Here is a 72089-nt window from a genome sequence, read left to right as displayed (position 1 = left end):
CGAGCGGAGCAGCAGTGGGGCTGTGCTGAGGACCAAGTCACCATATTAAATCACAAATCATAAAGGCCTTTGAAAGGTGGAGATTTCCAGAATGGCTCGCAGAGGTCTGGTCTTAGCAGGTCTTGGTGGAATCCTGGGAATCCGTGTTTATTACAGCTTTGCAGACAGTTCTGCTGTGTTGGTCATCTTCTGTGGGCAGCCCAGCTACTGGCCTCATGTTGACAAGACCCTGCAGAGGGACTCTGTCCTGGAAGCCGTGTGTTTATAAAATGACTGGGAAGCTCGCCCTTCCTAGTTTTCTTTAGGTTTCTTTAAAAAAATCTATTAGTCTACAATCAAGTCAGACTTTTTTCCTGGCCAAAATTTTGCTCTTTATTCATGTATTCGTTCAACAAATATTTACTTAGCAAGGCCTTTTAAAAGGTAACAACGGTCACTCCCAAGACACACTGGCCACTTTTTTCATGTAGTTTGTGTTCTAGTGGGAGAAGACAGAGAGGGGATGAGAGGAGAGAAAAGGAAGGATCATAAGGAGACACATGGATGAAGAGGAAGTATGTACGAAAGCGAATGTGTGGAGAACAGCAGTGTTAGCGCAGTGTGGGGTGGGAGGCCTGAGGGGATGAGGGAGGTGGAAGCTATTGAATCCAGAAAGCAGCAGAACTCAGACAGCTGGCTGTTTGTAGAGAAACACTGACCATAGGCAGAGGGACACATCTTGTAGTCAGTGCTACAAGATCCTTATAAAGTTACAGTCTGGTGAAATATTCACGCTGCATTAGGAAGCATAAATGGCATTTCAGGGATGGGTGCTTGGCCTAGCAGTTTGAGTCGCAGCTCTGGCTTCTGACTCCAGCATCCTACCAATGCAGACTCTGGGAGGCAGGGGTGACGGCTCGAGTTACTTAGTTACTGTCACTTACAGGACTTGGATTGAGTTTTTGGCTCTCAGTTTCAGCATAGTCCGGTCCTGGGGGTTACAAGCATTTGGGGAGTAAACCAGCAAATGGGGGCTATCTGTCCATCTATCTGTTTACATGCTTTTGTCTTTAATTTTGTGATAGTCACAGATATCCTCCTACTTCTAGATAAAATTAAAAAACTAAATCAATTACCTAACAAAAAATATTTACAACCAAGAAGTGTTAAGGTAACAGGAGTAAGAAAATAGTAAATCTAAACAGGCAATAATTTAAACAGAATATATGTAATAATTGGTAACAATCTATTTTTAGAAACATTTTATTTAAGATATACAAACTTCATGCATTTCATATATACAAATTTAGGAACATAGCAATTCTTCCCACCCTACCTGCCTCCCACCAGCACTCCCATACTTCTTCCTCCTCCCTCTCCTATTCCCATTCTTATTTTTTACAAAGACTATTTTCAATTAACTTTATACTCTTAAGATTAACCATACACTAAATAAAGAGTTCAACAAATAGTATGAAAAAAAAAAACTGTTCCTCAACAGTTGAGACCAGGGCTGTTCAAAATCATTACATCTCATAGCCAAGGATGTCAAAGATCTCTACAATGAGAATTACAAAACTTTAAAGAAAGAAATAGAAGAATATACCAAAAAATGGAAAAATCTTCTATGTTCATGGATTGGAAGAATCAATATCATCAAAATGTCCATTCTTCCAAAAGCAATTTATAGATTCAATGTGATACCAATCAAAATACCAAAGACATTCTTCTCAGATCTGGAAAAAATGATGCTGAAATTCATATGAAGGCACAGGAGACCTCAAATAGTTAAAGCAATCTTGTACAACAAAAGCAGAGCCGGAGGCATCACAATACCAGATTTCAAGACATACTACAGGGCAGTTATAATCAAAAGAGCATGGTACTGGTTCAGAAACAAATGGATAGACCAATGGAACAGAATAGAAACACCAGAAATCAATCCAAACATCTACAGCCAACTTATATTTGATCAATGAGGTGAAATCAATTCCTGGAGCAAAGACAGTCTGTTCAACAAACAGTGCTAGGAAAACTGGATTTTCGCATGCAGAAATATGAATCAACACCCCTACCTTACACCTTACACAAAAATCCACTCAACATGGATTAAAGATCTAAATCTACAACCCGACACCATCAAATTATTAGAGAACATCAGAGATACCCTGCAAGATATAGGCACTGGCAAAGACTTCTTGGAAAAGAGCCCAGAGGCATGGGCAGTCAAAGCCAAAATTATCAATTGGGATTACAAATTGAGAAGTTTCTGTACTGCAAAAGAAACAGGAAAGTGAAGAAGCAACAGACAGAATGGGAGAAAATATTTGCGAATTATGCAACTGATAAAGCATTACATCTCAGAGTGTCAATTTCACTTCTATAGATTACCTTTTAGTTACTCTGTTAAGATTACAATCTATTTTAGAAGGTAACTTAAACAGCCAAATTCGTAGTGAATCTATTCAAGAAAAAAGAATGAAAGTATATACATGAACAAAAATTTAAGTTTACAAGTTTTAAAACCATACAAAGTGTAATCCAAATGTGTGTATATGCACAAAAACTTAAAAGGAAAACATCAAAATATTCATAATTGTTCTGTTTGATATGTTACAAATGATTATTATGTTATTTATATTTTTTGTGTGTTTCCAAAATATAAAGACACATATTAAGATTACAAAAATAATAGTAACAATATAAAATATTTAAAAATATAACATATAAGAAAAGGCTATATGTAATTATAAAATAATGAATTTAAATGTCTAAAAAAGGAAATATATGGAAATATATATGATTAAAATTTTTAAAATTATATATTAAGAATTTTATATAATGAATAACAATCAACAGTATTTTTTCTGATCATATGTAATTTTAAATGTCTTTGCTTTGTTTGACTTGAATTTTCTGAATTTTTTACATGGATACATCACTTCATAATATGGGAAAATAGTTGTATTCATCCAGTAAGAGGAAAGAGGAAATTATATTATTCCATTAAAAAACAAACAAAACGCTGTCAGTGTTCTGTCCATTTCCCCCGGCTGGTCTTGCCCTGTGCACAGGCAGCAGTCACGGCAGGGCCCTCAAGCCCTCCAGAAGTTGGTGAACAAACCGTCTGGTGGTACATCAAGGCTAGGTGGCCCATGACCAGCATAGATCTGAGCATATGACTTTGACCACAAAAGAAATGCAGCTTTCTTTGGTTATGTTTTTCTTTTTCTTTCCTTTTTACAAAATTTATTTTGATTTTATTTGAAAGGCAAGGAGACACAGAGATTTTTCATCCACTGGTTCACTCCCCAAATGCCTGCAACACCCAGGACTGAGCCAGGCTGAGTCCTGGCTTCCCATGAGAGTGGCAGTACCCAGTAGCTGAGCCGTCACTGCTGTGGAGGAGCCGGGACTCCGACTAGGCACTGCAGTATGGGATGAGGGTGGCCCAGATGGCAACTCCACTGCTGCGGCAAAACCTTCCTGCTTTTCTTTTCCTTCCTTCCTTCTTTCCTTCCTTCCTTCCTCCCTCCCTCCCTCCCTCCCTCCCTCCCTTCCTGTCTGCCTGCCTGCCTGCCTGCCTTATTTGAAAGTCAGAGTTACACAGAGAGAAGGAAAGGCAGGGAGAGAGAGGTCTTCCATCCACTGGTCCACTCCCCATTTGGCCACAACAGCCAGAGCTGCACCCCGATCTGAAGCCAGGAGCCAGTAACTTCCTCCGGATGTCCCTCATGGGTGCAGGGGCACGAGGACTTGGGCCATCTTCCACTGCTTTCCCAGGCCATAGCAGAGAGCCAGATCAGAAGTGGAGCAGCCAGGACTTGAATTGGCACCCATATGGAATGCCGGAACCGCAGGCAGCAGCTTTACCTGCTACCCCACAGCACCGGCCCCTCCCTGCTTTTCTCTCTCAGTGCAGGAGGGCATCCTTTGAGTTCCAGTTTCCGCAGGTTAGTGTCTGAGTCCTAGAGAGCTCACCAGATGGCGTGGTGTCCATTTGATCTGTAGTGAAGCTCACTGATGGATTTCTTCTGCAGTGTGGCTTTCTCTGCAGGAAACTCCTTGGGTGTCAGATCCACAGACTGTCAGGGTGTCTGTCTCTCACCAAGGCATGATCTGGGGGACAGCATGCTGGGCCAGTCTTTTTGGGAACTACTGATATTTGCCTTGTTCTTTTTAAGATTTATATGTTTATTTATATTATAAATAAATAAATATGCATATATATTTATATTTTAAAGATTTATATATTTATTTGAAAGGCAGAGTTACACAGAGAGAGGGAGAGACAGAGAAAGAGAGAGAGAGAGGGCATGCATGAACTTCCATCCATTGGCTTTCTCACTCCCCCAAATGGCTGCAAGGGCCACGGCTGGGCCAGGCAAAAGCCAGGAGCCAGGAGTTTCTTCCAGGTCTCCCAAGTGTGTGGTGGGGGCCCAGGTACTTGGGCCATCCTCCATTTCTTTTCCAGGTCATTAGCAGGGAGGTGGATTGGGAGTGGAGCAGCTGGGACATGAACCAGTGCCCACATGGGATGCTGGCATTGCATGCAGTGGCTTTACCCACATGCCACAGCACTGGCCCCTCCTACTGATATTTTCATCTCCAAGTTTTCCTTTCATATCTCTACCCTTCTCCAAATTAGGGAATCATTTTCACAATCTTAGTGGGGAAGTCTCACTATTAATACTTTTCTTACCATCTCATACAAAATTTTCTTTTCCTAAAAGAATCCATTTTTTCTCTTTTTAAACTATCCCAAACCTTTCCTTGGGCAAGCAGCACAGATGGCATGGATGTTTGTGGGAGATGGCCAAGGAAAATACATAGAGAACAAACATTTCATATTTCAAGACTAGCTCTGATACAAAAACGTAACTGTGATAGCATACACTGAAAACAGAGTGGACACCATTGAGGGTCCCTCCTCTTTCCAAATGCCCCAGCGGGCAGGAGTTTCTGCCAACAGTGCTGTCTCTGTTAAGCGGCCTGTCCCCATGCTGTTCTAGGAGACACTTGACTGGAACTGGCAGTCCGATTTTATGCCAGGAAGGTATGATCTGGAGCCAGTAATCCAGAGATGTATGGACTGGCGAGGTGGGATTTTCTAGGCCGTGCATCACTACCGCATCGTGAGATGCTCTGGAGGGAAGGCCTTCAGCACTGCTGCCCGAGACCTCAGAGGCACACTGGCCTTGGTCGAGTTATACCCTGGGTTCTGTGAACAGTTCCAACACATTTCCAAAAAGTCTCTCCTTCTTTCCTGCCAGTGTCAGTTTTTATTTTTCGTCATATCAACAGCATTAACAGAGAATCATGCAAGCACTTCACATCTGATTACAGAATTAAAAAAAACTCTTAAATACTAAAGACTAGAAAACGACCAGGTCTGAATGTAGCCAATTTGGGAATTTGATATCAACTTGATGTCAGCGTAATGGTGCTTCATTTACCTACTATGAAAGGCCCATGAAAAATGGATGGCCACGGTCATGGACAAGGAAAAACCCCAGCAATGCTACTGGGAAATGGAGACGGTCACACTCCAAGATCGAGAAAGCGTTAAGAACTGCATCGGCAATGCGGAAACGGCGTAAATGCTTTTCTGTAGCTTCGCACTGGGCTCTCGGGGTCACACAGTGTGGGGAGTGCAAAGCTGCTTAGGGAAGTGTGTTAGTCCTCCCCTGCAGGCCAAAATGTGCAGTGTCCACGGGACAGAAGGCCGAGCTGCATCCCCTGCTGTCAGGGCAGCTCAGAGGGGGCCATCACTGGAACGTCCCTCACGCCTGCTTCTCCCAGGCTGCTTAGGTCTCCCTAAGATGTCGTAACTGGTGGGGGCAGATTCCCACCCAAGAATGCGAACAGGGGCAGCAGTCATGGACATGCCGGAAACATCGTGTGACTGACAGGAATGAATGCAGGTTTTCACTCCGAACCCCTTTCAAGGAACTGCAGGTGGCCTTGAAATCAGTGGCAGCATTAGGCACCCGGCAAAAAGGGAACTGGCCAAGACCCCACTGCATTGCAGCTACTCCAAGACACAAAACAAAGGGCACAAACAGAAGGACAAATTGAAGGAGCCAGAGAGATGCAAATCAACTCCGTCCTGCATCTCCTTAGAAGGGAGTGAGGCAGTGAGCAGTAGAGAAGCCGAGGCTTCGAGCTCACTCTGTCTGGGGGCTGACAGAGCGAAACCATATACTCTATTTTGTAGACTCGATCCCTTTGCTAGTAAAACTTCTGAATTATGTCAGAGTGAGAGGTACAGTCTGGCTACTCTACCAAGAGTATACCTATGAATTTTCCCTAGTTACAAATCTGCAATCGATTTAAGCCAGCCAGGTCCTATTAGAAGCAGCAGCAAAACAAAGACAAGGAGGGGAACAAATGACCACCTTCCCTGGGAAAACTCTCTGAGAAGTCCTCAAAATGAGACAGGAAAGCATAACTTTCACAAAATGAACACAAAACGGGAGCACACAGGCCAAGCTGAAGGCAGAGCTGAAAAGGGAGTTGGATGTTTTGAGCCTCATTGGCAAGAAGAGTTGCTTCCTGCTTGGCGTCAGAGCTGCTGATGGATCCTCCATTGTTCCACACCATTTATGTCTGACAAACACAGCTCCACATTCCCTGGCAACAGAGTTTCGGGTTGTGAGCTTTCCAGTCTTACATTCAAAGTTCTGTGACTTACACATGCACATGGAGTGGCTGAAGCCAAAGGCAGTGGTGTAACAGGGACAGAAATCAGAGCAAGGCTGTCAGGATACCGCCTCCTGCTCAGAGCCACACCGCCAGCTGTCCCCTGCAGCTGTGGCCTTTTAACTTCTGTCTACTCTGCAGAAAGGGAAAAATCATGCCCAATCGCAAAAGCTCCCCGATGAAAATGTTCCCTAAACAGAAGAAGCATGTTCTCAAGGTAACTAAAGAGAACATGATATTTCAATAATGACTGAATAAAAGACACAACGTCAGCAAAGAATACTAGCTTTGCTTTTTTTCTATAAAAATTAATTCTTTTTCAAGGATATATAGCCACAGTGGATAATTGAGACAACCAGAGTTAATAAACAATATCATAAATAATTAAAGGCTACATGTTGAACACTTGTTGTGTGCCAGGCACTGGACTCAGCACTGTTCTGCTGGTGCCTCACTGCTCACAGTACAGGTGAGAAGATGTAAGATCTGCACCTTAGCATGGGAAGTGTTAGAAACCAGCCCAAGTTTGTTTAGGCAGTGGATGGTAGAGCTTCTTTGAATTGGTGTCTAGCCAACTCTAAGGCCAAATTGTAAGTCCTCCTGCCAAAGTCATGAAAGGCCTTTGCTCACCTGAAGAGAGGCTTCACGGGCTTCCAAGCTGGGGGAGCCCCATGTGCACACGATGGGTGCATCTGTCTGTGTTCTGTGTGGCAGGCATGGCAGGAGCTTTTAAGGAGAAAGATGACCAGCTGGGAAATTGTCCCTCCTGGGGCACAACTCAGGGGGTCCTTCAGGTCAACAAATCTAATTAGCCCATTGCAGGCCATTGCTAGTTGACTTCCTACTGAGAATGATCGTTGTATAAGATTTTATTTTTTCATAACATTTTTTTCTACATCTGATGTTAAAATATCTTAAGCAACTGTTCAGCAGTAGGTTCAATAAGGAAAGTAGAACTTTATTTGCATTCAATGTGAATAAATGAATTCTGCATGGAAAATGGTTTTTCTCTGCTTACATCCAAAAAGTAGACAATTGATGAGCACACCATTTACAGCCATTTCACGCATGAGTGAGAGCCATGATTGAAAGTTCATCCGTGGATGGTGAGCACCCACTCATTCTGTCACTCTAACAAAGTCAAGCTACTCCACTCTGGTTCCAGTATGTCCCAGAAATATGCTCAGGTAGAGAAGTGTGTGCTGTGATAAAGGTCATCTGGTGCTGTGGCCTTCAGTCCTCCATGCTGGGTGGCCGCCAGAGCTACAGTTCTAACGAGCAGCAGAGGTGGCAGCTCCCACTGATGCACAGCCTGGAAGCAGGTGTGGCACAGGGCTCCCCACACAGCTCCTGCTGTTCCCTCACTGGCTGGCAGTGCACCTAGGTGGGGACTTCCTGGGCTACAAGAATCCCAGGGCAGACGAACAGGCATCTTTCAACATGGTATAATTTGATGGGGCAGCTGCAAGCCCAAGTCACTTGGTTTTTGAATGTGGCCCTTTAAAGTAAGGGTGAGTTTAAACATCTGGAAATGTTTTTGAAAATAAATCACTCCTCAAGTGAACATTAAATGGCAGTTTTCTGGCAAGTGGCTATCTTAGCATTATTTAGAAATGAACTCCTGGCAAAGTATGAATTTAATGTTCTCTTCTGGGATCAGCACATAATTTGATGTGTTCCTAGGATTATTTTACTTAAACTATTTCAAGAGTTTCATCTAGCAGAAAATGAGTTTCGGGTAAAGTGGAGATGACAGACCCTGTAGTTTCACATAGTAGATTTACTGGTCGATATTCAAATGTATAATTGCATGAAGTCATGAAATTTTACAGGAAATTGTCCTTACATACTTGGTTAGGAATCTTATTCCCAAAAAACCATAGACCAAGTAAAAAATTTTGTGAAAAAAATTTCTGCTGAAGTATAGAAACTACAAAGAAAGACAGGAAGATACTAGAATGTACTTAAATGTGCAAACCCACATTTATTTGAAAGAATAGAGTAACAGTGTCATGGTCTCCTAGGTTGGGAATCTCCTCTTTGCAACAAAAGTGAATGAGGGACAGGCATTGTGGCACAGTGAGCACAGCGCTGCATGCAACAGCAGCATCGCATATGGGTGCTGGTTTGTGACAGGCGGCTCCACTTCCAATCCAGCCTGGGAAAGCAGCAGAGGACGCTCCAAGCATCTGGGCCTCTGCCACCCACATGCGAGACCTGGATGAAACTCCTGTCTCCTGGCTTTGGCCTGGCCCAGTGCTGGCAGTCATAGCCATTTGGGGAGTGAACAAACAGATGGAAGATTCTCTCCCTGTTTCTTTATAACACTGACTTTCAAATAAGTGAAAAAATATTTTTTAAAAATGAGTGAATGAATAAACAGAGTAAGCTTCCAGTTTGGGGTTTTCATCATCAATATTATGAGAGAGAGAGAGGGAGAGAGAGAGAGAGAGAGAGAGAGAGAGAGACTGACTGACTTAAGGGCACCCAAGGCAATGTCCTTGAATTTCAGTTTTGTGTACAGAAATTCAGAATTTGTTTAAAAAAGGAGTAAGAGTTTATGAAAGTGAAAGCTTCTGTGTTACAGAGCATAGAAGAAACAATTTAACTTGAAAGTTTTGAAAAATTTTAGTAGATTCCAGTTGGCTTTGGACAGCACTAGGTTTTCTCCAACACCTCAGAACAAGAACGTGTTGAACGTGCTGCTGTGTTGAACGGCTTAGCTCCTGGGTAATGCTGAAATCTCGGGGCTTGGTCTTCACTCTTCTTGTCCATCTGCAGCCATGCCGTTGGTGAATTCACCTCAGTGATGGCTGTGGAACCTGTCTCTGCTGGCTTCTATCCACGTGACAAAGTCCGCTCAGGCCTTGCTCCTGACCTTGGGATGTGTCTACCTGGTGCCCATTTGACAACTACACTGTCTCATGGCCAATACTTGCAAAACTGAAATCTTGGATACTGCTCCCAAATCTGCTCCACCCACTGCCTTTTCTGTCTCTGTGGAAGCAGCTTCCCCCACCACCCAGACTTGACACACACAGCCAAGCCACCAGGCTAGGCCTGCTGGCTGTGTTTCCAGCTCTTGCCAGGAGCTGCCCACCCTCGGCAGCTCCATGCCCAGATACAGTGTTCCAAGAGGGGCCCTCATACACATCAGTCTAGATATTTAAATTATGAATCCAATTAACAGAATGCTACATACACCATTCTCCCCTCTTTCCTTGACATTATGCCTTCCTAGTTATGTAGGAGACCGGGTTCCCTGGTAGAATGTGCTGCCAAATGAGAGGTTCCCTCCACCTTCCTCCTAGCCCTGGTGCTGTGCCCACAGGGACGCTGACCTGCACACCCCAACTCCAGTGTGTGTCCTTCAGCCCCGTCCTCGGCCTCTCGGTCGTCTCAGATGTACACACCAGTGGCATGGTCTCCCTGTGTTTGGTCAGTGCTACGTGGAGATTTATTTCTCTTGTCTTATTTCACATTTTTAAAATTTTAATTTTCGATTAGTTTTTAGCAGATTCAATGTGCTTTGTAGATACAGTTTTTTAAAAACTTTTATTTAATAAATATGAATTTCCAAAGTACAGTTTATGGATTACAATGGCTCCCCCCCCCAAAACTTCCCTCCCACCCGCAACCCTCCCATCTCCTGCTCCCTCTCCCATTCCATTTGCATCAAGATTCATTTTCAATTATCTTTATATACAGAAGATCAATTTAGTATGTATTAAGTAAAGATTTCAACAGTTTGCACCCACACAGAAACACAAAGTATAAAATACTGTTTCAGTACTAGTTATAGCATTAATTCACATTGTACAACACATTAAGGACAGAGATCCTACATGAGGAGTAAGTGCACACAAACTATATTTGCAATAATGCTGATATACACAGACATTCCTTTCTTCTTTCTTTCTTTCTTTTTTTTTTTTTTTAAATTTGAGCTCCCAGATATAAGGGAGAACATGTGGTATTTGTCTTTCTGGGTCTGGCTTTTTTCACTCAATTTGATTTCCTCCAGTTGCATCCATTTTGCTGCAGAGGATAGATTCCATTGTTTTTTATAGCTGCATAATATTCCATGGTGTATATACCACATTTTCTTTATCCACTCCAAAATGTTGGCTATTTTGAACAGTACTGCTATGAACATGGTAATGCAGGAATCTCGTCAACACATTGTGTTCAAGTCTTTTAGGTGTACACCCAGTAGTGGGATCACTGGATCATATGGCAAGCCTATTTCTAGTTTTTTAAGAAATCTCCACATTATTTTCCACAGTGGCTGTGCTAATTTATATTTCTACCAACAGTATAAAAGTGCTTCCTTTCTCCACATCCTCACCAGCATTATTGCTCTCTGTGTTTTGGATTTTAGCAGTTCTGACAAGGATGAGGTGATACCTCATTATGGTTTTGATTTGCATTTCCTTGATGGCTAGTGATATTAACCATTTTTTCATATATTTCTTGGCTAGTTGTATTTCTTCTTCTGAGAACTGTCTATTGAAGTCCTTTGCCCATTTCTCAACTGGATTTTTTGTTGTTGTTGAGTTTTAAGTTGATAATATATTACGGATATTAACCCTTTGTCAGATAGGTGGTTTGTAAATATTTTTTCCCATTCTGTTGGATGTCTCTTCACTCTCTTGATCATTCTCTTTGCTGTGCAAAAGCTTCTGAGCTTGATATAGTTCCATTTCTTTAGTTTTGCTTTGTGTCCTGTGCTTTGGGGGGTCTTGTCCAAGAAGTTGTCCCCTACACCAATGTCTTGGAGAGTTTCCCCTATGTTTTCTTCCAGAAACTTCATAGTCTCAGGTCTTAAATGTAGGTCTTCAATCCATCTCGAGTTGATTTTTCTATATGGTGAGGTATAGATCTAATTTCGCTTTTCTACACATGTAAATCCAGTTTTGCCAGTATTATTTGTTGAAGAGACTATCTTTAGTGTATGATCTGAGCACTTTTGTCAAAAATCAGTTGGCTTTTTGTTTATAGATTAATCTTTGGGCTCTCTACTCTGTTCCATTGATCTGTGTATCGGTTTTTATGCCAGTATCACGCTGTTTTCATTATGACAGCTTTGTAGTGTGCTTTGAAGTCAGGTATTATGATGTCTCCAGCTTGGTTTTTCTTGTCCAGGATCACTTTGTATATTCTGGGTCTTTTGTGATTCCATATGAATTTTCCAATTGCTTTTCTAGTGCTGTAAGGAATGTCATTGGTATTTTGGTAGGAATTGCACTGAATTTTTAGATTACTTTAGATAGTATAGACACGTCAATGATATTGATTCTTCTGATCCATGAACAAAGAATATCTTTCCATTTTTTTGTGCCCTTGATTTCTTTCATCAATATTTGATAATTTTTATCATGGAGATATTTTACTTCTTTGGTTAGATTTATTCCTAAATATTTTATTTTTTTGCAGCTATTGTGAATGGGATAACAGTAGATACTGTTTTTGTAAGTTTAGTTTGTCAGCTGCAACTTTACTGAACTGTTTATCAATTCTAACAGCTTTTTTGGTAGAGTGTTTAGGTTTAGGTTTTTCTATGTACAACATCATGTCATCTGAAAACATGGATAATTTGACTTCCTCTTTTTCAGTTTTGATGTCCTTTATTTTTTTTCTCTTCTCTAATTGCTCTCGCTAAAACTTCCAGTACTATATTGAATAAGAGTGTTGAAAGTAGACATCTTTGTGTTGTTCCAGATCTGAATGGAAATGCTTTCAGCTATTTGCCATTCAATATGATATTGCTGTTGGTTTGTCATGTATAGCTTTTATAATTTTAGGAATGTTTCTTCTATACGTAATTTGTAGAGAGTTTCTATCATGAAGTGCTGTTGAATCGTATCAAGTGCTTTATCTGCATCTATTCTTTTTAATGATTTTATTTATTTATTTGAAAGGCAGAATTACAGAGAGGCAGAGGCAGAGAGAGAGAGAGAGAGAGAGAGAGAGAGAGAGAGAGAAGTTTTCCATATGCTGGCTCACTCCTCAGATGGCTGTAACAGCTGGAGCTGTGCCGATCCAAAGCTAGGAGCTTGGAGCTTTCTCCAAGTCTCCCATGCAGATGCAGGGGCCCAAGGACTTGGGCCATCTTCTACTATTTTCCCAGGCCATAGCAGAGAGCTGGATCAGAAGTGGAGCAGCTGGGACTCTAACTGGCGCCCATATGGGATGCCAGATCAGGAGGCGGTGGCTTTACCCGCTATGCCACAGTGCTGGCCCCTCTGCAAATGGAGATGATCATATGGTTTTTGATCTTCATTCTGTTGATATGGTTTATGATGTTTATTGATTTGTGAATGCTGAACCCCCCTTACATTTTTGGGATAAACCCCACTTGATCATGATATATCTTTTTGATGTGGCTTTGGATTCAATTTGCTAGTATTTTGTTAAGAATCTTTATATCTATGTTCATTAAGTAAATAGGTCTGTAGTTTTCTTTTCAAGTCGTGTCTTTGGTTTTGGTATCAAAGTAATGCTGGCCTCATGAAAGGTTTGGCAGGGGGCCAGTGCCATGGCTCACTTGGTTAATCATCCGCCTGCAGCGCCGGCATCCCATATCAGCACTGGTTCTAGTCCCGGCTGCTCCTCTTCCAGTCCAGTTCTCTGCTGTGGCTTGGGAAGGCAGTGGAGCATGGCCCAAGTGTTTGGGCACCTGCATCCGCACGGGAGACCAGGAGGAAGCGCCTGGCTCCTGGCTGCGGATCGGTGTAGCTCCGGCCATAGCAGCCATTTCGGGGATGAACCAACGGAAGGAAGACCTTTCTCTCTGTCTCTCTCTCTCTCTCTCACTGTCTATAACTCTATCTGTCAAATAAATTTTTTAAAAGTTTAAAAAAAAAAGATTTTGACAGAGTTCTATCCTGTTCAAATTTTTGTGATAGCTTGAAGAGTATTGGAATTACTTCCTCTTTGAATGTTTTGTAGCATTCAGTAGTAAAACCATCAGGTCCCAGTCTTTTCCCTGATAAATACTTTGCTTATTGCTTCAGTCTCATTGCTTGTTATGGGTCTATTTAGGTTGTCTATGTCTTTTTGAGTTAATTGTGCTAGGTTATATGAATCCTGGAATTTTTCCATTTCTTCAAACTTTTCCAGTTTTTTAGTGTATAGTTTTTTATAATAGCTTTGGTGGTGTCAGTTGTAATGTCTCCTTTTATCATTTTTAATTTTATTTATTTGAATTTTTCTTTTTTTGTCTTTGTCAGTCTGGCTAAAGGTTTATCTATTTTGTTTATCTTCTCAAAAAACCAATTTTTTGTTTTGTTGACCTTTTATTAGTTTTAGTTTCAATTTCATTTATTTTTGCTTTGATTCTTATTATTTCTTGCTTCCTGCTGATTTAGTTTGTTCTTGTTTTTCTAAGTCTTCAAGTTTCATCATTAGATCTTCAATTTGAGACATTTCTGTTTTTTTAATGTAAGCACTTAATGCTATGAACTTCCCTCTTGCTACTGCTTTTGCTGTATCCCACGGGTTTTGATGTGTTATGTCTTCATTTTCATTTATTTCAAGAAAGTTTTTGATTTACTTCTTAATTTCTTCATTGACCCATTGATCATTCAGTAACATGTTTAATTTCCAAGTATTTATGGGCATTCTATTACTCTTGTTGATTTCTAGTTTTATTCTTTTATAGTCTGAGAAGATACACGGTAAAATTTCGATCTTTTTAAATTTGCTGAGGCTTGATTTGTGGCCTCGTATGTGGTCTATCCTGCAAAATGTTCCATGTGCTGATGAAAGAATCTGTATTCTCTAGCTGTTGGTGAAATGTCTGCAAACCTCTGTTAGGTCCATTTGCTCGACAGTATGTGTGAACTCCAGTGTATCTTTACTGGTTTTCTGTCTTAATGACCTGTCCATTGATGACAGTGAGGTGTTGAAGTCACCCACTATTATTGTATTAGAGTCTGTCTCTCCCTTTAGGTCTAATAGTATTTGTTGTATATATCTGGGTAATCTTGTGTTGGATGTATATATATTTATGATTGTTATGTCTTTTTGCTGAATAGAACCTTATATCAAATTATGTCCTTCTTTCTTTTTTTTTTTTTTTTTTTTTTTTTTTTGGACAGGCAGAGTGGATAGTGAAAGAGAGAGAGACAGAGAGAAAGGTCTTCCTTTTTGCCGTTGGTTCACCCTCCAATGGCCGCTGCGGCCGGCACATCGTGCTGATCCGAAGGCAGGAGCCAGGTGCTTCTCCTGGTCTCCCATGCGGGTGCAGGGCCCAAGCACTTGGGCCATCCTCCACTGCCTTCCCAGGCCATAGCAGAGAGCTGGCCTGGAAGAGGGGCAACCAGGATAGAATCCGGCACCCCAACTGGGACTAGAACCCCGTGTGCCAGCGCCGCAAGGCAGAGGATTAGCCTGTTAAGCCATGGCGCTGGCTATTTATTTCTTTTTATAGTCTTGATTTAAAGTCTGTTTTATCTGATACCAAGATGGCTATGCCTGCTCGCTTTTGGTTTCCACTTACTTGGTATAACTTTTTTCAACCCTTCACTTTCAGTCTGTGTATCTTGGTGAAGTGAGTTTCTTATAGGAAGCATATAGCGGGGCCAAGGTTTTTAATCCATTCAGACAACCTAAGTCTTTTGGTTGATGAATTTCATCCATTTACATTCATGGTTAATTTTAGATAAGAACTCAGGCCTGTCATTGTGTTGATTGCATGGTGATTCTGCCTGCTCTGTTAGTGAATTCGGTGGTGACCTGTGTTTCTTGTTTACTTCTAATTCAGGAAACATATTTCACATTTTCAGCTTACTATGTTTTAGTTTTTTTCCTCCTTTTTATAAACTTCCCTATGAGTAGATTAATTTTTACACTACCTCTGACATGTTCTTATTTTGTTCTTATATTTACATCTGTCTCGTTCTGATTCATACTTAAGGTTTTATTTCCTTATCACTCTTTCAAAATTATTAGTTTCTGTCTTTCTAAGAATGACAGAAGAACCTTGCATACTTTCATGTGATGGGTGTGAGTCCATGGATTGGGGCTTGGGTTCCTAATCTTTACGATCTGAAGAGAAAGCAGAGTATGGGGTTCCTAATCTTGAGCGTGCAAGTTTGTGTGAGTAGCAGGAGCCCTTGTATGGGCAGTGAGCACCTCACACTCCCTGCCTAGCACACAAGCCCCAGGAAACATTTGCATATGCATGGGAGGCAGTGCTGCCTGGCTCTGACTAGGCCCCAGCCCTCCATTCCCAGAGAGCAGCTCCTGGCAGAGGCAGGCTGGAGGCTACAGGAGGGCTTATAGGGGCACAGGCAGAATGCCCCAGCCCACTCCCCCAGGATCCCCGCCCTCTTCTACTCAGGAACCCCTTCTTTCCTACCATCAGCACCAGAATTGAGACCCAATCTTCCATCTCTCACCTCGTTTACTTGTCATAGGTAGAGAGCATTGCTCTGAATGTGTGAATTGGTACTCTCTCTCTCTTCTGAATCTCCAGAGTTGGATTGTAAAACTGTCTCTGTCTTATTTCAATATCTCTCCTACACAATCACAAATGGAATAAATACGGCTCCAAATGTTTTGGGAATGAGGTCATTGAATATGTAATACCAGCAAAGTATTACTGTAGTGAGGGAGAATTTATGTTACTATTCAGAAAGTGTTAGGATAAACTTGTTTTGAGAAATTACAAATGAGATTAAAATGTTCACTCTCACTCCTGTCACCACCTCCACACACTGATTTTTCAAGAGAGAAAATACAGTTAGATCTTGACACACAGCAGGCCACCAGGCCAGCAAGGACAGTGGGTACACTTTGTAGGAAGACAGTCTTCCTGGCAAGAAATGAATTTAAAACCAGATTATGATTGAGACCCCCCAAAGTCACTACCCTGAGGGAAAATGAGAGATGGGACTCCCTAGTCAGTAGGACCTAAGGTACTGGCTGATCCTCGCTGATTAGCTGACCTCATCTGGACAGTAAGTAACTCAAGCGAAGCGCATGCTCCCAGGGTGAGTGTTGGGCATGGTGGTTAAGATGTCACTGGGGATGCCCACGTGCCACGTCGAGAGTGTGGGACTGAGTCCTGCCTCTGGATGCCAGCTTCTTGTTACGCACACCCTGGGAGGCTTCAGGGGATGGCTCAAGTAGTTGGGTCTCTGCTACCCACAAAGGTGACCTGGACTGAGTTCTGGACTTCTGGCTTTGGCCTGGCTCAGCTCACTCTTGTGGACATTTGGGTAGTGAACCAACAGATGGGAGCGCTCTGTCTCTCTCTTATGCACATATGTGTTTGCATGTGTGTGTCTGCTTTTCACATAAATAAATAAAACTAAAAACTTCCCAAGAAGCACATGTCCCCACTTTTCACTGCTTCTTCTGGACTGGTCACACATAGTAAGCTACGGCTGTCAGCAGCTTGTGTTGTTTGTGAGCCAGTGGCATCATCAGCCTACTCCAGGCAGCCAGAATGCGTGTTTCCTGGTGGCCATCCTCGATTCGGCCAACTAAACCCCTTTTTTCTCACATTCGGGGGCCTCAACGTGCTTTCCAGGCCGACACTCAGCACACAGACGGAGCGCTCTGCAGTGGGTCTGTGAGGCGTGGACATGCAGAGACTGAGGACTTGCTGCAGACTGTGACAGAGTCGCTCCGTCTTCTCCCTGTGTCTGATGGCTGGGTCATCTTTCTGGATGAGCTGGGTCCTCCCGCCTGTTGGAACCACAGCTCAGGGAGTCCCAGCACTCCAGAAGAGCAGCACCTCCTCAAGACTGCGGTCTTTCCTGAGCTCTTAGCATGGCTGTGCTGCAGCAGCTGCTTTAAATAAAGCAGAATATCCCATGCAGCTTTGATACAACAGCAGTGGAGGGAATCAAAAATGCCTCTTTATCACAGAAGGTATGGTCTTGTTTTAGTGTCCACTAAAATCATGCAGAAAACATGAAGTCTGCTATGTAAATCAGAAAGCCTGCTGTGATAGTGCAGTTCTATAGAGAGGTTTAGCTCACTGCTGAGACCAGTTTGCACATAGAGAAACCAAGCACACTGGTGGGTGCTCAGCAGGGCGTGAGATAAGGAAAGGACAGCTGGTCAGAAATCACAACCAGTGTCACACTGCAGCCAACATCCACGCAGCTATCAGATATGCATGGATTTTGTGAGCCAACTCTTAAACTGGCTATAGCTTGAAGTCAGCCGTGCTGGGAATATTTACAACACAGGACTCAGCAAGCGATACAAGTCAGAGAGTTGTTTAGGTCCAGAGGGTCTGCTGACACTCCTGCGCCGCACTCCAGGAGGAGGAGCACCGGAGTCAGAGGCTCATTCCCCAGGAAGCCAAATTCTTGGAGGGACAGAAGAGGCCCAGCATGCAGTGGGTGCCAAGAAGCTGCTGGAAGCTGCCTGGCAACAGCCAGCCTATGGTTCTCAGCACTCAGTTATTAAAAATGAATTGGATTATCAGAGGTTCACATTCTGCATATTCCTCTAATTACTATTTCAAATTATGGCAGTAATTATGGCATAAGAATTAATGGGCAACATTTGGTATCCTGTATTTCAGAAACACTTTCCACAAATGCTCAATATACTTTTGAAGTGTAACTGGTGGGAAAAATCACTTGCCGCTGTTGGAGCAGGGGGCCTGTCCACAGCCTGGGGGAGTTCTCTCCTCCTGCCCTCAGCTCAGATGCAGCACGTGCAGCAGCGGGGCACTGGCCACGCATTCTGGAGGTCAGGCCAGGTCCAGCCCAGCTGCAGCTTCCCTGCAGAAGTGTGAGTCAGGGAAAGGCCGGAACGGCTCCCCTGTCTCACCACAAGGGACTAAGGTGACATCCAAGTTTATGAGTGCAAAGCAAGACTTAACACAGAAGTTCAGGCACAGCAGCATGTAAAACATTTTTGCTACTTATCTCACAAATTGTCCTGGTCCAATAGACCCAGGCATCAAAAAGCCAGTACTTAGAAGAAGAAAGTGTCAGTCAACAGTGCAAGGGAGTGACTAAGACACTCAGAGTCCACACATCAAAGCAGGGTCTGGGGCTGCACACCCAGGGCAGTGTGGAACAGTTCCCAGAGGAGGGAGATGCATCTGACACTCGGCCAGGGGAAAGGGGCTCGGACTTACTGACCAGGGCAATGCCAGGAGACGAACGAAGGCTCTTATTAGTTCTGATTCTTGGGAAAACATACTTCTGCATCCCTTGTCTGCCAAACATCCAGGCTAAAAGCTCAAAAGCTGTAATTCCTGTCATAATACAGAAAGAGTCCTCTGAGGTGGCAGATAAAGGGTTAATTAATTTTATTAATTCAACAAAAGGCATCAAGCATCTTTTTTTGTGGCAACCACTCTGCCAGATGCCAGAGTCTCACTCTCCAGGGCCTTAGAGGTGGGCCAGGGAGACACTTCAACAAGAGGCTGCAGTACAGGGTAGCAAGCATAGTGCTGACAGTGGGTGTGTGATGATGAAGTGTAAGGCAATTAACCTAATTCATGCTGTATTTACATCCTGGAAGGCCAATTTACCAAACTGTAGAATAGTCAGTCCAGCTATCAGAAATGCAACTGGTACAGGAGATGAATGGGGAATCCAAGAATTTAGGTCTGAAGAACAACAGAAAAAGAGGAGCCCATGAGGAAGCTAGGCCCGCAAGATGTTGCTGTGGATTCGTTCTGAAAAGAGGAGAGTGGTGGGGGCAAGAGGTGCGGAGTCACCACACAGACCCCGGGAGTCCGGTGAAAGCAGGCCAGAGGCGAGCAGCCCACAGACTCGTTTATTTCAGTTGGTACAACAGTTTATATAGCCAAGACAGCCAATCCGGTCAAGGGGCGGTCTATGCCCTAACCAATCACAGCCTGTTGCCAGGCAGGCTCCGAAGCCATCCAATCACAGCCTGTTGCCAGGCAGGCTCCGAAGCCATCCAATCACAGCCTGTTGCCAGGCAGGCTCCTTTGCCAGGTGGGTTTCAAAGCCATTCCTGAGTAACTGACGCTCACTTGCCAGTGGCCATCTTGGCATGGCCTTCTCATTCCACCCCAGCAAGGGTTGGGCAGAGCCTGATGCATGGTCAAGCAGGAGAGAAAGGAGTTGATTGTAGAGTCAGGTGTCAGATGATATGGGGAGGAAAAAGCTAGGATATGGGCTTTATCAGAGGGATTGTATTGTCTAATCATAAAGAAAATATGCATGCCACAGGTTCACCTAAATTTAGGGGCAGGTATTTGGAGGTAATCATGCCTGCTGTTCTCAGCGTCTTGAAGTAGACAAAGTATACTGCTAAAACTGCTGAGGTGCATGGCTGGGTGCAAGAATCACTAAATATACACAAGTTTTACCTGCCAGTTAAAAATACAGTTCAAAAAGAAAATCCTGACCAAAGACAATTTGTGAATTAAGGCCAGCTGAATATTGAGAACACAGGTTTAGTGCCACAGTCCTGCCATGCTGTGGGGTTATGTTTTCCCATGCCAGGAATCAGCAAGTCCACTTGGAGTAGAGAAGGCATAGCTGAGCTGGGCTCTACTGGGCTAGTGCTGAGTAAAGACACCAAGATGGGGTTGTAGGTGGAAAAGGAAGTAAGGCCTGGCCAAGCCCAAATACTATGTTAAAGATTAGAGTTAAAGGACACTTGCCTCCAAGTTGGTTGGTGTATTTTTGAATTGGCCAAGCTTATTGGAAATACTTCCTTTCTTCCTTCTCATTTGACTTCCATGTCTCCAACTTACATGAATTTTTCATAGTTGATTCATAGCTAAGAACTTGCTAATACTTATTTCAGCACTTTCCTTTTTGATTATTTTTTCCATATAGAGTTACCGCCCAAATGCTGAAATGCTTGACACATGAGCAACAATTTCTGTCTATCCTGCTCACCACAAAAGTTCCTGAAGAGGTAGTTGATGTGTTCAACCAGACAAAACCAAATCAAGAGCACAAGTCTTCTAGCAACTTACTCTCTGTTATCATAGTTTAATTCAAGCCAGTTCATGTTTTGTGAGCTACAGTTTCACAACATCTAACAATCTGCTCAGCTTAACTTCTCCTATGAGAAAAATTCAAAACATTGCTTTGAGGTTAATGATTCCTCTTGCGTTTTGGTTCTTGAATTGAAGGATGACTAAAGGCAGAACCGCAGTGCCCGGAGAAGGGAGTAAGGCCAGTTCAGAGGTAAGGGTGACTGAGGAATGGCATAAAGCTCATGGAAAACGAAGTTAAAAGATAATTTGTTTTGATGCAAAGCAGTTCTGAAATCCATTCATACAATGGGTCTTCAGAAAGTTCATGAAAAATGCATGCTATGAAAAATCTTCATGGATTTCAAAAATCCTTTGTACCTATACAAACTTGTCTTTTAATTCTATTTTCTCATAAACTGCTAGAAGTGCTCTCATATTCCAGGTTCCAGAGATTAAAGATTCCTAGTTATAAATTAACAACTTTCCAGACCTCTGCCCTAAGACATGACCTTTGCCCTTGATTGGAGAAAAAGGCACAGACCTGGAAAAGTTCAGCTCCTGAAAATCCCTCCCATGCTTCTGTAATTCAGGAGCTCAATGGAAGGAAGATGCTTTCTTTCTTTCTTTTTTTTTTTAAGACTTCTAGGAGCATTTTGTAATAAAGTAATTCCTAATTTTTCTTTGTAGATAGATCAAGCACCTCCAAAATACAAATTCCTACACACAGTGAGCACTTTAATTAAAACGAACAGTTAAGTAAATTAAGTACGTGGACAGCCTTAGGCCGAGCTGACATGTATTCACCTAGGTAGGCAACAAACCATAGTGCCAAATGGAAAAAGTGTACTTGCAAATAAATTTTTTAAAACTAAGTTAACTTTTATAATTAAATACAGAAATATGATTTGCTAAAATTAATAAGATGTGATGTATTAACACTTGAATGAATCCCAGAACATTACGGAACGGTGAATGAGTCTCACTAGGAAGAGCTGACTACACCAACGCTGGCTAAAAGAAGTGCAGACTGTGAAGCGCTAGGGGAGGGCTGTATACTCACCACATACTCTTGTTACCTTGTGGTAGATAACACATGTGTACCAAATTCAGCATTCGTTTTCAGTTGCTGCTGGTATCATGTGTTTAAGAAATGTGTACAGTATGAAAAACTTGAAAATACTCATGAATGAAAAATGTTTGAGGAAAAAAATAGATATTTTCATGCAATTATGTACAGTCTCACTGTGTAAATTTCAAGGCAAGATTTGTTTCCTGTAAAACAGATCATTGTTCTATGAGAATGTTTTTTACTTGTCTTAGTGCATTTCTTTTGTCTCCTCCTGTATTGCATTATTTTGCTCTATTCTTTATTTTGTGTGCAAATGACATGCCAGTTAAAATGAAAGCTATCTCACATGTAGAAAAAAAGTCTGGGTTTTAAAAACCAAGAACTTGGCCGACGCCGTGGCTTAACAGGCTAATCCTCCGCCTTGCGGCACCGGCACACCAGGTTCTAGTCCCGGTTGGGGTGCCGGATTCTATCCCGGTTGCCCCTCTTCCAGGCCAGCTCTCTGCTATGGCCCGGGAGTGCAGTGGAGGATGGCCCAAGTGTTTGGGCCCTGCACCCGCATGGGAGACCAGGAGAAGCACCTGGCTCCTGGCTTTGGATCAGTGTGATGTGCCGGCCGCAGCAGCCATTGGAGGGTGAACCAACTGCAAAAGGAAGACCTTTCTCTCTGTCTCTCTCTCTCACTATCTACTCTGCCTGTCAAAAAAAAAAAAAAACAAAAAAAAAAAAACAAAAAAAAAACAAAAACAAAAAAACAAGAACTAATAAAAATCCTTACTAAATGACACCATCTGATTCAAGTAAAAAAAATGACTTAAACACTAGTAATAAAAAAAGACAAAACACATTTCATGAAGAATACAGAGCTATGTCTGCTGAGTGTTTTAGTTGAGATGTTTCAGAATGCTGCTGTAGGTTTTATGAGGAATCTGAGGGGAAGATTTCATGGCAGAAGGGGTCAATGTGGCCTCTATGGACTTTAGTGGTGACCCAACCGGGCTGTGGAACTGTGGGATGCCTATGGATTCAAGCTGTTTGTTAAACAGGAGCTCACCACTGTTGCTCAGAAATCCTTCCTCACTTGCTCTCTCCCCAAGCTTCCCCTCCTCTGTTGGCTCAGTTTCTAGCATTTCAGTATCTTCCTTCCTGCTAAAGAACTTATCCAAGTAACTGGTGTAAGTGTTCTCCTTCTCAACTTGTTCATCCTTCCTCACCTCACAACAAAACTGATTGATGAGAAAACAGTCCTCCCGGCCACTCACAAACTGGCTGTCCCACGAAGACTGGTACAAGGCTTCGAGCTGAGCCAAATTTGCCATTCCCTTTTCCTGTTTTTCTCGGCTTTCTGACTTTGAGATCAAACTTTTCAATTCTAGTTGGGACACTGAGCTATTCAAGTCGTTTAATTTATCTACAACAGCAGTAGGCTCGTGTTGTGAACTAAGCTGAATAGTTCCTGCAATGAAGGAGTCAAAATCAAATCCCTGATTCTTTTCCCTTTCCTTTTCAGCCAGTTCCTGTGGCGCTTCCTGTAGAGCTATCTGGGCTTTCACTAATCCATTCCTCTCACATTTTGACTTGCCTTTCTTGTCAGATTTTTCTTTGCTCTGCTCTTTCCAATTGGAAAGATCTATAATAAGTTTGGGTTCATAGTAATGATTAACTTCACTCTCCCTCCAAACTAAGTTATCTAAATATGATGATGACCTCGTTTTGTAGTTACAAGTGTGGCTACACTCTGGATCACAATATTTGTTTTCTTGATGATCTGGGTACTGCCAATAAGGCTCAGTAGAGTAATTGGTATCGAAAGCTGGATCCTCCAGATACTTTTCCCGATCTCCATCCAAATATTTTCGTGGGTCAACTTGTACTTCTTCTTTGTCCGTGACATCAGACAGAGCTCTCGGGTCAAGCTGAACTCCATCAATATCAAAGTTGTTATGTATAGGCCAATCATGCTCCGAAAACTGACAATCATGGTACCTTTCCCAGTTATAAATGTGACTATGAGTCTCATCCATAAGTAAAATGTCATCAACTTCGTCTTCAATATGAAAAGGATGACTTGAAATTGGCTCATCCATTGGAAACGATGTAAGGATGGGAGAGCGCTTCTTCTGCAGTCAGCCGGTCCATGGGGCTAAACGTCAGAATTTGTTCCAGGAAATCCAGTGCTTCTCGACTAATTCCCGGAAGCAGCGGAGTTAAAGGTTTGTGTGGCTCAGTCATGTCATTTCTAATGTAAACTGGAATTACGCTGAGAAGCTCCTGACGATCTTCCTCACGTACAACAGGAATAGATTCCAAAATCAGTTGCATCTGTTCAAGTTCACGTGCACCTGCAAAGAGGGTTTTCCCAATCATCATTTCACAAAGATGCAGCCTGCAGTCCACATGTCAATGGCTTTAGTATAATTATTAGGAGAAAGTAAAAGATGTGGAGATCTGTACTGTTTAGTAGCCAATCCTTCAGAAAGATGACCCTTATGGGAATAATGAGGATCCATGATCCGTGCAAGACCAAAGTCACCTGTCTTCAGCACCAAGTCTTCAGTATTAATGAAAAGATTAGCTGGTTTGAGATCTCTGTGCAGCACATTTGCAGAATGAATATACTCGAGCCCATGTAGCAGCTGATACATGAAAAGCCTGGCATGCTCTTCCAGTAAAGGGCCCTGCTCCAGCACATTGGCCAAGTCTGTCTCCATGTACTCCTGAACAATGTAAACACTGTTCAGTTCCGTAAGAGAGCCCACATCGTCTGTTAACTGGCTTCCACTGGGACCAAGGATTTCAAACACTTTCACAATGTTATCATGGTCAAGTCTTCTAATAATTTTGATTTCACGTAGAGCATGTTTAACACTCTGGGGATCCGTAAGGACAATTTTCTTGATGGCTACTCTCTTGTCACAGTCATTGTCTACAGCAGAAAAAACCAAGCCGTTGCCTCCACAACCCAATGGTTTTAAGTCCATATACCTAAGGCCCAGGTCAAAACCATGAATGTTCATGAGACTTTCAAATTTCTCTGCCATTTTGAAACCCTTACTATTGCCTTTTCCTTTCAAATTGTTGAACTTGTATAAACAAGGAAGAAAACTGGCATCAAAAGGAAAGATATTTCAAAAAGGGAGAAGAAAAATAATTATGCTTCCATAGCAAGATGGTTTCTTGATGTTCATTGCATATGGTAACCGGGCCTATTGAGTTCCCCTTAGATTTAAAGCTCAAAAAGCTCTACTCATACTGAGAATTAAAAAGATTGCAGTACTCATAGTTCAAGAAAGGGGCAGCAACTCTGCAGACATCTAAAGAAAACACCCAAGAAACTCAAAGGAATGAAATGGCATACTATGCACTCAGATTTACTGTGCTAAACGATTTAACATTTAACAAAAATGTGAATAAATATGCACACAACAGGCTTCTATGAACATTCTCCTCACAGTGCAGATACATTCAGTGTTGGACTGGTCCTGAGCAGCATCATTCTAAGGTGCTGGTAAGCACTATTTCCGTTTTGCTTCTTTTCTTCTTTTGTTGCTATATATTTCAACAGGAAGCCCTGGTGGCTGTTGGTTAACAGCCTTTTTTTTTTTTTTTTTTTTTTTTGGACAGGCAGAGTGGACAGTGAGAGAGAGACAGAGAGAAAGGTCTTCCTTTTGCCGTTGGTTCACCCTCCAATGGCCACCGCGGTAGCGCGCTGCGGCCGGCGCACCGCGCTGATCCGATGGCAGGAGCCAGGTGCTTCTCCTGGTCTCCCATGGGGTGCAGGGCCCAAGGACTTGGGCCATCCTCCACTACATTCCCTGGCCACAGCAGAGAGCTGGCCTGGAAGAGGGGCAACCGGGACAGGATCGGTGCCCCGACCGGGACTAGAACCCGGTGTGCCGGCGCCGCAAGGCGGAGGATTAGCCTGTTGAGCCACGGCGCCGGCCAGGTTAACAGCCTTTTGTCTTTTGTTAGTGATCAGGTGGCTCCAGCTCACCACAATCACAATCAAAGCTACCGTCCATCTTACTCCGATACAACGGGACTTCTCCACTCATCGAGGGAGTGCGGGGCTCGCAGACAGCCCCCAGTGTCCACTCAGGTCCCCGGCTGTGCTGGCGGCAGCTCTCGCTTTGCCGCAGTCGCTGCCAGGTAACCCCGACCCGCGAGAGAGGGCGAGGGAGTGGGGGCCGGAAGATGCTTTCAAAATGTATTTGCCAGTGTGTCTAAAGTTAGTGATTACTGTTCAGTGGGAAAGCCAGTGGGAGACAGAAGTGTTCTTTCTTCGTAACAATAGTTTAGTTACCACATCACAGGATATACGGGACTTGATGTAGAAATCAGCCATTCATTTTTTTTCTATTGGTATACTCACTGCTACAATCACTACCTTTTTAAAAATTTTTTATTTATTTGAAGGGCAGAATTACAGAGAGAGAGAGAGAGAGAGAGAGAGAGAGAGAGAGGTCTTCCACCTGCTTGTTCACTTCCCAGATGGCTGCAACAGCTAGAGCTCTGCTGATCTGAAGCCAGGAGCCAGGAGACTCCTTCGAGTCTCGCACATGGGTGCAGGGGCCCAAGGACTTGGGCCATCTTCTACTGCTTTCCCAGGCCATAGCAGAGAGCTGGATTGGAAGTGGAGCAGCCAGGACTCAAACCAGCATCCATATGGGATGCCAGCACTACAGGCGGCGGCTTTTACCTGTTGTACCACAGCACTAGCCATACAATCAATACATTTTAAGTGGTTTGGGATCTTCAAGAGAGCAATGCTGAATCATTAGAAGGTAAAGTGGCATTGAACTATGGTGTCCAAGGGCCTCAGTGGTCTGCCTAGATGGTGGGTTTCCAAAAGCCCTCTCATATGTTCCTGACTCTGAATGAGAAAAGGACACTACGTAGTAGCCTTCACCTGTTAGCAACCAATAGGACCTTAGATAAAAATTCCAAATCCTAGAACACTAACCTCTCTGCACCCTTAATGCTGTGTGCTATGAATACTTCCTTTCCTTGCCCCTCTGGCAGTCTTTGGCAGTTTTGACCGAGTAGACTCTTGTGTCTTGGTGTTGGTGTCTACTTGGATCAGGTGCAGAAAAGTGTCCTGCTTTGGTACCATGATGCCCATCCCACCTAAGGCTAGACATTTCTTCTTTCAGGTGCCTGGTGCTTGTCCTGGGCAGCCATGCTAGGGACATATAGACCTAGATGAGGTGAGCGATCAGGTCAACAGCTTGTTCACTCGTTTCTGTTGCAAACATTAAACACCAGCCTTGTGCCAAGCACTGTGCTAGGCCTGGAAGCTCTTCGGGGACAGGTTTTGAGGGAGCAGTCTGATGGTTCTGGAGGAAATGACTACACCTTTCCTTATGTTCCAGTATGGGACTGGGGGTGGTTCAGTGCCCTGACTGAGGCTAGCAAGTTAGCAGTGAGGGGATGTGCGCTCCTGTGTGACTGTGCGCATACTTCGGGATACCAGGTGGAAACGCAAGCTGGGCATGTGCCTCTACTGAGTATGGAGGCAGAATTGAACCTTTTTCTTCCCCTCCCCCACCTCCACTTCCTCCTTGTTAAATAATAATCAATGAAGGAAATATGAAAGAAGAGAGTCTCTGGAATGCTACTCCAGCTTGTCTATTTCTATAAAAACAAAACGTTTCCAGAGTAGGATTCTGGCATGTTTCCTCAATAACTCAAGTTTGTTCTTGAAGAGTATTTGAGATACACCTGAGAGCCTAGACTGAATTCAGAGTAACAAATGTCCCTAAAATGTTTTGTATGATGCCCTGGGCCGAGTGTATCTCCTAGTACAGTGCTGCTCTGTGGGAAAACTCACTTTCACCTCTGTCACCTTAGACCAGGACTTTCTCCAGCGGCGAAGTACAAGGTGATAGCAGAGTACGCTGGCCCAGCAAAGACTCGTTGAGAGAGGGCTCTGCAGGGGACACAGCAGCTCCTTGGTTCTGCCTTTCCTGGACAGCAGGGCCCCTCATCCAGATGCCACTGACAACGAAAAAGACTTAAGCTAATGTAGGGCAGAATAACAATTTGGAGTCTCTGGAAATGTGTGTTTCTTGTCTTCCGTCCAGTGTTTCTGAAGGTTAGCAAGTGCTGCTTAGGAGATGATGGAGAATGTGGCCACTGGCAGCCACCCTTGTCTTTCTCTAACACAGAGTCCCTGAGGGCCAGCTCTGCCTCCCCAGAAGGCCAAGGGCCCTTCACTGCACACACAAGCATCCTGCCGGCTTCCCAGCATGCCCTGTTCCTGCCCAGCAGTGAGCTGGGGCTTGAAGGGCTAGCACTACAGCTACGTCATCCAACACTGAAGAGAGACTGAGTTTTCTGCTGCTTTTCCAGTGCCGTGGTGACTTTCATGCTACCCCATGGAATAACCATTCTTCTATCGAAGGGCTGGCCACACAGAAGTCACTCAGGGAGTTGTTTCATCACATAACACCCCAGATGACCCAAACATGGACCCAAACAGTATATTGTCATGGTATACTTAAAGGTTTTAAATATTTTGTGATTCCAAGAACATAATGACATGCATAGGAAGAATCTCTGTAAACATTTGTGGATTAATTACTGAATTAAACTGCATTTTAAAAAGCATAAAGAATTAGGCTTGTGACTGCTTTAAACAGACACAGAGCAATGCTGTGCTGAATGGCAGAAATTAAAATACAGGTTCTAGAAAATGCACTGCGTCATTTTCAAAAGGCATGCACAAGGAAACACAATTCCCAGTCAAAATCTCAACATCAATGCAAGGTGGAGACAGCATGATAGACATTGCTAAAGAAGCACATTCTGATCTGCTGTGTGCACCTTTGCTGGAGAACATGATTTACTCATTTTAGAGTGCTGGCGGAGGTGGGCATTTGGTGCAGCAGCCAAGGTGCTGCTAGGGATGCCCATAGCCCATTTCCAAGCGCCTGGGTCAGCTCCGACTCTCCTGCTGCCATTCCAGCTTCCTGCTACTGTGCACCTTTGAGGCAGCAGAGGATAGCTCAAGTGCTTGAGTCACTGCATCCACAGGCAGAGTTCTGGGCATCCTTGGCTGTTGAGGATATTTAGGCAGTGAATCAATGGCGAAGATCTCTCTCTCTCTCTCTCTCTCTCTCTCTCTCTCCCTCCTGCCCTTCCTCTCTCCCTCACTTTCTTCCTCCCTCCCTTCTCCCCTCTTCCTTTCAAATAAAAATTAGGATATATAAGATTTAAAAATATAAAGAATGTTGATGAAATTATTGCTTTATTCTAGTCTTGATCCAGATCCACAAGCATACATCAGAATCCATTGACAAATGGACAAATAACCAATTTTTTTCAAGGAAGTCCTGATGAATATTTCTTAGTGTGTACAGGGAATTGAGGAAAACAAGTGACTTCAACTACAAGAGAAAATACCTCATTCAATAAAAGTACTTTGAGAAAAATATTAGAGCATGGTCTTCCTGGCTTAGAGTATGTTGGAATGGAACCAACACACATCCATCTGGGATGGCTGAAAACAGCATCCCCCTACAGAGGAATTGAGGCCAAACTCATTCATCTCTTCAGGTTCCTCTAGTATTCAGATGATCTTAATCCTCTTTTGGTTGGATTCTTATTAAAGCAGCTGTCTGTGGGAACAGGCACCTCTGCACTTTGTGAGCAGGGCTCAGACAGTAGCTATCTTCATCTACTGAGTACCTGGCTTGGTTCTTGGAAAGGAGGGACACTGCCCAGCAGTGGCTTCCAATACAAACCTGGGGCTGCTGGCATGGTCTCCTCTACATCCGTGAAACCCAGAGCTGTTTACAAGTGGTACTGTCTCTGCACAGCTAGGAGAGAGGACCAATCTAAAGAGGTACTTGACCCTACAGCCAGTGCTTTAGGGATGTTTGTCACAAACTCCATACCCTAGTTGATTGCTCCCTAACCTTTTAAGCCTCTGTGTCTGACGGTGCTGACAGAGCCTCCTCCTCCCAAGTGTGTAGCTCACTAAACCAAGGAGTACTTCCAAGTGGCCTTCCCACGACACCAACCGTAGCCCCACAGCCAAGGAATGGCCCCTCTTGTCTGCTCCTAGGCCTGGTGGCAGCTGCCCATGTTGGGATGGGGCTCTCTGTGCTGGACTCCCAAGCCAGTCAGAGCACCTGCTGTTTCCTCGTCTCTTGTTGCAACATTCAGTACCCTGTCTGGAACCACGTGAATCAGGTAGACTGAGCCAAAGGCTCTCCTCTCACCCACCTCTGACACATAAAGCACCATGATTTCTGATTTGACCTCTGATATTCGGGATAAATTCTGGAATTCTGTCTCCTCAAGGTCTTTACATAATAAAGTTTCCTCAGACTCCTCAAGTTACTACCCAGGGAAGAAAATACAGCAATGGTATGAGATTAAAATGGCCATTAATCCCATGTTACACAAGGTCATCTTTGTGCTTGTAGACTGCCTTTTCTCTTTCTCAATTATTTTGGCATGATGCACGGAACAAATAAAGGATTTGGGACCAGGAAATGATGAAATAATGTTTTCACACTAGCTGGATGGGTGACAGTGATGCATTCACGTGGACTGGACACGGTGAGGAGTTGGTTGCTCTGCCAATGCTTGATATTTTATTAGCATGAAGAAACTAATTAAACTGATTGCATTAGAACATGGCTCATTACTTCTACATACCTCGCTGTGACAGAAAAGGTGTCCAATAGAAGTCTGATCCTAAATGAGGGCCTGCAGTGACATTTACTTTCCTGACCTGCATAGCCAAATGAAAGTTTATAGAGTTCTCCCTGGAAGCCAAGAGAAATATAGCTTTGAGTCAAAATCGCCTTTATGACTGTCATGTGAGGAGCCCAGGCTGAGTTCATAGAGGCAGGTCCGGGGCACTGTTCTCAGACATGGAAAACCGCTTCCTTCATGCCAGGCTTCGGCCACTGTGAGTTTGCACCAGGCGTCTCAAGGCAAAGAATGCCAATGTCCATCCGTGGGACTGCAATCTGTCATGTCTGGACGCCTGCTTCTGTGGCCACAATAGAGAAGTGGGGGAAGTGATGAGCTAAGATGATTTAGAGATTATCAAGGAAAATGCCGAGAAGCCGAGTCTCAGAAAGTGAAGGGAGACGCAGGCACATGGTGGAGGCCCCGAGTAACTGACGCAGAAAACAGCAAGGGCTGTTTCTCAGGATCTGGAACCTCCGGCCGTGGGAGTCAGCTTGGCACAAGCAGTCAATCGAAGAGGTGACTAATGCAGGTGTGAGGGGGCTGCTATGTGTGACAGCACGTGTGACACAGGTGCCTTCGCCTCCCCAGGGCAAAGAGAAATGCATGGGCCCCCCTGTCACTGAAAAACCCACTGCGAGGGTCCCTACTGCTATGGCTTCAGATGCCAACCGCAGAAACGATTCTGAACCTGAGCTGAGAGGGAACAGCGCTGCAACAAACTCGCGAATGCCAGAGGAATGCAGACCCCATGCTACTGGGGAGGTTCTTGCTTAAGGGCTTTAAAAATTCACTTTACAAAAACCAGCGTCAGTAACATTCACGGGCATCTCCAGGTATTTGGGATGTGGAATTTTGTTATAAGAGGTACTGGATACAATTTCAGGATCATCTTAAGAAATCCTACTCAGAAGTTTTTACATTGACAAGTTTTTTGAATCATGCTCAAGTGTACACGTGGGAGGACACAGAATGGCTGCAATATTTTGGAACTTGGTTGTCAAATGTTGACTGTTCCCTGCTCTTTGGCAGACATAGGGAACGGTCTCCAACAAGCAGATGGGAATCGTCGTCACTCTCACAACCTGGGACCTGCCCACGCTGTGTTGACCCATTGCTCCCACCTCTGTCCCTCACGGTCCCAGGAAGCAATGCCGGCCTCGCCGTAGATGCCTTTTACGATGTTCAGGATGGTTGCCAGGGTCTCTGAGTGCTTTCTTCTTCATTCAAAATGTCCTTAGCATCTCTAGTACTTCTTTAAGCAGAGGACTTGGAGTTCTTCACTTGTCTTAGTTGTTTTTTTCCCATGGAATGTGCCAGTTTGTCAGAAAATTTCAGGCTTGGAACATCACGTAATATTCCTTGACATGTACCCATGAGAACATTCACGAGTGGTCTGAGGTGCGCACAAGGGCAGGACTGCTGTGTGAAGACGTCTCTACCGCTGTAGCCTGTGGTGGGCTGGTATCTACAGGGCAGACCAGCAGATGTTAGCACTGGTTAATGTCATGTCTTTTCTACTAAAAACGTAGTTAATAATTGTTAAAAATTAGAAGCAACCAAAGCACCCTTTAATGTGTGAATGGGTAAATGAACTGTAGTACATCTAGACAATAAATATTATTCCACAATAAACAAAAAAGAGCTACCAAGCCACAAAAAGACATGCAGGAGCCTCAAGTGCACATTGCCAAGCACAAGAAGGCAGTCTGCTGAGACTCCTTACTCTGTGATTCCAAACGTATGGCATTCTGGGAGAAAACTCTACATATATAGGAAAAAAACCAGGGGCCCTCAGAACTTGTGAGCTGGGGCAGGAAACCACTCTGCATGAAGCTGTGATGGGTGTGTGACACCACAGAGAGTTAACTACAGATGTCAGTAAGAATGCATGCGTATTGCTTCAATGATTGCAACAGAAGTGTCATTCTGATGCAAAGTGCTAATAGAAATATTAGCTAATAAAACAATCCCCAAAGAAAACCAAGCATACTTTTCATAATCCCTTCTACCATGCAATTTCATCTAATCATTTGTTTCCTTAGTACATTTTGAACTTAAAGCCAGGCCTTTTACATAGTCCTTGTTAAACTGTGCCACTCATTTATTGCCTCACTACACCAGCCTAACAGTTTCTACCTTGATTCTGTTGCCCAACATATGCAGTATTCTCTTGTAGGTAGGGGAACAGGCTATCCAAGAATTTGCTGAGCATATTCTTTTTTTTAAAGATTTATTTTATGTATTTGAAAGACAGAGTTACAGAGAGATAAAGACAGAGAGAGAGGTCTTCTGTCCGCTGGTTTACTCCCCAGATGGCCGCAACAGCCGGAGCTGCACCGTTCTGAAGCCAGGAGCCAGGAGCCAGGAGCTTCTTCCTGGTCTCCCAGGTGGGTGCAGGGGTCCAAGGACTTGGGCCATCTTCTACTGCTATCCCAGGCCATAGCAGAGAGCTGGATTGGAAGAGGAGCAGCTAGGACTAGAATCGGCACCCGTATGGGATGCTGGTGCTTCAGGCCAGGGCTTTAACTCACTGTGCCACAGCACCGGCCACAGTGAGCATATTCTTTATGCACCTCCATGCCAGAAGTCAGAGTGAATGAGACAGCAGCTGCCAGTTAAGTAACTGGTAAGAACCAGGCACTGCTCTGGTGTCAGTGAAATAATGAACAATACCATCCGTCTTTGTGGAATTTACCTTCTTGTGCAGAGAGACAGACAACAAGCAGTAAAATAGTAAACACGCCAGAAAGCAGGTCACAAACCTGTAAGAATGGAGGCAAGGGTCATTAACCGGCCAGATGCCCTGAGTCTGAGGTGGGAGGAAGGCGGCAGATGTGGGGTCTTAGTAAAAGGAAGTCTGTGGGAACTCAGCAAGGGCCAGGGCCCCGGGTGAGAGGAGGGAGCAGCGCTGCTAGGGGCCAGGCCATGCTAAGCTATGCAAGCCAAGGGAAAGGATTTTGAACTTTGTGGCCCCCTCCCCCAAACAGAAAGCCATTCTGCTGTTTTGAACAGACAAAATCACCTTTGGAAAGGAGGATTGTCAGGCAATGAGGCAAGCTGGAGCCAGCGGTGCAGAAGAGTCCATGCCCCCAGGATGGTGGCAAGCACAGAGGAGCCCTGGGGAGCAGCTGACCTCAAGAAGGACTCCTCGTTTCTGGCTTGAACCCCTAGATGGGGTGGGGAACAGTCACTGAGGCCAGAAGGCCGGGACTACGAGGAACATCTGGGGTGCACTGAGTTTGTGGAGCTGTGTGTTGTGCACGGCGGGCCATTTTATGAATTTGGAGATCCTGCAGGAGGAAGCAGCAGCATCTCATCTCTCCAACAAGACACGAGTTTCCACCGCTACAGTATTCTTCCATTCATTTTCTTCTTCCTGCTCCCATGAGCGTGACGGAGGCATGTGGGAGCAGAGAACAGAGGTTCAGGCCACAGAGGTTCATGCAGGAACCCTGCTTCCTCCAGTCACAGTTTCTGCAATCAACTTGCTGACTTTTTCTAAACTCAGGGCCTCCTCTGCAAGCTGAGGTCATTGTCGGGTTGGAAAACACAATGTACAAGCAATCCAGCAGATCAGGTGTTTTGAGACAGGAGCCTTCAAATCTCTGCCTATCCCCATATATTTTGTCCCTCTGTTTTTTCCTATTTTAATTAATTGTATTGTCAAAAAAGCAGATTTTCTCTTACATGTCACAGTCCTGGTGTACTTCTTTGGTCTCCTAGTTGGTAACTAAAACATCTTTTAAAACTGTTTTGGAGGGCTAACACTGTGGTATAGCAGGTAAAGACCCGGCTAGAGAACCAGATGCTCCACTTCTAATCCAGTTCTCTGCTATGGCCTGGGAAAGCAGTAGAAGGTGGCCTAAGTCCTTGGGCCCCTGCACCCACATGGGAGACCCAGAATAAGCTCCTGGCTCCTGGCTCCTGGCTTCAGATCAGCCTAGCTCTGGCCGTTGCGGCCATTTGGGGAATGAACCAGAAGATGGAAGATTCATTCTCTCTCTCTCTCTCTCTCTCTCCCTCTGCCTCTCTTTAACTTCGCCTTTCAAATAAATACATAAGTCCTTTTTTGTGTGTGTTTATATATTTATATTTATATATAGGTACAAAATGGCTGGGGGTATGGCCATGGATGGAGGGAAGTAGGCTGGCCTGTAGAGTTCACCTTGGGAAGCTAGAGGTGGGGGAGGGATAGAGGAGGGGAACAGGGAGGGCGTGGAGCCCTTTGCAGCCTGCACTCTCTCCCCTCGGGGCAGGACACACTCAGAGTTAGACACTTAGGGCAGTCTTGGGACAGGAGTGGGGTCTCCCTGGCAAAGCCCAGGTGGAGGCAGGGCGGGCACAGCGCCTGGCAGGTGCTCCCCAACATAGAGGCCCCAGCCTCAGCCCCTGGGAGATGGTGGGGGCGGGGGTCAGGATCCTGCAGCCAGCCCCACAGGAAGCAGAGCGGCGCTTGACCGGGCCGACGGTGGACTGAGTGGACAGCACCAGACTGGGAGAAGTGGGGGCGAATTCCCTTTGTATTACAGCTGCCAATGCGAAACCAGGCCCTGCAGGCCAGGGGGGCGGGGGCGGGGCCCTGGCAGAAGATACTCTGTTTAGAATGGCCTTTGGCCCTGGGGGCAGAGTGCCAGAGGCTGAAGCCCAGAGCAGCCCCGCCCCCTCACAAGGCAGGAAAGGAAGTGAGAAAAGGAGTTTTGAATTCCTGGGGCCAAGAGTCCCATATGGCTTCAGCTCTGACCAGAGGCGGGTGGGGCGCTCCTCCAGGGGAGGGAGAGCAGGCCTGGAGCCCGGAGCCCCGGGGCAGGGGGCCTGGTCGTGCTGGGCAGGCTGCCCCCGCCCCTAGCACTCCCCATTGCTCCCTCTGGGGTGGAGGCTGGAGGGCAGCACACTGACTCAGCCAAGCGCTGCTCCTTCCTTCTTTGGTAAGAAGTGGGAGGCAGGCTCTGAGGAGTCAGGGCCCAGGGGCCACCTGGCCACGGATACTGCGGCCACAGGCTCCCACTGGGGGGGGCAGGGGCCACATCACCCCCTCTATGGCTCCCCTGGGGGAAGCTACTCAGCTACTGCCTCCTCCTCCTCTCCTTCATCCCAGCATGGGACAAAGGGCTTCAAGTTCTGGCTAAGATGTAGCAGCAGAGGCGCTGACATCAGCAATGGAAAACCAGGGCCCGGTGTCACCGGCGTGGGCTAACAGGCGTGCAGGTGCACGCTCATTCTCCCTGCCGCCCTGCTGGGGCTCACCAGGTAGAAGCCTCGGTGGTCTGACCTCAGGGTGGTGTGGGGCATCTATGTCATTTCATCACTTGGGGAGGGGACAGGAACCAACACCTTTAGGGACGCAGAGACACGGCACCCAGTGGGCGGGCATGTCCCTGGGTCCTGGGAGATGGAGGGGCAAGCATTTGAAGTAGCAGGGAGGGTTTCTTTTATCCTTTCTTTTTTTGTGTGACTTCTATCAAAACACAGAAATACAGCACACGCACAAACCGGCACAAAAGCCCAGTGCTCTATTTACAGCTATGGCTGGCACCTGCCCACCTGGCCAGCTGCCTGCAGGGAGGGGTGGGAGAGGGGGTCAGCCACATCGCAGGTGGGGGCGGGAATAAGGCAGGAAAAGACAGAAGGGCCTGCAGCCCTTCTGGGGAATGAACCAGCCGATGGAAGATTCATTCTCTCTCTCTCTCCCTCTGCCTCTCTTTAACTCCGCCTTTCAAATAAATACATAAATCTTAAAAAAAAAATCTTTTCTGGGACTTTTTAGCTCACACAGTTATAGACTGAGGAAGTGCCCTATTTCCACGGGTTGAGGCTTTTACCTGCCTCTGCCAGCTCTGATTTTCTGTCACCTTCCACCAATCCTAAATGCTCAGCATGGCACTGTCGCAGCCTCAACTTGCAGTCACTTCACATCCACAGAGCCGTGCTAAGCAGCGAGGAGCAGAAACCGAGGGCCCAGACATAGTTGGAGACTGGTAACACAGCTTTGGTGGAAACCTCAGAGAACAGAGAAGGCAAAGTGTTGGGATGACTGAAATGACAGATCATTTTTGCTCAGCTGGGCTGGTGAGTGAAATGAGACACTAGGGCAGTGGGTTCAAGCAGTGCAGAGAGAAGCATTTCTCAGAATCAGAGTGCAGCAGGTCAAGGGAAGCCTACGGGCCCAGGGCTCTGGGTTTGAGACACGGGGCAATCACAGCGTGGGCCTGGCTGAGTGGATGCCTGGGCCTGGAAGCAAAGCTGGTCAGGGTGTGAGAAGATTTGGAGGAAAATCGCAGGAAGAGTGTTGCTGCTCTATGAAATAAAAACCTGATGTGAAGCATCAAATTTAAAGCAAAGATACGGATGAAAATAGAAAGAATATGAGTGAAGGCACAAAGAGCAAATAAATGTGTACTCATATTCAAAAATCTCCAAATAGATGAAAGAATTAAGTGTTAGAGAAATCAGAGATGTGCTAGCAAAAAGGCGGAACTTGTTAGAACTTTGACATGCTAGCTTTCTAAGAATCACAGTGATATAAAAAGGGAGAGAAAAATACCGATCCAAGTACATAAAAATGTGAAATTTTTGTAAGTAAAAGAAGGGTAAAACTGAAAACACCAGAGAAGATTGGATAACACGTATGTATAGAATGTACATGTATAGTGAAGTAAGCAGCACAACTGCTACAGCCGTAACGGCCTGCAAAGTCTTCATGGAAGTAGTCATAAATTTGGTACAGTACCCTACCCCTCCAGGATTCCCCCTGAGGAAGTTGTAGAAAGGAAAAAAGGCTTGGTCCATGGCAGTAAATTGTATGATGACCTGTTACCACAAAACAATTAAAAAATAAAATATCTAACAATAAGGAGAGGTTAATGAAATTAGGATATAGTAGCTCAGTGGCACATTAAGCTATTAAAATGGTAATTTGTAACTCTAACAACGTGAGAACATTTGAGATGATATATTAAGGCTGTGATTTACATGGTTATGGACAAACACTAAAACAGTACACTGAGATGCTAAAGCAGTTCTGTTAGTGAGTTAGGATAATGGGAGGTTTTCTTACATTTTCATCTGAATTTTAAATACTTCATAATAAAAGCATGGAATAAAGAAGCAGAGGGCATGGGCTAGGAGTGCACATGGGCCTGGGGTGGACATGAGCCGTGTCCAGGTTTACTGCAATAAGAGCTCCATGTCCCCTGGGCTCAGCACAGACAAAAAAATGCCTGTATTGGATCTGAGGCCCAAAGGCCATTTCCTTATCACAGGTCACAGGAAAGCTAATTTGTGTTACACACAGGAAGCAGGTTTGCTTCAATGGCTGAGGTAATCACACCAAGGTGACCCCCACCCCCCACCCGAGTCCCTCTGACAATCATGTGTCACATACTTTTCTAGGTGTTCACAATTGAGCACAGTTCACCTTCAGCTGCTTCAATGCATAAAAGCTGATGTTCTCAGAGTTCTTTTTTCTTTTTAAATAAAGAGATTTATTTATTTATTGTGAAAGACAAAGATAGAGGGAGAGAGAAAGAGAGAGAGAGAAAGAGAGACTGACTTCCATCCATTGGTTCACTCCCCAAATTGCTGCAACAGCCCAGGCTGGGCCAGGAGCCAGGAGCTTCTTCTGGTTCTCCCTCACAGGTGCAGGGGCCCAACACTTAGGCCACCCTCTGCTGCTTTCCCAGGCCATTAGCTGGGAGCTGGGTTTGAACCAGCACCCACATGGGATGCCGGCACTACAGGCAGCGGCTTAACCCACTGTGCCACAGCGCCAACCCCTCAAAGTTCTTTTTAACATCTCGAATCTTCCCTGATCTGAATGGAGTCACAGAGCGGCATGGTAAGGACAGACTCGGGGTGCACCATTTTCCAGGAGACCACACAGGAGCGAGGCGTGCATGGTTCTTCTTTCCAGTCTCCTGCCCCACTGTGGCATCTGTGTGTCTTTTCCGGTGACAAATCATCAAAACAGGGAAAAATGAGAAGAAACCAGGCCTGAGAGGAAGGAGAGGCCTTTGTCTGCAGAGTAAAGAATTGGCTTAAGAAGAAAGGAGTGAGGGGGTTTGTGACAGAAGATGAGCTTTGGAAGTCAAGGGGCTGAAGGGGAGAGGTTCCTGGTTTGGAATTGGATCATGCAGATTTTAATTGTCCTCACCACACACACATACTTAACACACACACACAACACAACACTCTCACATACATAATCAGCACATACACATACACACACGTACTCAACACACACACACACAGCACTCACACATACATAATCAACACACACACATACTCAGCACACATACACACACTCCTATACTCTCATATACTTGCTCACACACACACATTCTCATACTACACACATACACTCTCACACTCACACACACATGCACGACAGCTATGGGTGGTGATGCCTGTGTTAATTAATTTGACTGTGGTAATCATTACAGAATGTCCATCAAATCATCACATCATGCCCATTGACTGGAATATTTTTAAATTACTTTGGTGGTAGAACTGCTTCTTTGGGCTGTAACCTATTAATTTCATGAATGAAGCCACACAGGGCCCCAGTGGATGAATGCTGGAACATTCTAATTCCACTTTGGAGAAGAGGCACAGGCCTCCTCCTGTCTCCTCATGGGAACAGGAAAGTCCTACAAGCAAGGCCACCTTGATGGCTACAGGCGTTTGAGTGCCCATTCTCTCTGCTCGGTGTTTCTGCCCTGGAGGGCCTGAAAGCAGGCATCCACACCAGGGCTGCATCCTGCAAGACACCAGTGCGAGCAGGATTCCCACACGGGGTCTTGGCTCCCTGGAAAGTCCTCTCTGGAGTCTCAGAGATTAATCAGCTGGACAGGGCCTGATCACTCCAAACCAAGCGGACGGCAGTGCTTCCACTGCAGGATGGAGGACAGAGGTGGCTGGGTGACGGGGCGCAGCGGGTAGGCTCGGGGCAGTGCCATTTACCCAGCAGGTGAAGCGCTTCAGCACTCAACAGGAAGCACCACTGTGTCTTACTAACTGGCTGTGAGTCGTGCCTTCCTCCTCTCCTCTCTCCTGTCGCTGCAGCTTCTTCTTCGGTTCTGTTTCGCCCTCTCCAGCTTGGCACGCTCCTCTCACTGTTCATGACCCTTCGTGCGGTCTGTGCTGAGTTGGTGCATGGCGATCACTGGGATCCTGCAGGTGGCTTACTGTTGAGTGAGAATGAGGGTAAGTAGGTAGTGGTACCACAGCCAGAGGAGCTCTTCCATTGCCAGAGAAAGCCACAGCCTGCTCCCAGCATGGGCAGGGAACCAGAGAGTGGCTGTGGTTGCAGGAAAGTATCAACAGAGACTTTCCAAATGGGGCAACACAGGTGTCGGCTCAGTCATCCGTGTGGGCTCATTACAAACCTTGGCCCATCTGGGTTGCCAGCAGTATGCCCTCACCCCCTCTAGCCCAACACTGACCAAGGAAGCCATCACTCACTTGCTCCAGCTTGGCAGAACCCAGGCAGGCAGCCCACCTGCTGCACATATTGGCCTGGTGTGGCTGGCAATGGCCAGGACGTGGGCTCTGGAGTCAGACTGTTTGGGGTTAGCACCCTGAGTGCCTGTTGTTGATGTCATCACTGAATCAACAGTTCTAAAATGGGCACAGTGACTGTTTCTACCTCACAGGACAATTGTGGAGATTAAGTGGGTTAGTGTTTGTTAAGAGCAAGGATGGTGCCTGAGCACAGTGAGAAAGGGGTTGCTGCTGTTACTGCCAAACTCCTTGTCCGATGATGCGGTTGCTGAGGGTAGCATGGTTCCTTTACCCAATCCTACTTCTCATTCATACTCACGTCCAGATTGTGCAAATAGCTTTCCTGGTGCTAAGATAATTATTTTTCAGGCCTTTTGAGCTATGCATACTGTCAAATAAAGGTAAAAATATTATTCCCAGCTCTCCAAGAAGATTCTGGATCCCACTCCTCAGTGGAACTTGCCTCCCCCCCCACCCCGTTCCTTCAGTCCCCACCAGCCCCGATGTGGATGATCATGGGCAAGCACAGTTTGTATTTTATAACAAAGTTATCACTGATTCAAACTGGCCATGTCCACAAGATGTCTGTCCAGCCTTTGACATACAGCTTCATTAATCTTGAAAAACAAATAGATGCTGCTCTGGGGCATCAAGGTCTTAACTTCATCTTAGCCCATCACAGTATTTATCACACTATGTTGCAATTACTGCTACGCTGTCTCTGTCTGTCTATGCCTCATGACAAAGGGGGCAGGAACAGCGTATCCCTAACCCTAAAGGAGCTCCTGGGCCATGTAGTGTAACTGAGGAGTGGATAAAGAGGACTTTGTGAAGACACATGTTGACCACAACTCAGTCCCAGGGGTGTGCTATTGGCACCTACAGCTTCTCCAGCCTTCTCAGAGCTGCAGACATTGCTGGCTTTTGTGAGACCACCCAGACCCCCACAGAGCCCAGCTGCAGCACTGTTTCATAGCAACAAACAGGCTGGACTTCATCCGAGGGAGGGGTGGGAGTGGGGGTGGGGAAGACTTCCTGAGGGCCACTGATTTAATTAATCTCCTCCTTACCACTGTGTCCCCAACAGAACAAGTAGATTGGGTTATAGGTGCTGCTGTCTCTAACTCAATCTGTAAGGAAACAGAAGCAAGTGTTCCACCTCACAGAGAGAAACAAAGGAGAAATAATGACGTTTCAAAAGCGGGTGAAGATTTTAACATTTCTAGCCCACACTCATTTGCTTAGTACAGCAGACCCAGCTTGTAAAGTAAGACAAAGCCAGTGCTATTGAAGAAGCACACAAAGCATTTGCATTTGAATGAGTAAAATCCCCAAACCTCAGTACTGTTGAGAAGCAGCTGTGGGGAGGTAGAACAAAGTTTTTGGACCAGGAGCCCAGAGATCTGGGCTGTAGGCCTAGCTCTGCTTTTCAGGGCCCCGTGACTTTGTCCCACTCAGCCCTTCTGGGCTTGGGCTTCCTCTTTGGTAAATGAAATGTTAGGTTAAATGCCCTCTAAAATCTCGAACCACGCTCAAGTCTCTTGCACAGTTGTCTGCAGTAGACATAATGGCAGCTTCTAATCCTCTTCACCTGGCCCACACCCAGTGAGTCTGGTGGCCCAGTGAGTGGCACCCAAAGGGAAGGTTCCTTCATCTGTATTCCCCCAGTGTTTCTCTTAGATAATCTATGATGGCTGGAAATGCTTTCAAACCTAGCAGCCCCTGGGTATGGGTGAGAAGTGGATCTTAGACTGATCTTTTGAGACACCATAAAAACGAACAAAAGTCCCTCAGTTCTCTGCTTCACTCATCAACATCTTCTTCAGGAGATGAGGAGTCAGGTAGCATTGTGTACATGGTTCCTTGAATAATGCTGTTCACCTGGGCCCTTCCTCAGTGGCTGTCAGCATGATTGACTGGCAGGCAGGGTGTATTGTTTCCATGGCATTTTCATAATGATTTCCTAAAACTCTTGTTAGTACTGGTTATAATTTCATGAGAATCACCACGTGCTAGTTTCTGGGAAGGAAACTTCAGATGGAGTGTTGTTTGACTGTCAGAACACTCCTTCAAGGGAGCTATTACCACGCTTGTTATACAGAGATGGACACCAAACCTCTGGCCCAGAATCACAGCAAAGACAGAGCTGGAACTGCACTCACATCACTCTGACTTTAACTTTCTATTCTTCTCCCACTTTCTGGAGGTTAGGATTCATATCTTTCATTTCCAAGGGTTTTTTTTTTCCTACCAAATTCATGTACATTTTTTAAAGAAACATTTGTGAGCAGAAATTAACACATCTCATGTGTTCCCCATAATTTAAGCAGAACAAATATGGAGCCTTATTGACATTCTGGAGCTCACATCTTCCACAATTGACCTTGGTTGTCCTGAGCTGAGACCTAGCTGTTGGGAACACTGCCTCCCAGTCACTGTGGACATTGAGTGATCACTGACATGAACTTACAGCTAATTAGCCTGAAGAGGTAAAAGAAAGAAAAGGCAGGACAGGTTTTAGGAAAATACATAAAATATATGCTACTAGGCTTGGTAGTCAGATATGAAAAGGAGTGGTGAGTGATGCTCATCATTATGTTGAAAACAGCGGGTAGAGATGGAGATTTGAGGGTGAATTCAATGTGAAGAACCTGGGGGACACAGAACTAGAAAAGTGCTCAGTTTTACATATAGGTTATTCAAAAGTTTGACATAAAGCCTAAACTTAGGTGAAATTTGAAGCTTTGTGACCAGATGAGTTATAAAAATATAAAGCACAATAGGAGTATGGGTTGGCCATGGAGTTATTAGTAAAGTTTAGGAGGTTGTCCTAAAGAAAAAAAATCATTAAAACATCCCAGAAAGAGCAGTGAAAAAACAGAAAAAAATGAAGAAAGATGTAGAAAATTTAGAGAAAGAATACTCAAGAGTATAAAATTTCAGAATTTAAAATTCTTTAGTTTAAGAAAATTATTTTAAAATTATTGCAACTGAATACTTGCAGAAGTACGTAGTTAACTAATTTGTATAATTTCTCCATTATGTGTAATTTTTTAGTTCCTGAGAGACCTAAGCACAGATATTACATTGGTGGAGGAAATGACTCTGGTAGTGTGCTGTGGTGGAAACTCCTAAATTTTGTTTTGCCTACTTTATAGTTTGTACTGACATTTGAAAATAAACCCTATTAACTTCACAAGCCAGTAATACCTATTCCGAGGGTGGGTATCTGTGGAGGAAGGGCAACAAGAATGCTGACCTAGACTGTATAGCAGTCTGTGTTATGGGGATTGGATCCAGCCCTGGTGAATGCTTCATGCAGCAAAATTGGTCACTCTCCTTGGGACCTAGCTCATCACATAGCTTTCCTTCATTTAACATTTTAAGTTTTCTAATATAGAAGTGTATCAAAAGCTCAATCATAACGCAGCAAGCAGTGACCTTCTCATAGTGGAAATGACCTCATTATCACTCTTGTTGCCAAAATCATTCAAGGACACACCGTGATCTTGGTTAGGGATTAACAAAACAGGATGAAAAGAGATTTTTCTTGTTGTGAAGGGCAGTTGGTACATGTCTCCAAAGAATTCCAGTCTGTTACTTTGACAAAAGTGAACATGGAACCCTGATTTCCACAGCTGAGTGATCTAAGGGACAGCACCTGCTATCCTGGCTGCAGTTCCGTAAATGGTGTGGGCACAGGTGGACATGGGTGTGTAAAGGCGGTGGAAGAGCCATGCTGGTTGGAGTCCCATAAGTGCTGCTGTCTGTGGCTTCTGCTCTCATCACCGCACTGTGAATGTTCAGACATCCATTGACCAATCAGCTTTCAGTCCCCAGCTGAGACGTAATTTCAAGTAAAGGGTCATAGCTTCTGAATTTCAGTTCCTTTTTCGTCATTTCCTTCACCATTACTCATTCTGTTAATGATTCTAGTTTCTGCCTGAATGGTGCTTACTTTCCAGCAAGGGGAGAGGAAGCTGGAGGTGCGTTTCCTCCCTTCTCTCAGTGGCTCAGAAGAGAGTGTGCTAAGATCTCCATCCTTTGAACAAGATAGGTAAATGACAGCCTATCAGATTCTGGAGAATCTTTCATCACAACATTGCAGGAGTCTGCAGTTAATTCTTACAGTTTTTTTTTTTTTTTCTGCTGGATTTGTGTCTTCTGTTCATGAAAAATGAGGAGCACGGACAAGGAAGGATGTATAAAGCAGAAGTGGTTTATTCAAAAAACCAAAGTGGGGGCCTGGCATGGTGGCACAGAGGGTTAAGTTGTAGCCTGTGATGCTGGCATCCTATATGGGTGCTGGCTGGTGTCCCAGCTGCTCTGCTTCCAATCCTGCTCCCTGCTAATGAGCCTACGAACGCAGCAGAAGATGGCCCAAAAGTTTGGGTCCCTGCCACTCACGTGGGAGACCTGGATGAATCTCTTATCTCCTGGCTTTGGCCTGGCATAGCCCTGGGCTTTGCAGGCATCTATGGAATGAACTAGCAGATGGAAGATCTCTCTTTCCTTTCTCTAACTCTGACTTTCAAATAAATAAATAAAAATCTTTAAAAAAGAAATTAAAAAAGTGAAGGAAGAAAAAAAACCCTCAGCAACACTGTGGGGATCCCTAAAGAAAGTGGAAGTGAAAGAAAAATTTCCCAGCACTGAGAGAGGTTGCTAAGGAGGGAGCTGTGCTGCAGACCAATTGTCTAGGGCTTCATGAGCTATAAAAGGGGAGGTTCTCATGATTGGTCCAGTAAAGAGATGGTTTTCTCATTGGTCAGTTGGATGGTGGTTCCAATCAAGAGTCAACAGAAAACACATGAAACTTTCCACAAGCCTCACAGAATTCTTGTTATCTAGATCAGTTACAACAGTACGGAAAATCCTCGATGATAAGGACAAGCACCTGGCATCAACCGCACGTACAGAAGTGGCTGCTGGATTTCTTATCTTCAGAAGACTGGGGCGGGGTCACTGGTCACTCTCTACTTAGCCAGAAGTCTCTCTCTCTTTATCAACAAGGCCACCTCCCCATCCAGGAACTTATGTAGTCTCAGGGATACTCCCTGACCCACCCATTCCTCCCAAGACATGCCATAAATAAGATACAAACAAATCTAGAACATCGTGGGGGCACTGTCCTCCTTTATTGAGCCTCTGTTACATACAGGTCATCTATATGTAGCTCACACCCTAATTAGAAATAAGAGTTTGGGAGATGGTACTCCTCTGATTAAACTATTTTGTATCTAAACTTCATGATGCTGCAACAGACAAATAGATACATTCCAATAGAGCTGAGTACTTTAAAGGAAATACAGCAGCATGAAGGCTTGGAGAGGAGCTGAGCTGGACGTGGGCTGCTGTAGTTAGGACACTCACAGGGGGGACAGAAAAGCAGGTGGCCAAGCAAAGAGAGAAGATTTAAGCAGAGGAGCTGCACTGGCAAGTGCTTGGATGACAGGGGACCCTGACATGTTTGTGGGACAGGAAGAAAGCGTAGCAGATGCTGGAAGAGGGCAACCATGGGATGTGTGAGGCTTGAGATGTTATTTTACATGCAATGAGAAGCGAGGGGAGAAGCTAACAAGGAAAGAGTAATAGGACGTGACAGGCGTATTTAAAGCTTTAACTCTCGGATCTGGAGAACAGCAAGCAGAGTCCTGGTGGAAGCAGAGAAACTAGAGGAGAGGGTGGGAGGAGCAAGGGCTGCTTGGGCTGCAGGCCTGTGGGCAAGCCTGACTGGATAGCAGAGGTAGAGGCCAAGAACAGACGCCACCTGGTAGACAGACTACAGTCCTTTCGATGACTGGTGTACAGGACCACACAAATCATGTAGAGGGAAGACAGGAGGCAGCGGGGACCGAGGATTAACAAGGTTGGGAGACTCTCCTGGAACCAGAAGTCAGAGAGGCTGAGAAAGGCAAGTGATTCTGAAATGCTCCTGGGAAGGGGCCATCTGCTGGCGCTTTGGGGTGGTCTAGCGAGGAGGTTCACCACAGATGGGGGCAGAAGATCCTTGCAGCCTGGATTTTAAAGGAAGGCAGATAAGATAGCCACAGCCTTGTGAACACAAAACTCACAGCTGTTTATGCTGACTTGGAGGTGAGCCAGCAGCATTTCCCTTCAGAATTGAAAATTTCTCACAAGATCGCAGGCAAACCACTAAAGGGAGGCGGGAAGCAAACTCATCATGCAGAGTCCTGGGTGCCTGGCCTTACCCACGTTATCTGTTAGTTCTGCAAAACAGCCCCATGAGAAAGGTGTGGCCCCTCTTATCCCTGGGAGCACAAAGTGAAGCTCAGAGACCTAGAGAGAAGCTCAAGGCATTTGCCCAGGGCTGCAGACTCCAGATCCACACCCATCTCCCCATAGCACAAAGAGCTTACTCCAGGAGCAGGAGACTCAAAACGTCCCCAGCGAAAAGCCTGAGCTGATGAGGGCTGCCTGGGGGTGGTGGTTTGGAAGGCGGTGGAAAGACTGGAATCTGCCCATGGGCAAACTTCATGAAAATGGGAAACTCACCAAGTGCCTCTTTTTCCAAGTATCACCTCCCTCTAGTCTGCCTGCATTTCTCTCCTGTCTTCATTGCACTGTTTTATTATTATTTTTTAAATGATTTATGTGTTTTGAAAGGCAGAGAGAGAGAGAGGGAAAAGTGGAGACAGAGATCTTCCATCTGCTTGCATCCCACTCATGTGGGATGCTGGAGTTACAGGTGGTAGCTTAATCTGATGCACCACAACACCAGCCTCCATTGAATTGTTTTAAATATTGAGTCCAAGGATTACATATACAGGACACTTGGCTTGATAACAATGTCTCTCTCTCTCCCTCTCTCTCTCTCTCTCTTTTAAAGATTTATTTATTTATTTGAAAGGCAGAGTTACAGAGAGGCAGAGGCAGAGGCAGAAGTAGAGGCAGAGAGAGATCTTCCATCCACTGGTTCACTCCCCAAATGGTCACAAACGGCCAGAGCTAGGCTGATCTGAAGCCAGGAGCCAGGAGCTTCTTCTGGGTCTCCCACGTGAGTACAGGGGCCCAAGCACTTGGATCATCTTCCACTGCTTCCCCAGGCCATACAGAGAGCTGTATTGGAAGTGGAGCAGCAGGGTTTCAAACTGGTGCCCATATGGGATGCTGGTGCCCACAAAGATATGGCTCAATTGAAACTCTTATTGACTGTGCACAGCTAAGAAAATGGCACAGTCATTTTAGAAAATACTTCTGTTGTTGCTGTAGACTTTTATAAACTTAAACATCTTACTTTAAGACCTACCAATCTACTCCTGGGTAGAGAAATGATAACATTTGTACACATTTTAGCTTTACCAGCTACACCACAGGGCCAGCCCCAACAAATTCATCATTAATGAGAAATAATGTTTTAAATAAAAAAATTCTGGATCAAATAGGTAGTTTCTAGAAATATAAAAGTACTTCAAAAAGTCTGAAAATGGAATTAAAAGGAAAGTTTATTTTGGTACAATAAATTTTTCAATCCAAATATAATTTTTATCGTATGCATTTTCCATGGACTCTGAAGACCCTCGTGTGTTCATTGCCTCCCCACCCTTTAGCTTTGATAGAATGAATGCTCCTGGCGCTCACACAGACACTCGTGGTCTTCTGTGGATTTAGTTGGTACAGAGCGTCCACCAGAGGCCAGTTCCACGGGCAGCCCTGCACCACGTTCGCACCGGGGTGTTTGCGCCTCTGCACTGCCCTCAGGTGGCTGCCGCACTGTGGTGCAGAGTGCCCTCGCAACTCTAATAACAAGGACTCTCACTGAGTGTGAACTGTTCAGCTTTTTCGCTTTTATTAAAAACAACAGGAAACGAACGTTCTTAGAAATAACATAGAGGGTCTAGTGTTGTGGTGCAGAAGGTTGGCATCCCATACTGGAGTGCCAGTGGCATCTGATGTGGGGGAGCCAGTTCAGCCCTGGCTACTCTGTTTCCAACCCAGTTTCCTGCTAATGAACCCAGGAAGGGAGGGGAAGACGCCCCGTGGGCCCCTGCCGCCCACGTGGGAGATCGGGATGGTGTTCCTAACTTTTGGTTTTGGCTTGATTCAGACCTGGCTGGTGCAGTCACTTGGGGAATGAATCAGTGGATGGAAGATTTTTCTCGGTCTCTTCCTCTCTGTCACTCTGCCTTTCAAATAAATAAATCTTTAAAAAAATCTGCAGCACTTTGAAGAATTTTTGAAGCAGTTCTTGGGTGTAGACAATAATTAAGAATATTAGATAAGACTCTACCTTGGACAAGAAAGTAGTGAGGATAGAGGCAAGCTTTTTGGCACAGAGGGTTAAACCACTACTCGGGACACTGGCATCCCATATATGTGTGTGTGTGTGTGTGTGTGTGTGTGTGTAAAAAATATATACATATACACACACTCACAATGGCCAGGGCTGAGCCAGGCTGAAGCCAGTAGTCAGGAGCTTTTTCCGGGTCTCCCACATGAGTGCAGGGAACCAAGTACTGGAGCCATCTTCCACTGCTTTCCCAGGCACATTAGCAGGGAGCTGGATTGGAAGTGGAACAGGAGGGACTGAAACTGGCACCCATATGGGATTCTGGCATCGCAGGCAGTGGCTTAACCCACTAGGTCACAATGTCGATCCTGGCATCCCATGTATATTAGAGAGCTCATTCCAGTCCTGGCAGCCCCGCTTTCTATCCAGCTCCCTTCTAATGCCCCTGGGAAAGCAGCACAACATGACCCAAGAACTAGGGCTCCTGCAACCCTTGTGAATGGTTTTTGGTCCAACCCCAGCCATTGCAGCCATTTGGGTAGTGAACCAGCATGTGAAAAATCTCTCTCTCTCTCTCTCTCTCTCTCATTAAAATAAAGAAGTTAGCAAGGACAATAACATAAATGACATACTGTCACTGCCAGATGAAGTTGGGGCTTGTTTAAACATATGCTTTCTTAGTGTAACATCGCCATCTTGTGTCTTTTCTAGGTACTTCTGAGAAGAATATGCAAACCTTTGTGTCAACACTTATAAACATTCTCAAAAAAAGAAAAAAATGATATTTTGTTTCAAGGTTCAAGAGAAGGTTCAAGAGAATATAAGTACTTGCAATTGTATTAAGTATAATTTTCTCTCAGTAAAATGCACCCTTTAAAACACTTCAAGGACTTTTGACAAATGGATACACCCAGTCAACTACCAAACCCAGTCAACATATGGATCATTTTTGTCATCTCTCAAAATTCCCTTCATGATTACAGAAAATCCTACCACCAGCCCTTGCCCCAGCAACTACTTAACTGCTTTCTGTAACTATAGATCAGTTTTGTCATCTTAGACACTCAAATAAATGGAATTATATGCGTATAATACGTGCTCTTAAAAGTCTGTGTATGTGTGTGCTTTTGTATTCAACACATTTTGAGATGTATTCATGCTGTTACATCTATCAGCACTTGATTCACATTGCCAAATACCATTTCCTTGTATGAATATGCCCTAGTTTGTGTTCTCAATTTCTGTTAGAAATGTTTGAGTTGTCTCCACTTTTTGACTATTATAAGTAAGGTTATATGAGCAAATATAAATGAATACAACATGTGTGTACAAATGTTATCATTTCTCTTGGTAAATACCTAGGAGTAGGTTACTAGCTCTTTTTTTAAGATTTATTTATTTATTTGAAGTCAGTTACACACAGAGAAAAGGAGAGGCAGAGAGAGAGAGAGAGAAGTCTTTCATCCACTGGTTCACTCTCCAATTAGCTGCAACAGCTGGAGCTGTGCTGATCTGAAGCCAGGATCCAGGAGCTTCTTCCCAGTCTCCCACGTGGGTGCAAGTCCTTGGGCCATCTTCTACTGCTTTCTAAGGCCATAGCAGAGAGCTGGATCAGAAGTGGAGCAGCCGGGACACAAACCGGTGCCCATATGGGATGCCGGCACTGCAGGCAGTGGCTTTACTCGCTAAACCACAGTGCTGACCCTGATTGCTAGGTCTTAAAGTAAGATGTTTAAGTTTATAGAAACAACAGAAATGTCTTCTAAAATGGTTGTGCCATTTTCTTGTTGACTGTGCACAGTAATTAATGAAAGTTTCAATCGAGCCATATCTTTGCCAAGATTTGGTATCATTCTGTGTTTAAATTTTATCCATTTCTAGTGGGTGTTTAGTGGCAACTCATAATGAGTTTAATTTGCCTTTCCTGTTAGTTAATAATGCTCAGCATCTACAGAGAAGTAGGTGGAGGCGACTCAGTTTCCACACTATAGTTCCACAGAGATGAATATGACTCTGAATGTATACAAAGGGCACTGAGGAGAATGCAGGCCACTGCAGCAGGCAAAAAGAAAGGCAAACAGAGCTGCTCATGTTCTTCCTGCTTGAGTAAGATGGAAAAAAGTAACATTATTCTCTTCATTTGAGGTTTTAATATTTTATAATAAGATTTTTAAAAAGATTTTGAAATTTAAATTATGCAAACATACCATGGAAAGATACATACATGAAGAGACGACAATAGCATACAGGAGGCAGAGATAGAAGAAAACTCCAAAAGGAATCACAATCAGCACATGGACTCAAAAACATGATTTCCCATCATTAAGTAAGTAAAAACTGAAATGAAATAAAAAGGGAGATTGTCCTCCTACAGAATAAAATTGAGAACCCAAATAACATGAGAGAATGAGTTGAAAACAGCAAGAACCAAGCAATTTAAAACTGAATTAACCAGGAAGAAACAAGTTTGAAGTAAAACATGCGAGTATAAAGGAATAAACAAGGAGAAACAATTAAGAACACATATCAATGGCAGAAATGCTAACAAAAGCATAGTCTTATTAAACAGACACCCAAATAGATCACACAGAACATCTTACAAGACATAAGAGCATAAAATCTCCCAGAATTGAAGCAAGAATCAGTCAGAAGGGCACCTTTCACTGAGGGAAATGGTAGGCCTCGCTGAATTTCAGGGGTAGAAGAGGAACAGAGGGGACAAATAAGACAGAAAAATCCAAGCTAGCATCATATTTCCCTTAGAGGCAATTGGTACTAGAAGACAATAGGGTAATTCTATTTATCAAGTTGTATTATTTTAAAATAATACAGAGAGGCCAGGACACACACACACACACAATCAATCAATCTTCCATCTACTGGTTCACTCCCCCAAAACTCCCCAAATGGCCGCAATGGCCTGGGGCTAGTCCAAGCTGAAGCCAGGAGTCTGGAACTCCATCTGTTCTCCTACATCGGTGGCAGGAGGCCAAGAACTTGAGCCATCACCTGCTGCCTTCCCAGGTGCATTAGCAGGCAACTGGATCAGAAGAGGAACAGCTGGGACTCTCTTGGCTCCAATTTGGGATGCTGGCATTTCAGGCAGCAGCTTAGATTTGCTATACCAAAACGCTGGCCTTGGGATACTCAGTTTTATACCCACCCAACTTACTAAACTATAAAGACAGTTATATTTAAACTGCATGAACTCAGGAAATAAGTCTCTAAGCCCCTTCAGCAAAAAGAAGAAACTATCTGACAATAAAATTTAAACTAACCAAGAAATGATTTTAAACATTTAAGCTTAAAAACTGTGAACCTGGAGTGGGCGCTGTGGCATAGTGGGTAAAGCCGCTGCCTGCAGTGCCAGCATCCATATAGGCGCCAGTTCGAGACCCAGCTGCTCCACTTATGATCCAGCTCTCTGGGAAACAGTAGAAGATGACCGAAGTTCATAGGCCCCTGCACCCGTGTGGGAGACAAGGAAGAATTCCCTGGCTCCTGGTTCCTGGCTTCAAATTGGCATAGCTCCTGCTGTTACAGCCATCTGGGGAATGAACCAGTAGATGGAAGACCTTTCTCTTTCTCTCTGCCTCTACTTCTTTGAAACTCTGCCTTTCAAATAAATCAATAAATCTTAAACACACACACACACACACACAAACTACGATCCTTTTCCCTTTGTGAGAACTTGAGACATCATCTGCTGCCTACCAGGGTACATGAGCAGGAAGCTGGAGTGACAAACAGAGCCAAGACTCCAACCCAGGCGCTCTGATATGGCATGCATGTGTCCCAAACAGTGTCTCAACAACCACCACGCCAGACATCCGGCTCTCACTCTCACTTTCCTTGTCCCTCTTCTGTTTCTTCTCTTTTCTCTTTCTCTCCTTCCCTGTCTCCCTCCCCCTACTTCTTTCTGGTGTCAAATAAAAATAGGTCTTGTTTTTTACTTCGAGATTCCATTTTCATTGTTGTTCTATGTGACATGTAGAAAATTATGTCATATCTGGACAAAGAGAATTTTTATTTATTCCTTTCCAATATATACACCTTGCCTTCTTGTTTTATTACATTAGGTAGGACTTCCAGTAAGGAAAAGAATAAATAAAGTTTGGGGTCATTACAATTTTTATCTCACTATTTAAAAAGGATTAAAGTGGGCTTTTAGGGGCTGGCACTATGGCGTAGTGGGTAAAGCTGCCGCCTGCAGTGCCGGCATTCCATATGGGCGCCGGTTTGTGTCCCAGCTGCTGCACTTCCGATCTAGCTCTCTGCTATGGCCTTAGAAAGCAGTAGAAGATGGCCCAAGTCTTTGGGCCCCTGTACCCATGTGGGAAACTGGGAAGAAGCTCCTGGCTCCTGACTTCAGATTGGCGCAGTTCTGGCTGTTGTGGACAATTGGGGAGTAAACCTCTCTTTTTGTCTCTCCTTCTCTCTGTGTAACTCTGACTTTCAAATAAAAATAAAAAAAATTTTTAAAAAAATAAAGTGGGCTTAAATAGAATCATCCTTCAATCAAAGAATATTCCAATATTCCAAAAACACTTATAAAACTTGGAGGGAGGAAGTGCATGAATTTTCTCATCCTGGCATGTTGCCAATTTTACTGTCTAAAATTAAAACATTTTTAGAATATAAATCATAACTTTAATCTTAATGTGTTTCATAATTTACCTAACCTAAGAATTATAATTAAGGAGCAGTGTTGGACATGGTAAAAAAAATATTTATCAAACATGCAGAAATTTTAAAACACTTCCATTTTCATTTTTCTCCTGTTGAATCAAATAAAATAAACATTGTATATATGAGTTTAGTATAAATTTTATTGTCTTCTTTTTCTTTTTTTCTTTTTTGACAGGCAGAGTGGACAGTAGAGGGAGACAGAGAGAAAGGTCTTCCTTTTTGCCGTTGGTTCACCCTCCAATGGCTGCCGCGGTAGGTGCGCTGCGGCCAGCGCACCGCGCTGATCTGATGGCAGGAGCCAGGTGCTTCTCCTGGTCTCCCATGGGGTGCAGGGCCCAAGCACTTGGGCCATCCTCCACTGCACTCCCTGGCCACAGCAGAGAGCTGGCCTGGAAGAGGGGCAACCGGGACAGGATCGGTGCCCCGACCGGGACTAAAACCCGGTGTGCCGGCGCCGCAAGGTGGAGGATTAGCCTACTGAGCCGCGGCGCCAGCCTAAATTTTATTGTTTTCTAGTTATTTACTTAGATATCACATATATGTATGACCCCCCCCACACACATATTTAAATATAAATAGGACCTGGGAGTAAGGGTTACCTGTGAAGCTTTTAGCAGATAAAGAATAATGGTTGTTTTTTTGCAGTTTTCTTTGTACTTGTACATATGATCTAAATTTTTTAAAAATAATTAACATTATTTTTACTAAAATATTATTTCAAAAGTAGTTATAAATATCTATAGATGTACTAAATAACTTACAAAATTAAGAAAATAGCTAAATGTCTAAATGTGGATGGGATTTGCTCTTAATGCACATTATAAGGTTAATATTTTTGACACTGACATTTCGTTTATACATGCTCTACCCTTTGCAGCAGCACTACATAACTTGAAGAATTGGGTAGAAAACACTGAGTTAACATCTCCTATCTGCCCCTGAGGGATTAAAATGCCACTTTGGGGGAGACATTTGGGGCAGTGGTTACCAGAAACGGACCTGAGACGCCAGCATCCCATACTGGAGGGCCTGGGTGCAAACTTAAGAGTTGAGTCCCAGCTACCCATCTAGGAGAACTGAATCTGTGGGCATTTGGTAAGTTAACCAGTGACTGGGAGATCTCTATCTCTTTCTGGCTCTCTGGCTTTAAAAATAAATAAATTAAAAATTTTAAAATTAGAAAAATTAAATGTCATATCAACTAAAACCATGAAGAATCAGAAGTCTAATTATTATGCAGAACCTCCTTCTTCTGAGGTAGTCAAATTGGTGCTTAGAAAACTGACACCCACAAGCAAAAGAAATTAGCCCCTAACTCTCACTATACATAAAAATCAACTTAAAATGGATTAATGACTTAAATGTAGGGTCCCAAAATATGAAAGCACTGGAAGAAAAACATAGGGGTAATGCTTTAAAATATTTGTCTGGAAAATGATTTTTTGGATAATACTTCAAAAGCAAAAGTAATAATACCAAAAATAGACAAATGGGATTACATCATGCTAAAAAGCTTCTGAACAATCAACAAAATGAAGAGAAAACCTACAGTTTTGAAAAAAATATTTGCAAAGTATACATCTGATTAGCAGCCAATATCCAAAATTTATAAGGGACTCAGACAACTCAATAATAAGAAAACAAATAGCTCTATTAAAGTGGATGAAAGGAGACATACAGATGGTCAACAGGTATATGAAAAAATGCCCAATATCACTAATCTTCCAAGAAATACAAATGAAAGTTACAATGAGATTCATCTCAAATATGTTATAATGACTATTATAAAAAATAAAATGTAACTGTTGGCAAGGATGTGGAGAAAAGGAAATTCCATACACACTGTTGGTGGAAATGCAAATTAATAAAGCCATTATGGGAAACAGTATGAAATATTAAAAATAGAACTACCATATCATCTAGCAATTTCATTCCTGGATATATATGCAAAGAAAAGAAAAGAAGTCATCAAAAGAGATATGCTTGGGGTTGGTGCTGTGGCATGGTAGGCTAAGCTTCTGCCTACAGCACTGGTATCCAATATGGGCATCAGTTCAAGTTCCGGCTGCTCCACTTCTGATTCAGCTCTCTGCTAATAGACTGGGAAAGTAGGGGAAGATAGTCCAAGTGCTTGAGCCTCTGCACCCACATGGGAGACCTGGAAGAAGCTCCTGGTTCCTGGCTTCTGATTGGCCCAGCTCCAGCTGTTGTGGCCATTTGAGGAGCGAACCCACAGAAGGAAGACCTCTCTGCCTCTCCCTCGCTCTCTCTGTAATCTTGCCTCTCAAATAAAAAAAATAAAATAGAGATATGCTGTTTTATTGCAACATTGTTTACAATATCCAAGATCAACAGATGAATAGATAAAGTATACTGTATACACACAATGGGTTTCTAGTCAGCCATTTCTAGGAATGAAATCTGTCATTTGGGACAACATGAATGAACCTGGAGAACATCAGGTTCAGTGAAACAAGTCAGGCCCTGGGCCCCTGCACCCATGTGGGAGACCCAGAAGAAGTTCCTGGCTCCTGGCTTTGAATCGACACAGCTCTGGCCATTGTAGCCAATTGGGGAGTGAACCAGTGGATGGAAGACCTCTTTCTCTCTCTCTCTGCCTCTCCTTCTCTCTGTAACACTTTCAAATAAATAAATAAATCTTAAAAAAAAAAAAAAAAAAAAAGACTGTGGCCGGTGCCGTGGCTTAACAGGCTAATCCTCCACCTTGCGGCGCCGGCACACCGGGTTCTAGTCCCGGTTGGGGCGCCGGACTCTATCCCGGTTGCCCCTCTTCCAAGCCAGCTCTCTGCTATGGCCCTGGAAGGCAGTGGAGGATGGCCCAAGTGCTTGGGCCCTGCACCCGCAAGGGAGACCAGGAGAAACACCTGGCTCCTGGCTTCGGATCAGCAAGATGCGCCGTCCGCAGTGGCCATTGGAGGGTGAACCAACGGCAAAAAGGAAGACTTTCCTCTCTGTCTCTCTCTCTCACTATCCACTCTGCCTGTGGGAAAAAAAAAAAAAGACTGTCTATCCCTTTCTCTGTAATGCTGCATTTCAAATAACAAAATACATCTTTTTTTAAAAAAAGAAAGTTGGTTAGTTATTGTTGGGATTAGGGAGAGGTGACAAGGACTGTTGAGGAAAGGGAAAAATGTAAAATGACTACAAATTATTTTGTTTCTGTTTCATGTGATGAAAGTGTTCTAAAATTGATTCTGGTAATAGTTGCACAACACTGAACATCCTAAAAACTATTGGATTTCACTCTTTAAATAGGTGAATTGTGTGATTCATGAAGTGTATTTTCAAAGTTGTAAAAAAAGATAGTACTGGGCAATGGAAGGAGCTTGAAACACTGAGCGATTGTGAAAGCGACCACATCCCTACCTCACCCCACCTTCGACCGTGGATTGTGTTAAACCAGATGTTGAGTGTGTGTATTAAGAGTTACCTACTTTGACTAACACAGGATCAATACAGGAAAAGAAACTCATTAAGGAGACTCAGAAACTGTCAGAAAAGTTTATTATTTCTTTGTTTTAAAGAAAATTATCATGAAGTAAAAGGAGTATAGAGTTTCAAGAGGAAGTAGTCAAAAACTGTTTACTGCTGTTGGCAACACAAGTCATTGGTAACTAAGTATATGCTATTGAAATCTCAACTCATCTTCACTGACCTATTCCAGTTACTTGGTTTTTGGTAAAATGAGATACATTAACTTTTATAGTATATCAAAACAATCTTTCTTTCAAAAAGGATTTGGGGGATAAAATTTTATTTGAGCTGATCACATTTAACCTTAATATCCTAAGACTCTTTATGTTTGTATCTATGTCCACTTTGATTTTTCCAGAACTGTTAATATTTTCATAATTTTATTCCACTCTAACTTCAGATATATTAATAATACACATAATATCTGAATGTTAGCTTCTTTTTTTAAAAAGTAACTTTTTCCACTGTATTGTAATACTCCCATGAAGTAGCAAACCAAAAAGACAAGTGCTATGGAGTTCTTGTCTTTACATAGATCTCTGTATGCTTTTGTCTGCTTTAGGCAGTTATTCAAGAATCAAAATGGAATGTTAATGTTAATTCATCTTCTTATCTCAAATGACATTAACATTTGATTTTTTTTAAACTGAAGGGCAATTTAAAGTTTCTGCTATGCAAATATTCAATTTATATTCATCATTATTTACATAATTTTTAAAACTTAAATTAGTAATCTGCATTTTTCCCACTTTTAAAGATTTATTTATTTATTTGAAAGCAGAGCTACAGAGAGAGAGAGAGAGAGAGAGAGAGAGATCTTTCATTTGCTTGTTCACTCCGCAAATGGCTGCAAAGATCAAGGTTGGGCCAGGCCAAAGCCAGGAGCCAGATGCTTCTTCTGGGTCTCCCATGTGGGTGGCAGGGACCCAAGCACTTGGGCCGTCTTCTGCTGATTTCCCAGGTGCACTACCAGGGAGCTGGATAGGAAGTAGAGCAGATGAGACATGAACCAGCACCCATCTGGGATGCTGGTGCTCAGGCTGGGGCTTAAACCACTGCAACACAGTACCAGCCCCTGCACTTTTTTCCATCTTACAAAAATTTTCAGATATAAAGTTGAAAGAATTGTTCAATGAACACTCACATATTCACAACTAAGAGTCTACATTTAACTACATTTGCTTTATCACAATCAGTCCCCTCTATGAATCCACATGTGTGTAAAGAACTTAAGTAACTGGGCCATCATGTTTCCTACCACATATACTAACAGAAAGCTGGATGGGAAGATGCCCCACTTGAAAAGAATTTCACAGTTTGGTTTGTGTAGGAAGTTGTGCACCATTTACAGAGCAATTAGGACAAGGCGGCTGATAGTGTTGTTTGGATCTTCTATTTCATCACTGAGTTTGATTTTTTGGCATAGACTAACCACTGAAGGATGAGTCTTAAAAATTTGACTTGTTTGTAGATCTCATTTTTTGTTAATTTTTGTTTCATGTAATGTTAAGTTATTACAGGCATGCAAAGTTACAACTGTCATGACTTCCTGATGAATTTATCTTTCATCATTATGAAGTGTCCCTTTGTATCTCCATTAACTTCCACATTATCTAATACTACCTGGTCTCAATAAATTCTATGTATTACTCAGCTCTTAATCATTATAACAAAAATACAGAAGAGAAGTTACTAAAAAAGGCAGTTTATGTGGCTCATAGGTTTGGAGAGTCACAATCCAAGATCAGGTGTTTCCACTGGTCTGGTGTCTGATGAGGGTGATGGATGGTGGAAAGCACATGGAGGATACAAGTGAGAGGATCCAATGGTTGTCTTGTGGTGACACCTGCTTTTCTTCTAGTAGGGGCTACAGTGAAGACCCAGCAGTTCAGTGTGGTGCTCCATGACACCTTGTTTTCTTGTAATAAGTGTGTGAAACAGAGGGAGGGGCATAACTTTTAATAGATGAAATCCTAGGTTTTCCAATTATGTGATGTTATGACTATGGCTTTTATCCCATGTCAGAGCAAAACACTGGAACCCTTTAATACTTGTTTCGCAATACCACTGGTTGTGCAATGTCCTGGATATACAGAATGTAAGGCTGCCACACAACACACCAAACACCAGAGTAAGGGAAAGGGTTTATTGGGGGAAACCCGACAGACCAGAGGGAAGGGGCAAGGAAGGAAAAAGAGGGAGGAGAGCGTAAGAGAGAGATCAAAAGAGCGAGAGAGAAAGATCAAGAGAGACCAGGAGATGGAGAGAAAGGGAGCCACGTGTTCAGGAACAGGTCCTCTGAAAACTGAGGACGGCTGGGCAGGAAAGCAGGAGCTGGGAATCCCATTAGGATGTGGATGAAGCTGACACTGGTGGTTGGGCCATGTGGCCACCTGACTTTCAGCAATGGTGGCAGGGGCCAGAGCCTAGGATGGTGTCTGGGGTGTAGATCATGCTGTAGGTAAGGCTGCACCATTTTACTAACACAGTACAGTAAAAACTTCTTTAGTCCAGCAGCCTGAGCATGGCATCTTTGTCAGCATTGCAGTGGAACATAAGCAGGGTAACTGAGGAACCAATATAACACAGGAGCAGCTGAGAACTGATTCAGGGAGGTATCAGAATGCTCCATGCAGGGACTGGTGCTGTGGTTCGGGTCAAGTCATCGCCTGCAGTGCTGGCATCCCATATGGGCGCCGGTTCCAGTCCCGGCTGCTCCACTTCCGATCCAGCTCTCTGCTAGGGCCCGGGAAAGCAGTGGAAGATGGCCCAAGCCCTTGGGCCCCTGCACCCGAATGGGAGACCCGGAAGAAGCTGCTGGCCTGGCTCCTGGCTTCGGATTGGCACAGCTCTGGCAGCTGACGTGAACCAGTGGATGGAAGACTTTCTCTCTCTGCCTCTCCTCTGTGTAACTCTTTCAAATAAATCAATAAATCTTTAAAAAAAAAAAAAATGCTCCATGCTTCTAAATGACACTACTTGAGCTCTCCTGCTAGCTTCTGAAATGTAAAATTCTAATTCCATTGATTCTGTGGGTCTGGGCCAGAGGAGGGAACTTAAATTTCTAACACATTCTGCATACTCTGTAACCTGTCTACACACCACGTATGAGGGTATTTCAAAGTCTGTGAAAATGGAATCAAAATGTAACTTACTGTATCCCTATGGACTTCAGCCCATTTGTTATCTCCTCAGAGGTCTACAGTGCCCGCTCAAGACAGCTTTTCCTTAGCATCCTTTAGTCTTCCTCACAACACGAACTTTCTATCAACACGAACTATCTGTCACCCTCTCCACGTCGTGAATTCCCACGCCGGGGTACGGCACCTCCGGCTTCTCGCCCCTAGCGAGGTGTCACCGCAGCAGGAAGCAGGCTGACATCCGGTTAAAAACACTCCCAGCGGCAAGCCTGTTCCCCTCCACACCGGGAGGCCACAGGGCTGGCGGACTCCAGAACCCACGTCAGACGGGGCGGCGTGGGCCGGCCGCGGGGAGGTCGTGCGGTCCGCCTCGCAGCGCTCCCGAGCGGCCAGGACGGCGGCGCGCGGCAACGTCTGAGAAACGCCTCGCTCCTCCCCACGAAGTCACTCGGCAGAAATTCAGCGAGAGGCTACACGACGGACAGCGCCGCGCAGGGAGCCAGGCTGCGGCCCGGCCTGCGGAACACGGAGGCCGCCCGGCGCGCGCCCACCCGCACGCAGAGGACGCGGCCCAGCCCTCGCGCGCCTCTGCCGGAAGTCCAGGGGACGCGCTTCCGGCCGGGGCGCCCGTTGCGCCGCGCCTGCGCACTGGGGCCTCGCGCAAAGAATCAATCGGACGGGTAGTGGGCGTGCTGTGGGCTGAGGCGCGCTTCCGCTTCCGGCCGCCAGCGTCTACGCGCTCCGTGCTACGTGTCCCTGGCGTCTCCGAAGGCCGAGGGTCCGGTAGGGGTTTCCTGGCGGTGCGGGTGGGCGATCTGGGCCGCTGGGACTCCTGACTCGGCGGCGCGGTGGGCTGGCCTCAGGGTCGGACGGCCCGGGCGCGGGGTCTGGCGAGGCGTTGGCACACTCGGGCGCACGGGCAGTGAGCGGGGAGCCTCACCGGGCCCTGGCCGGGTCCGGGCTGCCCCCTCCCCGCCGCACGGCTGCGCCCGGCCCGGGTTCGCTTGCTCGCGGCTCCTCCTCTGCCGCCTGGGAGCGAACTCTCCGCCTCTGGCTACACCGCCTGCGCTCGGAGCTGCGGGGCCCCGCACCGGGTGTCTGAGTGCAGTTTGCCCTGGCAGAGCCGCGGGCAGGCCTGGCCCCGCCGTCGTGTCCTGGGGAGCCGTGCCTCTGGCCTTGCGGCCGTCCCCGGGGTGTGCGGGGGGAGGGTGGATCTTGGTTACGATCGCCCCTCTCTGGAGGCCGTGGCGCTTTTCTGGAGAGAGGCTCGTTTGCTTTCCTCCTGCGTCTGCGATTACCCAGTTTTAGACCGCTGGGCTTCAAGAACATGGTGAGATAATGAGCCAACGGGCAGTGACGTGTTTTTGTTCCAGAACATTCACGGAATTCTTTGTATACTTTGTGTTTGGTTTACATTATCCCATTTTTAAAGATATTTATTTATTTGAAAGTCAGCTACACAGAGAGAGAAGGAGAAGCAGAGAGAAAGATCTTTGATCCGCTGGTTCACTCCCCAGATGACCACAATGGCCAGAGCTGTGCCACCGATCTGAAGCCAGGAGCTTCTTCCAGGTCTCTATGTGGGTGCAGGGGCCCAAGGACTTGGGCCATCCTCCACTGCTTTCCCAGGCCATACAGAGAGCTGGATCGGAAGAGGAGCAGCTGAGACTGGAACTGGTGCCCGTATGGGATACCAGCACTGCAGGCGGTGGCTTTACCCGCTACGGTCCCTATTCCATGTATATTTTTTTAAAAGTTATTTGAAAGGTAGAGAGAGAACCATTGAAGTCTTTCACTGGTAAACTCCCTGGGAAGCTCCTCAACAGCTGGGGCTGGGCCGTACCTGAGTCAGGAACTCCATCCAGGTGTCCCACATGGGTGACAGTGACCCAAGCACTCGGGCCTTCCTCTGCTGCCTCCCAGGAGCATAGCAGGAATCTGGGTCATAAGCATGGAGCAGCCAGGACTCAGACCAGGCTCTCCCGTGTGGGATGCCTTAATCTTAGTGGCAGCTCAACCAGCTGCACCACAGTGCCTAGTCCACATTACTCCATTTAATTGGTTCACTGCCCACCTTACACGAGAAAATGGGCTTGAAGAGGTTTGCATTTCCTGGCCAGGGAATTGAACCACTGTATGGCCACAGTTCTAAGCACTGGAAATAAACTAAAATACAAGGAATGCCCTCTCCTGGTTAGCTATTATACCACAGCTCTTAAAGATTTGATGACATTTCTGATGGGTAATAGATTGCTCAAAAGAATCCATATGACATATAGCTCTGTTTCCTTTAAGTACATATTTATAATTAAAGGTTTGGAGTTTAGCTGCTAACTTCTCAGAACCAGGTCTCTCTGTAGCCAATCTTTATGGTTTTGAAACTTTTATTCTCTTCCTGTCCATTCTTTACAGTATACTGTTCTCCAAATGTGGGCATGTTCTAGAACAATCAGCTTGAAATCCACATGCACTTCTAGTCTTGCAGCACCGTAATTAGCATTCACCGTTTCTGGATAGTTTAAAATAAACACAGAAGATTTAATCTGCTTTAGCGTAGGGATTAAGACACCTGTGTTGCATATCAGAGTACTTGGGTTTCATTCCCAGCTGCAGTTCCCCAGTCCAGCTTCTTGCCGGTGCAGACACCGGGAGGCAATGTCTTAAGTCAGAGATGGGAAAGATCTGGCCCATAAGGCCCTTGAAATCACTTGGTCTGGCCCTGACAAGGTGACTGCAGGTAGGACTTGAAAATCTATAGCAGGCTAATTTTTAAGTTGATAATTTTGTATGTCCTGTGGATAGTAATAATATCCAAATGACCCTTGGCCGAAAAAAGGTTCCTCACTCCTGGCTTAAGTAATTGGTTCCTGCTAGATTTACTGGGGACCTGAATTGAGTTTTCTGGTTCCCAGCTGTAGCCCCAGTCTAGAACTGACCATTGTAGACATTTGTGAAATGAACCAGCGGTGGGAGCTAGCTACCTACAGAAAGTAATTGTTGGATTCCAACATTGTTTTCTCTTGGCAGGAACAGTGAGAGGAATAAGGAATAGATGTGTTGCCAGTTGCTTATCCTTTGAATAGATATGGCCCTTTTGTATTAATAATATGCTGTCCTTTTTCAGAGAGCATAATGTCTTTGATCTGATGCTGTGCTGGAATTTACAAAACTAATATCAATTTATGAGGTGATCCTTACCTTCATCAGACATAAATTCATGGCTTATCTCATTTACATATTAATGTGAGCTCTTACTATATAAGTAATACCAAATGAGTATCATTTTTCCTTTTTGTTTTTTTGAACAGGTAATCATGGATCAGGTAATGCAATTTGTTGAGCCAAGTCGGCAGTTTGTAAAGGACTCAATTCGACTAGTTAAAAGATGCACCAAGCCTGATAGAAAAGGTAATAGCTTTAATGTGAGAGAAAAAAACTAAATCTGTATTTTTTAAGTCTTTTATTAACATCTTCCTGATGAATAATCATTATGTTAGTTTCACCAGTATTTTTATTTATTTGCTTTATTGCATTTTAACAAAGATTACTTCTTCCTAAAATTTTTATATTCTTTGTTCAGTTTTTGTATTTTCAAATGATATAAGATTAATATATTTCTTATTTCCATTCTGGAAAAGTCTTTGGAGTCCTCTGTCCTCTGACCCTAGCCCAGTGAACAAAATCTTAACATGAAGTGAATGATATAGTTGTTGCTAACCTAGAAAGTTTGTTTTATGTGTTGTGATTCATGTGTTAAAAACGTACACCAGAATTTGTTACTCTTGGATTAGGAACTGGGAATATAATATAGACTGCAGTATAATATATTCTGTATAACATATAAACAAATAGAAACAGATATAGTACAGAGAATGGTCCTTCTTGTGGATTGTAGCATCTGTCAGGGAGTACTGTCATAAACAAATATGTGCAGTAATTAAAATTTTATTTGCTAGTTACTTCCATGGTAAATGTTGTAGGAGGTAACCAGAGGAGATCTGAGGGCATGTGACAGGAAGACAGGGACAGCTGCCCTGAGCCAGTAACGGAAACTTCCAGGGACTTAAGCGTTGAATATAAAATTGTACTCAACTTAGTTTCATTTTTCTAGGCCTTGGTCTGGGCTTCATCATAGTATAAAGACAATGGACTTATTTATAATATGCCAAAAAGATGTTTCTGCATTTACTCTCAATGTTATAATAAAAACTACATTATACTAGGCTTTTTTTTTTTTAAAGATAAATGTGTGGCCTGCGCCGTGGCTCACTAGGCTAATCCTCTGCCTGCGGCGCTGGCACCCCGGGTTCTAGTCCTGGTCGGGGCGCCGGATTCTGTCCCGGTTGCCCCTCTTCCAGGCCAGCTCTCTGCTGTGGCTGAGTGCAGTGGAGGATGGCTCAGGTCCTTGGGCCCTGCACCCGCATGGGAGACCAGGAGAAGTACCTGGCTCCTGTCTTTGGATTGGCATAGTGCGCCGGCCGCTACGTTCCGGCCATAGCGGCCACTTGAGGGGGTGAACCAATGGAAAAAGGGAGACCTTTCTCTCTGTCTCTCTCTCTCACTAACTCTGCCTGTCCAAAAAAAAAAAAAAAAGATAAATGTGTGTTCTATCTATAATTTTCTTCTTTTTTTTTTTGGTATTCTGGCTGTTTGCTTAAAAACAGATATTTTCACTGCTTGTTTTTTAATTCAGTAGTTCAGCATGCACTTTTATGTCTGTTTCCTTAAATATCAAGAAATGTGGAAATTTAAAAACCTGTCAGGTGAGCTACTTACTATTAGTATTCACTTTAAAAAAAAATTACTAATCAAGAAAAATGTACACTAGTGAGTTTATCTGCTTTTTTTCCCTATACTTTCAATGATATTACAAAAAATAATGTGGATTTTGTGTTTTTAAATGTAGAATTCCAGAAGATTGCCATGGCAACAGCAATAGGATTTGCCATAATGGGATTCATTGGCTTCTTTGTGAAATTGATCCATATCCCTATCAATAACATCATCGTGTAAGTAAACTTAGTGAAATAGACTATATCTAACATTGGGTAGAGGTAGAACCACTTGAGTTGTCATTTTTATATATATATATAATATAATATTGTAATATTGTATATAATATGTATATATATTTAGAGATAATATAGAATATGTCTTTACTTTTTTTTAAAGATTTTATTTATTTATTTGAGAGGTAGAGTTGCAGGCAAGTAGAAGATGGCCCAAGTGCTTGGGCCCCTGCACCCACGTGGGAGACCTGGAAGAGGCTCCTGGCTTCTGGCTTTGGATTGGAGCAGCTCCAGCCGTTGCGGCCAATTGGGGAGTGAACCATTGGATGGAAGACCTCTCTCTCTGCCTCTCCTTTCTCTGTGTAACTCTAACTTTCAAATAAATAAATCTTTAAAAAAAAAAAAAAAAAGAGAGAGAGAGAAAGGTCTTCCTTCCATTGATTCACTCCCCAAATGGCCTCAACGGCTGGAGCTGCGCTGATCTGAAGCCAGGAGCCAGATGCTGCTTCCCAGTTCCCATGCAGGTGCAGGGGCCCAAGCACTTGGGCCATCTTCTGTTTTCCCAGGCCACAGCAAAGAGCTGCATTGGAAGAGGAGAAGCTGGGACTAGAACTGGCACTCATATTGGATGCCAGCACTGCAGGGGGAGGTTTAATTTACTGCACCACGGTGCCAGCTCCTGTCTTTACTTTTTGATACAGTTAAGGTCTACTGCTATTCACTGAGTACTTGATAACTAGGAGCTTTTATATCTTCAGCAGTCTTTACAGCAACTTTTTGAGCTAGGCAGTGCTTTTTTAAATTAATAAAATTTTATGGGGTCAAGAAAAAGATAGTGTATCACAAAGGAAATATTTAGTTAACCAATATTCACACCCCTATCCTCTTTATATCTTGTTGATTTTTAAGGTGCAGAGAAATGTCCCCATCTGTAAGTCACCATTCTGCTAGGTTCTAATTCTGGACCAAATTGCCTATATTACGTTTGCTTTCTTGTTACTTAATAATAGCTTTGGGTGACTTACTTAGCTTCTCTGTGCCCAGTTTATTCAGTGAGGAAAATAGTTCTTACTTGGGTTAGAGTAAAAAATCAATGACTTAAGTCATAGAGGTCCTGAAAAACAATTTGGGTCAAAACCAAAATGTAAGTTGGTTTTATGATGAACCATTGATGCTGATAGTAGGGGATCTTAGTGTGAGTTCTGATAGTTACTTGGTAATTTTGTTTTCATTTAATCTCTACGTGTCAGCTACCATTTGGAGGTAACAGTGCCTCTTAGGCTTATTGTGGGGAGTGATAAAATTTGGAATAGTTAGAAAAGCTTTCTGAATATAATTCTCTTAAATGCCAGGTTATTTTATCACTGGTAATGGTAGATGTGTTTTTTAAATGACAAATGACTGAATGCTTATTGTTGGATAGATTTCTTAAGTGGCTGGTATAGTCAGCAAGCAAAATACCAGAAAGTGATAAACAGTTAGAATGGGAAGGGAGTCACTCAAATCTCCATCAGTTCAGAAATCCCTTTTGTGTTACTGAAGTCAGCATCAGCCTGGGCATCCTGGAGTTATGGAGAGGATAGCGAAGTTTATTCAGGAGACCTGAGGCTACCTGGGCGGCAGCTCATCAGGTAGAGGAGAGATGGAGGGGCATCTGCCTTGCCCCCTCTCCGGCTTATGCCTCTGTGGTTCTTTTCCATCCTGACTGTTGCTTTTATAAGTTCATAAAAAACTTACTTCCTGGGATAATCACATTCATTGTTTTTAGTGTAACTTTGAGAACAACACACACACTTCTCTTTCCATTTGTTTGGTACATGAGCAGTTTTCACATTTCCCCCAGGCTTCACTCAGCAGTATGCCTACCAGATATCACTGCCTTGGCTCTTAGATATGAGCCAGGATGTGAGCCTTCCACGTGAGAGTACGAGTTCTGGGGCAAACGTATTCTGTAATCTATTCCGTATCCTTACCTCTGTAGAACCTAGTCCAGTACCCTCGAGGGCCACCAAAGCACTGCCGAAGAGCTTACTGAAGAAGTGAACAACTTCAGGTTCTCTGCCTTTTTTCTAATGGTGATAGTGGCAATAATGCTAATGCTGACAGCTCTTGAGAACGAAGCTGTGCCAGAGCCTGTTCTTGCTTTGAGCAAACCCAGCTAATTCTCAAGAAGAGACTGAGTACCTTGCTTGACATCAGGTTGGTAAGTGGCAGAGCAGTGGAGGAAACCCTAGGAATGTAGTTACTTCTAAGTCTTTTTGTTTAAGGAGTTTAAAATCTGTCTTTAGATACGTTTAACCTTAATGTGAAGGCCAAACAAAACATTTTGTGAGAAAAGCTACAGAAAACTTACTCTTTTTTATGGTAAGCTATGATAGCTATAAAACTGAAAATTTTTGGTTTTCTTTTTTGTTTTCCTTTTTCAAAGAGCATAGATCACTGTTTAAATCATCATGAGATGACAGCAAGGGAAATAACAACCACATTGAATCATTATCATAATTTTTTCTTATCTAGTGATGAAATTATTTTTATTTAACAGCACAGTCTGAAACATGTATTGGACTAATGTTTGTGTTTTTAAAACGTAAGTTCTTCTGCTGAGACATGGCTTGTTTCATTATATTAAACTGGGAGCTTGGATGATGATAAGATACAGTAGTAACCAAGTTTTTCATATTTGCTCTTTATTTCCAACACATGTATCGACTCTGTCAAATGAAGACTTCTCAACTAATCAGCCTGTTGAGTCATTTATATCTTTTGTTATTAAAAAAAGATATTATGTGATAGTATTCCAAAATTAAGTTTTCCAGATGAGCAGTGTGAGTTTTAAAGTACACCTGTTCCAATAACCACACATCCCCAAGGACCTTTTCTGTCCCCAGGTTTTAAAGTACAGTGTGCTTTTATGCTGTCTTGGATTTAAGCTGGCTGTCAAAAAGCTGGTTTTGATTCTACAAAATTACATCACATTGCCTTGCAGATTTGTCATTAATATCTTATACATACTCAGAAATGACCATTTTTCTTTCTTTTGCAGTGGTGGCTGAATACTTTTTGGAAGAATCGTCCTGGAGATTGATTAACAAGTGAGGGTTTGAGAAGCTCGTGGAGTAAAAATTTGCCTATATATTTTGTGTTTTTCCCAAGATTTTTTTATTTCTAAATTAAAACAACTTCAAAACAAAACTTTTTCCATCACAGGTCTCTATTAAACTTTAATAATAGAAACTAATGATGAAAAGTCATCTGAACCTTCAATGAGTTCTAATCTTTGCTAGTGGAGGGTCTAGCCTTGATGTTGACAAATGCTGACAACCAGGGTGGTAATTGCTGAAGGTTGGGGTGACTGTGGCAGCTTCTTAACGTAAGGCAACAATGAAGTTTGCCACATTGAGTCTTCCTTTTATGAAACAGCTCCCACTGGCAGGCAATGCTGTTTGAAAGCATTTTTATCCACAGAACTTTTTTCAGGATTGGAGTTGGTCCTCCCAAATCCTGTCACTGCTTTATTGACTTCGTTTTTGGAGTGTTCTTAATGGTCTATTGCTTTCTTAACAGTGTTCACAGCAAATTCACCAGGAGTAGACTCCATTTCAAGAAATCACTTTCTTTGCTCATTCATGAGGCAACTCAACCATTCAAGCTTTGGGAGATTGCAGAAATTCAGTCACAGCTTTGGGTCTACTTCCCATTCTGTTTCTCTGGTTGTTTACACCACATCTGCAGTTACTTCCCCACTGAAGTCTTGAATCCTTTAAAGTCCTCTATAAGGGTTTGGATGAGCTTCATCCATAATCCTACTGACAGTGGTATTTTGACTCGACCTCCTTCCGACCTCCTTCCTTGAATCAAGGATACTATTAGTGGCATCTGGAATAGTGAATCCTATCCAGGAGGCTTTCTTCTTCTTCTTCTTCTTCTTCTTTTTTTTTTTTTTTTTGGACAGGCAGAGTTAGAGAGACAGAGAGAAAGGTCTTCCTTCCGTTGGTTCAGCCCCCAAATGGCCACCACAGCTGGCGTGCTGCATCGATCCAAAGCCAGGAGCCAGGTGCTTCTTCCTGGTCTCCCATGTGGGTGCAGGGCCCAAGCACTTGGGCCATCCTCCACTGCCTTCCAGGGCCATAGCAGAGAGCTGGACTGGAAGAGGAGTGACCAGGACAGAATCCAGCGTCCCGACCAGGACTAGAACCCGGGGTACCAGTGCTGCAGGCAGAGGATTAGCCTAGTGAGCCGTGGCGCCGGCCCAGGAGGTTTTCAGTTTACTTCGCCAAAATTTATTAGAGGAGTCACTGTCTATGGCAGCCAAAACTGTGTGAAATGTATTTCTTAAAAAAGAGTTGAAAGTTGAAATTGCTGCTTGAAGAAGGATAGATTAACAGGCATGGAAACATTAGCCTCATTGAATATATCTTAGCTCTTGAGTGATTAGGTGCATTGTCAATGGGCAGTTAAATTTTGAAAGGAATTTTTTTTTTTTTTTTTTTTTTTTTTTTTAGCATTAGGTCTCAACAGTGAATCTAAAATGCTTATGAACCATGCTGCGAACAGACATGTGGTCATCTAGGCTCTTGCTCCATTCACAAAGCATGGGTGGAGCAGATTTATTATAATTTCCGAAGGCTGTAAGGTTTTAGGTGGTAAATGACCATTGGCTTCAATTTCAGCTGCATCAGCCCCTAGAGGAGGGTGAGCTTGTCCTCTGAAGTGTTGAAGGCAGCTGTTGGCTACTCATTAACTGGGAGTCCTGGTGGCATCTGCCAACCAAAGGTGGTTTCCTTTGAAATTCTGCTCAGTGGGGCCCCCTACATCAGTGTCCTCTGGGTTACTAAGTGCATTTCTACAGCTTCTTGTTGTTTGACTTTGCACTTTCATGTTACAGAGATGGCTGTTTTCCTTAGCCAACTTTGCTGGCTTCAGAGTCTTCTGCGGTTTTCTTTACTTTTCTCAGCCCTCATAAAAATGAAGAGAGTTAAGGCCTTTCTCAAGACCAGGCTTTGGCTTGATGGTATCTTGTGGCTGGGTTGATTGTTGGTGGGGAAACCTTTTTCCCCCAAGGGCTGTTTAGATATTTATAACATCATTTGTGCTCCATACAAAATTATCAACTTCTAGCCTGCTACAGATTATTGATTTTTGAGTACCCCCAGCAGTTGCCTTGGAGGGCCAGACCAAATGATCTTGCGGGCCTTTATGCATGGCCACAGGCCGGATATTCTCCACCCCCGAGTAGCCAGACTGCTAAGACTTCACCCTCACCGGCAGGAAGGTTCTATTACCTTGTTACCATTTGTGTGCTTACAGCAGTGCTCTTCATTTCCCTCAAGAGCTTTTCCTTGGTGTTCGCAACTTGGCCAGCGACCCAATCTGGGTTTTCAGTGTGCCATCTTCATGCTTAGTCATGTCTAGCTTTTGATATAAACTGGGAGACCTGTGACTCAATTTCACTTGGATAGTAAGAGGCCATGAGTTAATGGACCTAATTTCAATATAGTTTTGTACTGGGGAATAGGATTTTGAAGAGGAAGAGATGAGGTGAAGTGTATGAACTTTCCTGTCTCTTGTGGGCACAATTGGTAGTGTCCCCACGTTAAAATAGTAACATCAAGGATCATTGGTCACAGATCACCATAGCAGATGGAGTCATCATGCAAAAGTGTGAAATACAAGAATTAGCAAAATGGGACACAGAGATACCATGAGCACATGTTGGAAAAAAAATGGCATCAGTTGACTTGCTCAATGCAGAGTTGCCACAGACCTTCCGTTTGTAAAATGAAGACAGTTGCTGCAAATGACAGGTGACATGCAATATCATGAGCTACGTCTGTTCTGTGGAATTTAAGCTAGGTAAGAAAGAGGGAAGAGTTGAGTGAAAATAGACTGTGGGCTCCAGTGGGTGAAATATTTATTTTGAGGTAACTACTGAGAGTAAACAAGAAAGGTAAGATTTCAAGGTTGAAAATAGGATGCTTGAATTCAACTTATGGAGGAGTTATAATTAGTAAAGACCAGGTTAATTTTGGAAGGACCATGAAAATCGATAGCTAAGGCAAATAAAAAAATCAAGGTTTGTGGGGGTGCAGTCAAGAAATGGTATACCACTGTATTGAGAGGTTATATTTATGGATGTTAAAAGTCACCAGGAATTAGGAGCTTTTAGAGAATGACAGCAAACCAGAAACAAGTCTTCCAGGGTGTGGTGGAGGAAGGTGTGACCCCTGGTTAGAGCTGTTAGGGGAGTGTGTGGTACCAACTGATAAAGAGTTTCAGAGGTGGAGGGTAGAGTTGACAACAGGAGTGCGAGGCTGCCTTGAGCAAGGAGGCTCCCTCTTGCCACACCTCCAGTCCTGAGTTTTACATGGGGTGGGAGAAGGAAGTAGAGTCCCATTACTAGTACTAAAGGCTGAAGTTGAAGAGCTTAAGGTGTCACCCACTCTTGTCATACTTTGATAGATTTTTTTTTTTTTTTTTGAAAGAGACCTTCCATCTGCTGGTTCATTCCCCAAATGGCTGCAATGGCTGGAGCTGGGTTGGTCTGAAGACTGGAGCCAGGAGCTTTTTCTGGGTGTCCCACATGGGTGCAGGAGCTCAAACACTTGGGCCATCTTCTGCTTTCCCAGGCACATTAGCAGGGAGCTGGATCAGAAGTGGAGCAGCCAGGAATTGAACTGGTGCACATATAGGATGCTGGTGTTGGAGGTGGCAGCTTAACCCACTATGCCATAGCACCATCCTCACATAGTAGATTTTTGTATCATAATTTGACCTTATTTTAATCCCCCCATAACTGAATATCAAAGCTTAGACATTTCCAATGGGTAAAATTCTTAAGGCCTAAGGATTGTTGGGAAGACCTGCTCCCCGTTGTTGCATTTAGAATAGATCCTTGGATTACACAAAGCATGTTAAAAACCAGCGAGGCAGAAGGTAATTCGTAATTCCTGGTGACTTTTAACATCCATAAATATAATCTCTCAATACAGTGGTATACCAGTTAATTGACTGCACCCCCACAAACCTTGATTTTTTTATTTGCCTTAGCTATCGATTTTCATGGTCCTTCCAAAATTAACCTGGTCTTTACTAATTATAACTCCTCCATAAGTTGAATTCAAGATCCTATTTTCAACCTTGAAATCTTACCTTTCTTGTTTACTCTCAGTAGTTACCTCTGCTCCAGGCAGAAGAACCTGCTCCACTGTAGCTGCACGAGGGCCCTGGTGTTTCTGTAGGGACTTTGACTGCTGGTGACACTGGCAGATTGAGAATCTAATTTACACAGTGTCTGACATCTTTTTATGTAGTTGGGGCATATGCAACTATAGGAAGTCATTAGTCTGTGGTCTCACTGGAAAACACAGATATTCGGATATTTTTTATTCTTGAGTCAAATCCGGTGCCCCAGGGATGATGTCACTTGAGGAAAACATTTCACCGCTCTTCTAGGCTTCTAAGCATCCTGTCGAGTCAGTTTCCCACTACAGCTGCTGCAGGTACCACATTCTGTCTGAGGGGAAGGCGCTCATGTCCTCAGTCTCTCCCAGGTTTGCATTAAGGCTGAGGAAACCTGCCCCTCTTCATTTTTTTCATGATCAGCTCT

At 44.1% G+C, this 72089-nt stretch overlaps 1 protein-coding gene and 1 pseudogene across 3 annotated transcripts; one reads left to right on the top strand and one right to left on the bottom strand.

Annotated features, from left to right (window-relative positions):
* Nucleotides 1-22485: 22485 nt before the first annotated feature.
* On the bottom strand, nt 22486-24733 carry LOC133749222 (mitogen-activated protein kinase 6-like; annotated as a pseudogene).
* Nucleotides 24734-60163: 35430 nt separating this feature from the next.
* SEC61G (SEC61 translocon subunit gamma) lies at nt 60164-67675 on the top strand. Of its 3 annotated transcripts, none has more exons than XM_062179423.1 (4): nt 60164-60252; nt 62783-62882; nt 64381-64483; nt 67527-67675. In XM_062179423.1, exons 2-4 carry the CDS (start codon nt 62789-62791, stop codon nt 67534-67536), a joined length of 207 nt encoding a protein of 68 aa, XP_062035407.1. In that variant the 5' UTR covers nt 60164-60252; nt 62783-62788; the 3' UTR covers nt 67537-67675. The 3 variants fall into 3 exon arrangements, with proteins under 3 accessions (XP_062035407.1, XP_062035406.1, XP_062035408.1); XM_062179422.1 differs by having other exon boundaries at nt 60177-60257; XM_062179424.1 differs by lacking the exon at nt 60164-60252 and adding an exon at nt 62576-62661.
* The last annotated feature ends 4414 nt before the right edge of the window (nt 67676-72089 follow it).

The sequence above is a fragment of the Lepus europaeus genome, chromosome 20, assembly GCF_033115175.1.
Source record: "Lepus europaeus isolate LE1 chromosome 20, mLepTim1.pri, whole genome shotgun sequence".
Taxonomy (NCBI): domain Eukaryota; kingdom Metazoa; phylum Chordata; class Mammalia; order Lagomorpha; family Leporidae; genus Lepus; species Lepus europaeus.
The sequence above is the reverse complement of the archived record's forward strand: the minus strand, read 5'-3'. Positions and strand labels throughout refer to the sequence as shown.

Coding starts and splice junctions, on each gene's coding strand:
- SEC61G (XM_062179423.1), top strand. CDS start 62,789: ATGGATCAGGTAATGCAATTTGTTGAGCCAAGTCGGCAGTTTGTAAAG. Junction 62,883..64,380: donor CACCAAGCCTGATAGAAAAG/GTAATAGCTTTA, acceptor TTTTAAATGTAG/AATTCCAGAAGATTGCCATG.